General features: G+C 41.2%; 5 protein-coding genes across 5 annotated transcripts in view; 1 reads left to right on the top strand and 4 right to left on the bottom strand.

The window, feature by feature from the left end:
• Positions 1-1,032: 1,032 nt before the first annotated feature.
• On the bottom strand, positions 1,033-5,328 carry LOC134646354 (procathepsin L-like). Its single transcript, XM_063500226.1, has 8 exons — positions 5,206-5,328; positions 4,821-4,925; positions 4,479-4,621; positions 4,135-4,332; positions 3,849-4,040; positions 1,685-1,850; positions 1,465-1,570; positions 1,033-1,296 (listed from the first exon to the last, which is right to left on the bottom strand). Exons 2-8 carry the CDS (start codon positions 4,918-4,920, stop codon positions 1,197-1,199), a joined length of 1,005 nt encoding a protein of 334 aa, XP_063356296.1. The 5' UTR covers positions 4,921-4,925; positions 5,206-5,328; the 3' UTR covers positions 1,033-1,196.
• A 17,681-nt stretch (positions 5,329-23,009) lies between these two features.
• On the bottom strand, positions 23,010-25,362 carry LOC134646358 (procathepsin L-like). The gene is made up of 7 exons (XM_063500229.1): positions 25,260-25,362; positions 24,865-25,007; positions 24,312-24,509; positions 24,030-24,221; positions 23,490-23,655; positions 23,274-23,379; positions 23,010-23,109 (listed from the first exon to the last, which is right to left on the bottom strand). The coding sequence occupies exons 1-7, from the start codon at positions 25,360-25,362 to the stop codon at positions 23,010-23,012; spliced, it is 1,008 nt and encodes a 335-aa protein (XP_063356299.1).
• Positions 25,363-30,114: 4,752 nt separating this feature from the next.
• Positions 30,115-32,709, bottom strand: LOC134646356 (procathepsin L-like). Its single transcript, XM_063500227.1, has 9 exons — positions 32,696-32,709; positions 32,317-32,421; positions 31,950-32,092; positions 31,621-31,818; positions 31,339-31,530; positions 30,816-30,981; positions 30,600-30,705; positions 30,372-30,475; positions 30,115-30,200 (listed from the first exon to the last, which is right to left on the bottom strand). The coding sequence occupies exons 2-8, from the start codon at positions 32,414-32,416 to the stop codon at positions 30,376-30,378; spliced, it is 1,005 nt and encodes a 334-aa protein (XP_063356297.1). The 5' UTR covers positions 32,417-32,421; positions 32,696-32,709; the 3' UTR covers positions 30,115-30,200; positions 30,372-30,375.
• Positions 32,710-37,470: 4,761 nt separating this feature from the next.
• On the bottom strand, positions 37,471-41,931 carry vgll2b (vestigial-like family member 2b). The gene is made up of 4 exons (XM_063499715.1): positions 41,673-41,931; positions 40,916-41,258; positions 38,542-38,988; positions 37,471-38,074 (listed from the first exon to the last, which is right to left on the bottom strand). The coding sequence occupies exons 1-4, from the start codon at positions 41,757-41,759 to the stop codon at positions 38,031-38,033; spliced, it is 921 nt and encodes a 306-aa protein (XP_063355785.1). The 5' UTR covers positions 41,760-41,931; the 3' UTR covers positions 37,471-38,030.
• Positions 41,932-50,375: 8,444 nt separating this feature from the next.
• ythdf2 (YTH N6-methyladenosine RNA binding protein F2) overlaps positions 50,376-57,761 on the top strand; it is an 8,836-nt gene continuing 1,450 nt past the window's right edge. The window contains exons 1-6 of the mRNA XM_063498487.1: positions 50,376-50,555; positions 50,778-50,802; positions 52,014-52,093; positions 53,037-54,734; positions 57,321-57,386; positions 57,733-57,761. The exon at positions 57,733-57,761 is cut by the window's right edge and continues 1,450 nt beyond it. Coding sequence (XP_063354557.1) covers positions 50,529-50,555; positions 50,778-50,802; positions 52,014-52,093; positions 53,037-54,734; positions 57,321-57,386; positions 57,733-57,756 — 1,920 coding nt within the window. The 5' untranslated portion in view covers positions 50,376-50,528 and the 3' untranslated portion in view covers positions 57,757-57,761. The remainder of the gene's footprint in view (positions 50,556-50,777; positions 50,803-52,013; positions 52,094-53,036; positions 54,735-57,320; positions 57,387-57,732) is intronic.

The raw sequence follows: 57,761 nt of genomic DNA, 5'->3' as shown, positions 1-57,761 counted from the left end.
AGTGTCTGGATTTTTGCCTTCTGGCAGTGGACCTCCTCAGTTCTGATTACTTTCCATCTCACTACAACCTCACATTAACCCCTAACTGTACTCATTTTCTTGTTTATGTTTGCAAAATTAGCCTCTGTAATGTAGGCAACAGATAGAGCTGTTTTTGTTTTTAACTCTCCCTCTTTTTATGTGTTTGTATCCTCCATAATTGATATGACCGGAGTACATTCATTAGAATCAAAATATGCAACTGCAGCCGCACAATTCTCTTTTATTACAAAAAAAATCCTCAAAAGATATACTTTTTGCTTTCTTATTTTGAGTAAGTTTCTGAATCTGTACTTTATCATTTTTAACTGAGTAAAGAAGTTGAATCAGTACTTCAGCTTTTACCAGTATTTTATAACAGAAGTATCCGTACTTCTGCCAGTTGTGGCGGGGCATGGTCCATTACGTGGCTGCGGGGCAGACTGACATACCTGAGCTCGATCAGCTCATCACGCCTCCCCTATATTAAACATGTCGGGACCTGAGGTTGTTGTTGTGTGTAGGACGCAGCTGAAAAGCTGCAGACGTGAGTTGAAGAGAAGACAACTGAATAAAGAAGCGTGCTGGAAAGTGCAAATATGTGGTCGGGTCCGTCATTCCTCTCACAACAGTATATCAAACCATGATTGCAAATCCTATTAGGATTGACCTCTGACTTGTGCTAACTTCTGTTACAAAAAGGAATGGATGAAGGTGCATTACTCAGCTTTTTTGCAAGCTACTGCTTCATTACAGGGCAAATTTTCTGATAAAACAAATGCATTATATTTCTCACGGGGGCTGTACAGGAAAAGCCAGGGACGGATCACCAGTCAACTTTTTTCTTTGGGGAACACAGAAGTATGCAAAAAATAGAAATCCCACTGGTGCTGAGCATAGTGGACTGATCAACAGACCAAAGTTTTAATGCTAAAAACACTTCTTGGTTATTAAGCCATACACTACCAACACAATGAAGTAAACACAATTACTTTTATTAAATGTCAATGTGAAACAATTTGTTTATTTATCTATTTATGTTTCATGTATTTGCAGTCTTTATGATGTTATTTCATTAAACACTAATGCAACAAAAAGAGAGCCTGTTAACACCGTAAACAAAATGACATTTAGTTACGTAACTTGGTAAAAATGAGGATGAGTTTCTTCCGACCTCTTCAGACCAGAGGGTAGCTTGCTGCAGTAGCAATCCCACACTGGTTGGATTTGTTCCTGCTCATCTTAATGTATCCTTTCTCCCCCCATCCAACACCAGCACTACAGGAAGAAAGAAATTAACAACATTTAACAGCTAAAAATGGGCTGTGTTCACACTAATAGTTCAATAACATGTAGAGACATGATGATCCGATTGTTAAGCCATAAAAAAGATGTCTTTATATATCTGTGTATCAAATATGAATTTGAATATAAGTAGGTATTTACCTGTTCTTGACGAGCCAATAGTCAAGTCCATTTTCAGTACCATAACCCACAGCCAGCACAGCATGGTCCAACATTGTGCTGCTGCAGTCGGGCTCATCATAAACACCTGCAAACACATGCCAATTAGACTGATAGGTGTAAAGAACAAAACTATTCCCATTTCTTTTTTAATTTGAAGATCATTTTCTTGGTACTTTCAATTGTGTTTCAATGACTGCACCTGATTCATAGTGCTGAAAAGATGGATGAAAAGCATCAATGGCCACAGATATTGGTCCGATGGTAGCCACAGCTTCCTTCAGGGTTTCTTCATTAGCTGGTCGCACATCAACATAGCCGGTGCATGTAGCACCAGTAGATTTAGGATTGTAACGGCATTTTCCATCCTAATACGGAGAAAGATGTTAAAATTTCTTGCGTTGATTGCAACATATAGCAAACACAGTATATAAAAAATACTGTGATGTTGAAAATGGATTTATAAAGAAGTCAGTAAAGCAGCCAATACTGTCGGGTTTATGCGACTTGAACCTACAGTATGTTTTGGAAGTACTGTAAACTACTTCAAACACTTTCATGTTTAATAACACTGTCTAAACGAGCCAATTTACATCCCTGATTCATATATTTATCAATAATAATAATGAAGCTTATGCGTATGTTCTATAAGGAAGATCTGTAGTCACACATCTGTCTGCTTCCCAGGTGTTGGCATCTAATCTAAGCTTTGCATCACTTCCACTGTCACTTCTGCTGTCAAGCTTATTGTGACATGATTGGTCTGGTCCAGTCATATTTCTACCAGCCTTCTTCACTACTGTAAATCTCACTGGCATCTGTCATTTTACTTGCAGATGCTGTCATGCACCACACCTTCTCCACATGACCACCTCTCACTCATCACTGGCTTCATTCAAGCCTCCATCTTCATCGCCACCGCCATTGTCTAGATTCCAAGGGGTGTCCTGTTCTAATCCCTATCACATCTGGGATTTTGTTGCAAAGTACTTCATAGTTCAAATAAAAGGTGCACGCTGAAGACAAGTGTATGTGTTAAAACAAACAGACACATAAACAGTCACATGGTCAGTCATACCGACAGACCTTCATTCCCACATACACATATACATACTTGTATCATTTCAAACTATGGCCAAAATTGAAGGGGAATGGATTAAGGAAACACTAACCAATAGAAATGAGTTTTCAGAATTCACTTCAAACAAATAACCAACCTAATTGAATGAGGAAGGCTGGTCCAGAATTTGGGCAGTAAAACCTCAAAAGCACAATCACCTCTTGTTTTAAAATCAGAGCGAAGGAGAATTAGAAGGCCCTGGTTAGACGATCTGAGAGGCTGGATGCATTGATAAGGTGCTAAAAGCTCTGCTAAATACAGAGGAGCCTGTCCACGTAGAGCCTTTTATGTTAATAACAGAATTTTAAAGTGGATTCTGAATTTTACTTGAAGCCAGTGAAGGGATGCAAGGATAGGTGTAATATGTTACTGACAGCTAGTTTTAGTTGGCAGCCTTGCAGCTGTGTTCTAAACTAATTGGAGACTAGTTAAGGAGGACTGAGAAATGCATGTGAAAAGTGAATTGCAATGATCAAGTGTTAAAGTTGTAAATTAAAGTGCGTACTAAAAGTTCAAAATGATTGACTGGCAGTAAAGGTTGGAGTTTCACAATATTTTTCAGATGAAGGAAACAAAACTGGGTAACCTTTGAAATATGAGTTTCGAAATTCAAGTGATGATCAAAAGTGACACCGAGGGTTTTAGCAGATGATTTGAAATGTTTGGCAATGGGGCTAATGTACTGACTAACGTCCTTAGTGGGCTGAGCACTAGAACCTCAGTTGTCCCAGGACTGAGATATTAGGATATTAGAATGTCATTAATTAGTTATGGCACAGAAAAATCCATTGTGGGAGGAGGGCCTACTGAGGTTGCTAGGCTTGACAGAAAAATATGTGTCATCTGCATAGAAGTGATTGAAGATTCCTTTAAAACCATTGTTTAGCTGGCCCAGGGTTAGCATATATAAAGAAGCCCTGGGGCAGGTGCAGATGAGGACATGCATTGATTTATATGAATCCTGAAGTATCTGTTTGATAAGTATGATGAAAACTATTTGAGAGCAGTACCAGAGATGACAACGCATTTGTGGAGCCTGCTAATAAGGGTAGCATGTTTAGCAATATCAAAGGCTGTTGAGCAGGACATTTATCTAAATGTATTAGAATATCATCAGTAATTTTCACTAAAGCTATCAAGATGATGATAGTAAGGTGCCAAAGTGCTGAGGCTTGTATAAATTCAAAGATCATGATTTAAAAGGAATCAGGTGTGACATGTTTTTGACATATTGCAGTCTATTTACCTCGGCCTCATAAGGGTAGGACTCTTCTGTGTCAATTCCTCCATTTGCTTGGATGTACTGGAAAGCGGAATCCATCAGGCCTCCATTACAACCATGGTTGCCAAAGTTCTGAGAGCAGTCGACCAACTGCTGCTTACTCAGAGACACCAGCTTTCCTGTTTTCCTGAAATGCTGACCCTCCAGGGAGCCAGTCTGAAATAAAAATTAGTGAATGTGAAACCAGACAACAGTTGAGCAAAGTTTCCCATGCTACAAAGATAAAGAACAGAAAGTTATTTCTACTCACTGCACTGAAGGCCCAGCAGGAGCCACAGTCCATTTGATTCTGGACATGGGTTACATATCCCTTATCTCTCCAGTCAACAGTGTCGGGTAGAACAGTACCTTTAGGTAGTCGGAAGAAGGTAGAGCCGCGGTGAGGCAGAGAAGTATTGAAAGAGTGAAGGCAGCCCCGGGAAACCAGCCTTTTGTACTCTTCATTTTCCTGAGAAGAGGAACAGAGTTCATGGGGTTTTTATTAAAAGTTCCTATGCATTCTTACATGCTTACATGCATTACAAAAAAAAGTATTTGTGAAATTGTAAATGGTGATGAGTAAAATCTGAATGACACGTCTTTTTTTGCACATACCATATCAGCAAATTGGGTCATCCCAAGGCGGTAGGACTTCAAACCCTGGTCTGCCAAGATGTTGTGCACTAGCACATGTTTGCGGTTGTTGAGCCAGATCTGCTTCCTTTGAGCCTCATCTGACTCAGAGTCATATGACTTTTCTACCAATTGGAAAAGGAAATAGTGAAAACAGAACAAAAGAAAATACATCGGTAATGAATGTAAGAAATAATCTGCTAAGAAATTTCCCTTTTTAGACAATTTTACACAATTAAACATATTAGGGTGAGCTCACATTTCTTTCCAAGTCTTCCCAAGGATCAACAGCAATAAAAAGACTAAAAGAGTCTGCTGTCTCACCATACTTGAGTTTCCAGGCATGAAACTCCAAATCTTCCAGAGAGATGCTGGCACAGCTGGATACAGCCAGAACAGCAGAAACAACAAGCAGCAACTTCATCTTGACTGAACACAAGCAGAAGAAGACACAGATCCTTTGTGACTTACAAAAAAGCAGACAGCTTGTTTCTGATGTTTTTCAGTTTTCAAACGTTTTCTGTCATAATATCTTCTGTCACTTTCATAGAATCACAGTATCTACTCTGCCCATTTTCTTTGAGTTTTTATTTCACCTTCCATTTTTTCCTCAAATGAAAGATTCTCAGGTTTTTTTCCATCAGCATGTTACTGAAAAGTGTATTTGCACTCATCTATGTGTCTATTTATCTGTGCTGTCGCTGCTTACCTGTCTCAGTGTCCGTGTGTGTCACGAAGACTAACCACCTGTGACTGATGTATGTCTGTGTCAGAGAGGAGTTCCTCTATAGCCGACTACAGTTATAACTGCTGTATTCCAGTCAAGTCAGGACAGAAGTGTGTAAACAAAGCAAAAGAATGTCATACACTGAAACATAAAAAGGTGGAGCTTACCATTAAGAGTCAACACAATTTGTTTGGCAGTGTTCCAAAGAGGAAGTGTGACTTTTTTACCCGCCCCCACAGTTGTTCACTGGAGGTTCACTGGTTGAGTAACCTTCATGAAAGTCAGCATTTAGTCTTCTTTGGTTCAATAGCTTTTTGCAGATCTCTTAGCTGTGTTTGGAATCATGGAAAAAAAACAGTCCCAGACCTAAATTGTGCTGTGTTTCTCTCTCCTGCTGGTCTATGTATAAACAATATTTTCACTCAGTTGCTAAAAAGCCATATAAGCAGCCAATATCTGAGTCCACATTTCATACTTTTTTAACAACAAAAATGATTTTGAAGTATTTAAGGCAGCTGAAAGTAGTCCAGGATGAAATGTGTTAGCTTGTCATTGAGCAATATTCTCAGCCATCTTCGAGTGTCTGAAAACCAATGAATAAGATAAAGCAAAACAATGCAAGCAAATCCCCTCTCACAAATTTATAGTTAAACACAAGAGTATGGAAACAGAATCTACAACATGGAACACAATTAATCTGCAATCTTAATAATAAAGTTGTTTATTTAACAAACCACAATCTGACTTTGACATCAGATTTATTTTGTTTCTTCCTCAGGTGCGTGACTCGTGATTTTTTCCTCATCACCCCATACCAGAAGACGCAGTCTGACATCACTGACTGAGTCTAGTTCTGTTGAAGATTTCTTCCTGATAACAGGTAGGCATCCAGGCAGCTGTTGGCACACAGCTGAATGAGCCAACTTTGCTATTTAGGGAAATAACGATAGTCAGTTGTTACAAAGACCTGTAGAGTCAAAGATTGTGATTGGGGATTTTTCCCTATGTACCAGATAAGGCCAGGTGGTTGACTGGAGCTCATAGAGAAAAATCTAAAGAACCAAAGCAGATAAATTTTTAACTATACTTTAAGTGTCTGTGTAGATTCTCAGTTATCCAGGTGTTGGTAGTATTGAGCTCTTGAAATGAATTGTCAGAATTCTTGGCTTTTTCCGACTCCCATAAATGTTCACTAGAGTTGAGGTAAGGTGATCTGGGAAAGGAACATTGATATCAGTCAGCATTTCTTATGAGAGACACCAGGAGAGTGAGTAAATGGGCAAGGTTTTCAAATATTACAGTCAACTGTTGTTGTTTTGATGGCACTTTTATTTTTTGTGTTACATGCTGTTGAAATGTCAATTTAATGAGTAACCACACTTCAAAACCAAGCACTCCTTGAGCTAGTCCAAAGGTCTGTAGTGAAGAAGTGGAAAGCTGGAGCTCGGCACTCCCTGGTGTTTCATTTTTCCTGTGAGATCTGAACTGTTTCATTAAGTCTACAGACCTTCATGTAGCAGGTGGCTAAACCTTTTTTACATGCATGTATCGCACCACACTGTAGACTACCCTAGATTGTATAGGAAAAGGCTATATGCTGGCCAAAAAACATTCCCTCAGTCAGTTCTCCTTTTTGCAGAACTGCAATCATCAGTACTCAGCAGCAATGTGGCAGTGTCATGGTGTGGCTGAAAGCGAAAGGTGACAAATGCAAATACACTACCCACACTGCAAAATCTCCAGTGTTAAATTGACACTAGAAAAGTGTCTATATGTGTCCACTCTTTTGAGTGTTAAATTAACACTGACACTGTTATATTTTAACAGAAACTTAGTCAGTGTTCAAGATTAACAGTGACTAACATTAGCAGTGTTGATTTTCTAACACTGAAAAATTACTAGCATTTTTATTTATTTTCCAATTGACCACTGGAGATTTTGCAGTGCACTAGCATGCAGATACTAGACGCGTCACACCACTCTGGACTCAACCAGCAAGGTCAAGAGGGAGATACTTCTAACTATCTCAAATTCACTAAATTAACAAACTTGAGTTGTTATAATGCTTATAAGACTTTCGCTCTATATCAAGGTTTATTTAACTTGTACATTCTTTTCTCTGTCCTTAACTTCATTTAATTAATGAATCTGAGATAAACTCAAGACTAAGAAAGAGTCCAATCCGTTAGTCGAACCTCGGCTAGAGGAGGAACAATACAGTTTTCGTCATGGTCGTGGAGCACCGGAGCAGCTCTTTATCCTCTCGAGGATACTTGAAGGTGCATGGGAGTTCGCCCAACCAGTCTACATGTGCTTTTTGGACTTGGAGAAGGCATTCGACCATGTCCCTCGGAGTGTCCTGTGGGAGGTGCTTCAGGAGTATGGGGTGTCTTGCCCATTGCTACGGGCCAGTCGATCCTTGTACAACCGTTGCAGGAGCTTAGTCCACATAGCTGGCAATAAGTCAGACTCGTTTCCGGTGGGTAATGGAGTCTGCGAGGGCTGCCCTTTCTCACGATCCTGTTTGTAATTTTTATGGACTGAATTTCTAGGCCTAGCCAAGTGGCGAAAGGCTGGGTGGTCTCAGAATCTCATCTCTGCTTTTTGCAGATGATGTGGATCTGTTGGCTTCAACAGGCGATGGCCTCCAGCTTGCACTGGGAAAGTTCACAGAGTGTGAAGAGGTGGGAATGAGAATCAGCACCTCCAAATCTGAGGCCATGGTCCTCAGCCAGAAAAGGGTGGAGTGCCCACTCTAGGACAGGGACGAGTTCCTGCTCCAAGTGGAGGAGTTTTAGTATCTTGGTGTCTTGTTCATGAGTGACGGGAAAAGGGAGTGTAATAGTATTCTGCCCCTCTGTTGTTGTTTATTGGGTTTCTTTGGCTGGGTCATTTCTCAGTTTTCCCACCAGTGGGCAGTATTACCCCTTGAATTTTGTGGCTTCTTCTTTAGTTATTTTGTGTGCACTACACTGCCCCCTTTTGGTGATGTGTTATAAGCAGCAGGAGAAGTTCACGCAGGCAGTGTGAGAAAATGCCTGGAGCAGAAAGCAAGCTGCACAACTTTAAGCCCAGTTTACATCGTTGGGGAGTTTGTTGAACCATAATCTGTAAGTAAGCACTGTCTAGCTTTATTTTCTGTAAGATTTGTTACTTTCATGTCACTTAAAAGGGTATTTGAACATGTAAAGAAAGATGTTTATGGTGAATGTAAAGCATAAGGAAAGCTATGTTGCTAACTTGTTTTTGGTTACAAAATATGTAAATACTGATGCTTACATATTATTTTACTGTATGTTCACAGTCTTACAAATTAAAAGAGGAAAAAACGGTCTTCAGTTAAAGACAAAAGACAAAGCGATGTGTCCTGTTGTTCCTGGAACCATCTCCTCTTATGTTAAGCTCGCTGCATTGGGTGAATAGCCATACATTCACCTGAGGGCAGCAGAAATAGAAAATTTCTATTATTCTCATTTAAAGTATTAAAGTGCTTATGCATATGCTTAGCTGTGGGATTGTAACTGACTGTTCAATGAAACTTTCTAAAATTAAATGAACTTATTTCAGCCTCAGCAGTTGGAAAGGAGAACTCCCTTTACAGGAGCTAATAACGCCAAGGGCACAAAACAGCATACCCATTGTTCCGTTAGGTTTCATAGCGAGGCTTGTGATGTGTGGTATGATCGGTTTGTAACTTCCTCCCTCTTCCTTGGAATGGAGGAGTGGGAGCACCACTTCTGTGGTGGTCAGCCGAGTAGCTTAGAGTCTGCAGAAGTTCTTTTTTTTTTTTTTACACACAATGAAAATGTGCTCATAATCGAGTTGGCGCTCCGTATTTTGAGGGTAAAGAGCTTCATTCAAGCGTTACTGTCTGGATTGATATATTGCCGGAGGACGTAGAGCACAGAGGGGGTTTTTTTTGCAGCATGCTTACACATACACATGATAATAATAATAATAATAATACATTTTATTTAAAAGCGCCTTTCAAAACACCCAGGGAGACTGTACAGAGCAAATAAGACAAGCATAAAAACAGGAAATAAACACAATAATAAAAGAAAGTTTAAGAGCATGCGGAAGTTATATAGAGTAGGCTATCTTGAACAGGTGGGTAGGAGATAATGGGTAGAGTAGACTCTGGGTCAGGAAGTCTGAAAAACATGTCCTGAACTAGCAGTAGGATTATTTTAAGAAATAAAATAATAAAATGCCCCGGCAGACACGAGACAAGGTCGGGGTGCAGACAGAAGAGGATTTGCAGCTGTGTGGAAACACATGGCTACTTGCGTTGTTACCTTAGACTGATTTTAATCACTGATATCAGTTAGATGCTCTTTGTATTTATCCACAGTTTTGAGTGGTATTCATTGTCCTTGATGGCAAACATCTGGACATGGTAAAATAGAATGACACAAAGGAGTGTGTTTGTTATGTTTGGTGATGCATGTGTATCTTCATCCCTAACAATACTGATGATAATGATTCTTTTACAGAAACAATCACTTAATGGGAAACATTGGATGATTTTATGATGAGGTTTGATAAACATGTCTCACACTGAATGACTTCCTTATCTTAGAAACAGCTTTTCATGAATTAACAAATTGTTTTAACTAAAGCGTTAATGTAGCAGGTTGAAAAAGCTACATGTTTATTTTTGTAAGAAAACTAATTACCCCCTTATTTTTTGTTTATTATTGTGACTTATTTTGACATTATGTGTTGCCAGACCATGGTTATATTTCATTATGCCAGTAGATGGTGCTCTTGCACTGCTGTGGAACTACCAGAGAGACTCTAGCTATAGGCTCTGCGCATGTGCAGCTCAGAAATAAATGAGCTCTGGCCTGAGCAAGACGCTAACTTCGGTGTCCTCTCTATTAATCCACAGGTACTGACAAACAGTGGCGGTCCTAGCCTGTTTGGCGCCCCAGGCGAACACGCCCTCTGGCGCCCCCCCCCCCCCCCACACACACACACACACATACACACATATATATGACCCTATATATGAAGAGAGAGAGAGTATGCATAGTATGCAAACGGCTACCAAACAGACATCATAATTCGTCATACAATGAGAACAGGACAAATCAACAATTGACACTGACTAATTAATATTATATTATTGTATATATTGTTTGGAGTTTAGTCTGTTACTGTTACTATTTTTACCATTTCTTCTTGGAGGAACTGTAACCCACATAATTTCCTTAGGGATTAAGAAAGTATTCTGATTCTTAATGTTTTAGGATACATGACCTGCCATTATCCAATGACACATCTGCTTACCTGTATCTTTTGCTCGTTTCTCCTTGTAGGAGCCATAATTAAATGTATTGAATTTTAATGATCACTGGGTTTTCATTTGTTTGGTTGGAGGGCTGGGTAGCCGTAGTTTTTGTTGACCGCAGCACAACGAGTTTCCCCTTGTTGCATTAGAGCCTGTGATGTTTTAAGAGTTTGAATCGCGAGCCGATCACATTGCTCTGTAAACTTTTCAAGCACTTTAATAAACAAGCAAGCAATTCCACCTCTCGCATTATTGCGTACAGTTGACAGCGCGTCAGGCAAATAGGCAGGCTCCATCCCCGGCCTCTAGCGACTGTGGAAGTCGCTACACTCCTCCTCTTCTTTTCTCTTTTTTTTAAACTTTAAAAACGGGTTGTGTGTGAGACTTTAAATCAACAAAATATAAAATATACATTTAAAATTGTTATATATCCCTTTACCCCTGGTCCTAAAGTATATATTTATTTTCTTACTCTTCTTATATTTATTGTTTGTTTACTTGCACTGCTGTAACTGGAGCCTCGTCGTCTCGTCTCTCTATATACTGGACTGTATGTAGCGGAGATGACAATAAAGTTTACTTTGACTTCAGCAGCGAGCAGGCGCACCGAGGGCTCTCGCGCTCACTTTTCGCGTATAGAATTTCGAAAAAACATCGGTGCAAATTATCAGTCTGTATCATAATGTCTGGTGTTTTCGTGTTTGTTGTATGTTTTTATTTTATTTTATTTTGCGAGTTGGTTATTAGATGTTGCTCCAGCCAGCCAGAGAATCCCCCACCGCCCCGCCCTCTCCTCCCTGTGCCACAAGCAGCAGGTGCACCTCGCAAACGGAGGGCGCCCTTACTCCCAGCAAATGGGCGATAGAAAACCGATCGGTGCCTATGCCATTCCCAATATGCGCTGGCATGATGTCGGGGCAGCATGAGTACGAGCATTTTTTTTTTTTACCGATGCCCGTGATGCCGCCCCCCACCACGATGCCGCCCCGTGCAACCGCCCATGTCGCCCGTATCTAAAACCGCTACTGCTGACAAACAAACTTTTATGTTACCGAACTGGTTCTGAATGTCATGTAAGTTGAGTAACAACTGTTCGGCTATATTTTGAGATGATTGTGATGATGTTTTTTTTCTGGTATTTTGTTGTAATGAGTATTAGTGTATCATTGGCATAATGCTACATAGCACTATAAGTATATGCTATGACGGTGGCAACCTGCGACTTCAGAAAATGTGTTGTAGTGTTTGTTTTAGTGTTATCCAAGCAGTACTGAGTACATGTATTAAGGGGAAAGCTTTTCGTTGGTGAAACAACGTTTGCAGTAGTCTGCCGCCATGTTGTGTTGCGTTCAGGGGACGCCATGTTCAAAAGTAATAGCGTATCTGGCGCGAATGTGGGGAAAGGTTGTGTGAATGTGAGATGGGTTATTTTGGTATGTTGTTATGCTTTAGCCGTGAGTGTTTTGTTTAAGTTGTATGTAAAGTCATTTTGAATTAGTTTGTATTTATTTTGCTTTTGAGAGAATGCTTTTTGTAACTTTATTTTTGTTTATGAACTCTGTTATTTTATGGGAAGAATGCATGGTCTAGTGTGATTTGTATTGTGTATATGTAGAAATAAATGAGTTCCGGCCTGAGCAAGACGCTAACTTCGGTGTCCTCTCTATTAATCCACAGTTTGCTCATATTTGGCTACGCAGTGCTCTCTAGCCTGTGTGCCGCTTGCTGCCGGTCCAGATTCCCCTAGGTCTGGTGCCGGTAACAACTGGGGGCTCGTCCGGGATCGCCTAGTGGTGACGCGTGTGCCAAACGACCAGAACTGGTGTCCAAAGTCTCAGGGAAGGCTGCATTGAGTGCGTCATCCAGGGAGCCCTGGTCACAGTCAAAACGTCAAGATGGCCACTGTTACCCCACGGCGGTTGTTGATAGTAAAGATCCAGAAAAGACTTTGTGATTTGAGTGTGAGCCAGCTGCGCACTGTTCTTTCTTCAGTGGAGGATGGCAGCATGACTCGCAATCTTGATGGAAGATGTTCCTAACCAGCAGCAGGAGTGCCCTACTTCACCCCACACTGACTCCACACATCCTGACAGACATCTGGCTATGCCAGCTGACCACATCCCCACTCCACCATCACACCCTAACACAGACTCTCACACACAGCCCATTCTACCGCGGGACAGGGACATCTCCACCTTTCCCTCATCCATGCTAAGAGACACTGATACGCCCACCAAGAACTTCAACATCCCAGCTTCAGTGTCACCGGCGCCTAGTGTCGCTGGGGTTTCCCCTGGCAGGGTGAGTCGTCCGTCCAGAGGATATGACCAAGTTTTGAGTCTCAGTGATGTGGCAGCTTTGTTTCCACGCAGAGAATTCAAATTGCATGGTGGACAAATTTCAGATCTTGGCTCGGATATGTCCTACAGTAGTCTGTGCAAACAAATTGATGAGGGGTTACAAGAAGGGTTTACTGAGTGTGAAATAATCAGAACCGTGCTAAAGATAATGAAGCCTGGTACTCTCAAGGAAATGTTAACCAACAAAGATGATTTGACAGTTGATGGTTTGAAGAAACTTCTCCGCTCTCATATTCGAGACAAGAATAGCGCTGAACTCTTTCAAGAGCTAAGTAATGCTAAGCAGCAAGACAAAGAGAGTGCACAGCAGTTTTTGTACAGAATTATAGGGTTAAAACAGCGTGTACTATTTGAGTCACGACAGCCTGGTGGAGACTTTAACTATGACAAAAAGCTTGTGCAGGGCACATTTCTTCACACACTTTATCAAGGGTTCAATGAAAAAAACAATTATGTGAGACAAGACCTCAAACCTTTTCTTAATGACTTGCAGGTTAGTGACGACTTTTTGCTTGAACAGATTACAAAGTCCACCAGTGAGGAAGCTGAGAGACTGAGGCGACTGGGTACAGCATCTAAAGCCAGACCTGTGACTGTAAGTGCCGCTCAGCTTGCTAACACTGACTTGACTGAGCAAGCGAAGGTTGACACTGAGCTACAGGCTCACCGTGCAGCTATTAGAGAACTGACTGCCCAAGTGTCTTCACTGACCAGACAGCTAACTAAAGTGGTGAGCCAGACTGATAGTGTGACATCTGGAGACTCCTGCTCGCCCCTGAACCACCCTCCAACACCTCCAGCTGAGAACCGGGGCAGATGTGGTGATTGTGTACAGCAAGGCAAAGTGAGCTGCCCCCACTGCTTTGCGTGTGGCCAGCCAGGACACCGGGCTATTGGCTGCCTGCGGCGTAAGGTGTCGTGAAACGGGGTGAGGTCACTGGAGAGGGGCTGCCAGTGACTGAACAAGCCGAGGAGTCCCCAGCACACACCAGTTTTGCTAACGGTGCGTTCACACCGAACGCGATAGAGGCGAGCGAAAACGCCCCAAACGCCCCTAATGTGACGCGTGCACATTCGCACCTCAACGCGTGTCCAGGGAAAATCCACCGTGCCTCGAAATTGCATCTTTCCACGCGCGTGGACCGGAAATGTGGGAAGAAGTTGTGCCAGATGTGTTGTGCTGCAGATGTCCTCTGAATAAACACATTATCTTGTTAGCGGAAAGGTATTTGTACATCAGTGGGAAAATAGCGGGACAGTAGGCGGGCTTGCTAACTTTTGCACGGTTTCATCGGGTCAGTCTGGAAATTAAAAAGCAGAATGAATGAACTTACCAGGTTGCCCAATCTCCTCACTAATGTGCCTCCAAGCTAGGTCCGTTTTATTCCTGTCTCGGTAGAAGTAGTAACTAGCATTATTTAGCTCTGGATGATTAGCCACGGCACTGATGAGCTTTTCCTCCATACTGAATGACGAATGAAGGGCTTTGGCTGGATCTGCCCCTTTGACCTAGTTACAGCCACGTCACCGGCCTCCTGATTGGTTGTCGGGGCGCGATTTGACACCGGAGTTCATATTTTCCAACTCGAGCGTATGCACAAAATGCAACACACAATCTGACACGCGTGGTTTTCTTCGCGAGTCACACGCGCCCCACGCGGTACACTGACGCGCGTTTCACGGGTTTTGGCGTTTTCGCGACGCAAATCTGCTTCCGCATTTTCGCCGGATGCGCAATCGCGTGTCATCGTGCTCTTTCCATTGACTTTACATGTGAACCTGACGCTCTGGCCGCCTCTATCGCGTTCGGTGTGTACGCACCGTAAGACTTCAAGTGTGGTGAGACCAAATGCACCCAGTCATGCACCACCAATGAAACCCACTGCACAGCTTATTGGGAACAGATGTATGGTCTCATGTGCCATCAATGGAGTACCACTTAAGATGCTGCTTGATTCAGGGGCCCAAGTGACTATGGTATCAAGAGCGTGGATAGAGAAAAACATCCCCCACATTAAGATCAAGCCACTCGAGTCCCTCCTTTCAGACCAACCTCTGGAAATAGCGGCAGCTAATGGTACAGATGTTCCATTTGATGGTTGGGCAGACACGGAACTTCAAATTCAGAGTGTGAACTATGGGCATGTCGCCATACAAGTGCCAGTGCTTATCAGTCAGCACAACCTTAACTGTCCTATTTTAGGCAGCAATGTAATAGCTGAAATCCTAAAAACCAATAAAGAACAGAGAGGTGGGGCTGACCTTTCTGCACTCCTCAAAGAAGCTTTAAGTGTCAGCAGCAGTGCAGTAGATGCTCTAGTTTCAGCACTTCAGATGCCCACCCCTGATGAAATAGATCCTGAGTATAGTGTGAGAACAGGAAAAAAGGTGTAATGATTCCTGCAGGACAGATTTGTGAAGTAAAGTGTAGAGTCAGAGAATGGCCAAGAGGTGGCCCACGACTCTTCCAACCAAATCTAGAGAACAGCTGCCCTGAGGGTTTGGAGTTGTTCCCAGCTTTGGTAGATGTCCCCAGTGGGTTGACAAAAATTGTTAAGATTCCCATTCAGAATCCTACCAAACATGACATTTTTCTCTCCAAAAGAACCGTCTTAGGTACATTGGAAGAGGTGACTGAAGTAAAACCTGTCAAGTATCTCTCTGCTGACACAGGGTCATCAGCCCATACAAATGTAAAAGTGTGTTCAGTTCAGCTAGGTAACGAAAAGCACCAGACAGAAGTCAATGAAGGTCAGAGATGGCATCCACCTGTTGATTTGTCCTACCTGACGGAGGATGAACAAAGGGTAGTTAGAGACATGTTATATGAACAGTCAGATGTTTTTGCCCAAAGTGACTCTGACATTGGTTGCATCCCAAGCTTGCAGTTGAAAATTAATCTGAAAGACGATACGCCTGTCCAGACATCCTACAATTCGGTCCCCAAACCTTTGTATAAAGAGGTAAAAGAATATGTTCAGAATTTGCTGGACAACGGCTGGATCAGAAAGTCCACATCACCCTACTCATCTCCGGTGGTGTGTGTCCGAAAGAAAGACAAAAGCTTACGCTTGTGTATTGACTTTCGGGGCCTTAACCGTAAAACCATTGCTGACCGCCACCCACTACCACGCATCCAAGACCTGCTGGATAATTTGGGGGGCTATTCATGGTTTTCAGCTCAAGACACCTGACTGCATTCAGCATGCCTTGGGGGTTGTACGAGTGGATCCGCCTCCCATTTGGCTTTACCAACGCCCCAGCAGCATTTCAGAGATGCATGGAGGGGGTCCTTGATGGTCTGAGGGATGAGTGCTGCTCACCATATTTAGATGATGTGCTTTGCTTTTCCAAGACTTTTCATGACCATGTTGATGATCTGAGGCGTGTGCTTTGCCACCTGCGAGAGCATGGTGTGAAGCTACGTCCCAAAAAATGTGAACTGTTTAAGCGTCAGGTCAGGTATGTTGGGCGCTTGGTGACCAGTGAAGGTGTCCAGATAGACCCAAAAGATCTCGAAGCAGTGGAACATTTGAGAGACAGAGAGCCAAAGAACGTGGGAGAGGTCAGAGCCCTCCTAGGGTTTCTAGGTTATTACAGGACGTTCATTCAGGACTTTTCTAGAATAGCAAGACCACTGTTTAAGCTTATTGAGAGTCCCAGTGATCCTAGCCTGCAATGTAGCTCAATTAGAGCCAAAATCAAGTTAAAGCGCACAAATGGTGGTCAGCTTCCATCCAAAACACCAGTACAATGGACAGCAGAACATCGTACTGTGGTGTCACGTCTGGTGGATATGTTAACCAGTCCACCTGTCCTGGCTTACCCAGATTTCAGTTTGCCCTTTGTGCTACACACAGATGCATCAAATGAAGGCCTGGGGGCTGTGCTTTATCAGCAACAGGGGGAAAAGCTCTGTGTCATTGCTTATGGTTCCAGAACACTCACGCCTGCTGAGAAAAATTACCATCTCCATTCTGGCAAGCTTGAATTCCTTGCCCTGAAGTGGGCAATTTGTGATAAATTTAGGGATTACCTCTACTATGCACCCACTTTCACAGTGTACACAGATAATAATCCCCTCACGTACATCTTGAGCACAGCAAAGTTAAACGCTGTGGGACATCGGTGGGTGGGCGAATTAGCTGACTTCCATTTCACTGTAAAGTATAGACCAGGCAAGTCCAACACAGACGCTGACACGCTCTCCCGCTATCCATTGCCACTCCAGGTACACCTCATGGAGTATACTGAGACACTGTCCCCAGAAATGGTTTCTGCAATCTGGCAAGGAGACAAAGCCATGAGAGACGGTGATGTACCATGGGTGGCTGCACTGCACTGTGTTGATGACACACCCCCTGAAGGTGCCCCTGTCATCACCCCAGAAAACATCAGGGCTACGCAGAGGGAGGACCCCCCTATCTCTGAGGTGATAAACTTGAAAAAAAGTAGATGGAGTCCTAATAGTAAAGACAAGAGACAGCTAGGACAAGAGACACGTAGGCTAGTACATGAATGGAACAGACTTGTACTCGAGAAAGGAATACTATACAGACAGACTGGACAAAGAAAGCAGCTGATTCTACCCAGTAAGTTGAAGCAAACTGTACTGAGACACCTGCATGATGATATGGGACATGTTGGTGCTGACAAAGTCATTCAGTTAGCAAGGGAGAGGTTTTACTGGCCTTTTATTCAGCGTGAAATTGAGGACTATGTCATTCGCCAGTGCCCTTGTATCAAACAGAAACAGCCCAGTGTCCCAGAGAGAGCGCCAATGGGCTCGATAACAACCAGTGCCCCCTTTGAACTCATTTCGGTTGACTATTTACATCTAGAACCAAGTAAAGGTGGCTTCGAGTACATTTTAGTTCTGGTAGATCATTTTACCCGTTTTGCCCAAGCTTACCCGACTAAGAATAAATCTGGCAAAACAGCAGCTGAGAAAATCTTTCTTGACTTTATCCCGCGCTTCGGGTACCCTGAAAAGCTGCATCATGACCAAGGCCGGGAGTTTGAGAACAACCTTTTCCAAAGACTCAAACAGCTGGCAGGAATAGGCCACTCTCGAACAACTCCCTACCACCCACAGGGAAATCCTGTTGAGCGTCTAAATAGAACACTTCTACAAATGCTACAGACTCTTCATGAGGAGAAAAAGGTAGAATGGAAGGATCATTTGCCCCATATAGTCCATGCATATAACTGCACAAGACATGAGGCAACGGGCTATTCACCTTTCTTCCTCCTTTATGGAAGAGCCCCACGCTTGCCTGTTGATCTGCTTTTTGATTTAAAACCTGAAAAAGAGTCACAGTCCAGACAGGAGTATGCACAAAAGTGGGCTGCACGCATGCAGGAAGCCTATAAAATTGCTTCAGAAAACATTATGATACAGCATTATGATCAGCACATCAAAGGCATCGCACTGCAACCAGGAGATCGAGTGCTTGTCAGAAACCTCTCTGAGCGAGGTGGTCCAGGCAAACTCCGTGCCTACTGGGAGAAGAAAGTTCACAGAGTTGTTGAGAAGATTGGAGATGGACCTGTATATAGGGTACAATCAGAAACAGGAGACAAAACCCTTCGTGTCCTGCATCGAAACCTCCTGCTGCTTGTGACTGATTTGCCGGTGGAGCAAGATCAGCAGGGACGTCAGAAAAGACAAACACAAAGACTGGGAGAGACAAACCCCAATGGAACAGTGGAACATGAGTCTGATCATTCGGATGAAGAGGAAGGATACACATACAGCCTGAGAACTATACCTGTGTATCAGTGGAGGAGAGTTAACCCCAAAAGGCCTCAGCCGAGACCACACAGTGAACTGAGAGCTGTAGCTCCTGAGTTTCAACCAATAAGACAGGAAATGGAATCAGTGGAAGTTCAGCAAGGAAGTGCAGTCCCACCAGCTGTATCTACGGAACCAGCAGATTTCCCAATGCCTGTTGTTTCATCACCAACTGTGGAAACCCAGGAGGAACTTACAACCGAGGAACTTATGGAGGACACAGGGTCGGAGAGCTGTGTGGATAACAGGGACCCTGCCCCAGAGACACCAGAATGGGATGTGCCACCAATACGGAGGTCGACCAGAGCTGTGAAACCGAGAGAGGTTTTTACATATAGCCAAATGGGACAGCCTTCATATCAGCTCTGGAGACCTGGAGCAAACATGATGCTTGCATGCGTTCCCTGCCACATGCCACTTTACCCAGCTGTTCCTGACTGTTATTACCCCACACCAGTATGGACATGTTAGACTGGTGACCAAAAGACCTTTTGACATTACTCCTGGAACTGTAACAGTTTTGACTATTAGACTTTAAAGACTTTGGGCAAACGCCATGAAGTGTGTAGTTTGGTTCCAGATGTCCGGAGCCATCTCTTAAAGCAGGGGAGAGTGTAACGCTCTTATTCTGCAGGTGAATAACTAATGCTGTTTCATATTTCCATGTGTAATCTGTTTTGGGATGTTTTTCTTTTGTCTAATTACCCTCATTTTGCATATGAATTTTAGACTCCGATGAAGAAGAGAGGTTGATGAGAGTGAGGATGAACACTAAGTGCAAAATTTTACCTATAACACTGTAGAATGATGCACATGAAATTTTCTTTTGGTGATTTTATTTATGATTTTATAAAATAATCAAAGGGTAGAATGTAATAGAAAATTTCTATTATTCTCATTTAAAGTATTAAGGGGTTATACATATGCTTAGTTGTGACATTGTAACTGACTGTTCAGTGAAAGTTTCTAAAACTAGATGAACTTGTTTCAGCCTCAGCAGTTGGAGAAGACAGCTCCCTTTACAGGTGCTAATAACGCCAAGGGCACACAACAGCATACCTATTGTTCCGTTAGGTTTCATAGTGAGGCGTGTGATGTGTGGTAGGATCAGTTGGTAACTTCCTCCATCTTCCTTGGAATGCATAAAGGAGTGGGGAGCACCACTTCTGTTTCCGAATGCTCATTACTATGAGCCTGTGATGTTTGCATGTGTGTGTTCGTTCTCCTGCATGCAGTAACAAATAGCTTGACCACAGCTGACCGTGTTGCAGACTTTATTTGCACAAAATTCCATGACAGGAGATTGACAGTTAGACATATTGGTGCTGTGGCTGCAGTGATGCGGATGCTGTACCAGTCTGTTGTGGTGAAGAAACAGCTGAGTGTAAAAGCAAAGCTTTTTTTACCAGTCGATTCACATCCCTACCATCACCTATGGTCACAAGCTGTGGGCAGTGACCGAAAGAATGAAATCATGGATACAAGCAGTGGAAATGACAAGGATGAAGCCTCCCGGGCGCATCCTGGGTGAGGTCTTCAGGGCATGTTCTACTGGGAGGAGGCCTTGGGGCAGAACCAGGACATGCTGGAGAGATAATATCTCTCAGCTGGCCTGGGAACACCTTGGTGTTCCCCCGGACAAGCTGGAGGAGGTGGCTGGGGAAAGGGAGGTCTGGGCTTCTCTACTTAGGCTGCTGCCCCTGTGACCCGGCCCCGGATAAGTGGAAGAAGATGGCTGGATGGATGGAGATAAATTTTCACCAACTACAGAATGCCCAAGAAAGTAAAGCTGTTTCTGAAAAGATAAAGCAAGAAATGTTATTTAAAGAAAAAAAGCTCAAAACAACATCAAAGACAGGAGAAACCAGAGAGGAGAATGTCATTTTTTGCTTCTAAACACTATGGATGCTGCCCGTATAAAGGGGATGATCTGATTGTTATGGTTTTCTCTCTAAGTCCACAGGATGTTTACTGATTTGGTTATTTGGAACTCTTTCCTATATATAATTAACTTGAACAGTATGTTACAGAACAGTGTGAGTGCACTGAAGGCCCACCAGGAGCCACACTGTTTCTGAGGAGGAGCTGGTGCTGTGGTGTCCATGAGCTGATGTTGGATGGCATGTGATCAGTTGGTTCGCTGAGCTGTATGCTAGATTAAGGCTACCAGACTTCACACACTACCTAAAAATTCTTTCTTGCTTGCTTACACTTCATTACTCTGTTCCTATATGTTTACATTTGCCAGTCAAATCATCTTTCACTTTTACATCTTTATTTTTTAGTGCTTTTGATGAATGATTCAGACTCACAACCTTTCAAAAGACACAAAATACTAAAAATATAAACAGTAAAACTGTAAATGGAAACATTAAGCAAGGAATGTTACTTTAAAAAAATAAGTTCAAACAAAGAGGAAACCAGAAAGGAGACATTTCTCTACAAAATGAAGTTTCCACTTCTGAAACTTCTTGCCCACAGCTGTTATTTTTCACCTTAGGTTTGCGAGCCAAATGTCAAAGAAGCAGTCAGTATGTGAGGGTGCATCTCATTCCACATTTCAGACTTTTCTAGTTCGTTTTGAATTATTTAGTCCAGCTTAAAGTAATTTATGTCAGCTGAAGCTCAGCTAATATTCTCAGATGTGTCCAAAGAACCATGAATAAAATTAAGCAAGAATCAGTATAACATTAAAAGCCCCTTTCACATATTTTGAGAAGATCATAATTGATTGTAAAACACATAAGTTCTGAATGAAGTGAAGCAAACAGACGCTACTTTTCTGTAATCTTTAGAAAAAATACAAATACATAATTTGGGATGATGATCAAGTATTCTTTCTGTCAGGTACATAACTTCATCCAGATAAGTTTGTTTGTTTGTTTGTTTGTTTGTTTGTTTGTTTGTTTGCTTGCTTGCTTGCTTGCTTTTTAACGGGTATACTACATGCTTATTGGGGGGGAAGGGGGGGGGGGTTACAGAAATTCATAAAGTCTACCAAACTACACTTCAGTCTATAAACTGTTGGACAAAGACACAATTTCTATAGTTTTGCTGCTGTACACCACCGCAATAACATTTAAATCAGCCATATTTCAGCTTTAATTCGGTGGTTTGGCAAAGATTTTAATTAACTTAAGCACCTGTTAATTAAATTTTAATTAAGTGTTTATGAATTAGCTGCATCAAAATAGCTGAGAGTATTAGCTATATTTATACATTGACCTTATTTACAGCATTCATTCTGTTTAGGAATAAACTGAGTCATAAATGCAGCCTAAAGATCAGACGATCTGCCTGACTTTGTTTTTTCCATCATTTGCACCAACATCTCTTTAGGTCCCATCTTGACATTACAATGAAAGGTTGTTTTTTGTTTTTTGTTTAAAAAAAAAAAAAGGCCTCACTTGCCACAAAACAAAAAGTATTTGTCAGTGACTTGTGTTAAGATATTCATCGTGTGTACTCATGTTTTAGAATATGTTGAAGTGCATTATGTTGTTTAACAGAGAGACACTATTTTAGTTGTCACCACAAGGGGGCACTGTATTCACTGTAAGGGAACGTATGCTGCGCCATCACGCCCCTGACTGAGAGAGAGTGTACCGCAACAAAAATGGCATCCGTGAGGAAGGGTTTTACCGCGTGTTAACGTGGAATAAAATTCTCAAAATCTTAAGGATATTTTTGCCTCTGTCGTCATTTTCCGTGGAGTTGATCGCTGTCGATGCTGCAATACTCAACAACTTGTCCAATTACTTTTGAGGCTATAATGAAGAACTATGTATAAAAATGACTATAATTAAAGTAAAATGTTTGTTAAACCTGCTGAACTAAAGTTGAAAGTCTGCACTTCAGTCGCATCTTAACTGTTTGATTTAAAATTGTGTGGCGGGACAAAAAATCCCACTGATGTTGAATATCTCTGTCTGGATAAACCACTGAATGGTTACAAAGCCAAACACCACCAACAAAGAGAAACACGCACAAACAAATGTTTAAATCACTGTGAAATATTTTATTTCTTTATATTTATTTACAATTTTTATATAAGTTTCTATTAAACATAAACCAGGGCAAAGGGTGACTCTGTACCCTGAAAAAAAAATTAAATAATAAAATTAATGTTGATTACATGCCACTGATCACCGCCTCACTGAGGAAACCTCCAAATGTAATAAATCAGTCAATAAACTGTGGGACGCACAAATATTTTTATATTAATCTGTGCACATGATCATAGGTTTGATGTGTTTAAAAGGAATTTGAAATTGTTAAAAAAAAAAATCTTAGTAGAGCTAGAAAGAAAAAGTAATTTAATTTTCTTCAGACCTCTTCAGACCAGAGGGTAGCTTGCTGCAGTAGCAATCCCACACTGGTTGGATTTGTTCCTGCTCATCTTTATGTATCCCTTGACTCCCCATCCAAGACCCCAGCTACAGAAAGAAGCAAATTAATAAACATTTAGCAGATTAATATGTAACTGAATGAAGAGACATATTAATCTACATGTATAAGATGCCTTTATTCAGCTGTGTATCAGCCCTCAGTAACTATTAGAAGAAGTCAAGAACATGAATTAAAATATGAAATCATTTACCTGTTCTTGACCAGCCAGTAGTCATTTCCGTCCTCAGTACCATAACCCACAGCCAGCACACCATGGTCCAACTCTAAGCTGCTGCAGTAGGGCTCATTATACACTCCTAGAAATACATATAATTTAGACTGAGAGGTTTAAAAATCAATAAATAAATCTTCACATTTCTTTCTCCATATAAGATTTTTATTTGGCCCTTTCAACACAGTGTTTTACCTGATTCATAGAGCTGGAATGACATCTGAGAAGCATCAATGCCCACAGAAACGGGTCCGATGGTGGCCACAGCCTCCTTCAGGGCATCTTCATCGCCTTGACTCACATCAACATAGCCAGTGGATGTGGCACCAACATTATCAGGATTATAACGGCATTTTCCATCCTAGTCGAGAAGAAAATATGCTAATTATTCACTCACACATTTTCCAAGTATATTGCAAAGATACAAGAGATCAGAGTATTTACCAAGTACTATAGTTCTAAAGATAGATTTAACTATAGTCAATAAACTGGACTTGAACAGATTTGCTTCACTAGATAAATTTTTCTCCACAAGGTGGCAGTAAAGTACACCAGTTGCTTGCAAGTCTATCATGAATAATTGTCTTTTCATCTCCAACTCTGTCATTTGTCAAGATAATGACAGTCAAGATATGAACAATTTCAAATGTACTTTCAAAGATTATGATTTATATTTTTTTCATTTATTATGATAACCTGTGAAGCAGATTATTGTCCGCTCTCCTCTTTTATTACCTCGGCCTCATAAGGGTAGGACTCCTCAGTGTCAATCCCTCCATTTGCTTGGATGTACTGGAAGGCGTAGTCCATCAGCCCTCCCATGCAGCCCATGTTGCCATAGTCTCTCGAGCAGTCAACCAGCTGCTGCTCGCTCAGAGACACCAGCTTTCCTGTCTTCCTGAAGTGCTGACCCTCCAGTGAGCCAGTCTGCAACAAGGGTCAGTCAGTTTGAAGCCAACAGTCAAGCAAAGTTTCCTGCTTTACAATAGTAGAGAAGACTATGTTATATGTACTCACTGCACTGAAGGCCCAGCAGGAGCCACACTGCTTCTGATCCTTGACATCAGTGACATATCCCTTATCCCTCCAGTCAACAGTGTCGGGCAGATCAGTACCTTCAGGTAGTGTGAAGAAGGTAGAGCCACGGCGAGGCAGAGAAGCATTGAAGGAGTGAAGGCAACCCTGGGAAATCACTCGTTTGTACTCTTCATTTTCCTGATGAAGAAGAACAAAATTCTGGGGTTATGGGTTTTTATCCAAAATGCCATTCTCTTTGTCGTTCTATGCTAATTAGGGCAGGGATAGCTCAGTAGGTAGAGTGGTTGCCCCATGATCGGAAGGTCGGGGGTTCGACTCCACTGAAAGGCTACCCTGAGGTACCCCTGAGCAAGGTACCGTCCCTACACACTGCTCCCTGGGCGCTGCATTGGTGGCTGCCCACTGCTTCACTGGGTGAATGGGTTAAATGCAGAGGAGTAGTTTCCCTACGGGGACTAACACATACACATTAATTGCAGTGAAAAATGCTGATGACCTACACATAAAAACCTAAACAGACATACAAACATACCATGTCAGCAAAGTAGGTCATGCCGAGGCGGTAGGACTTCAAACCCTGGTCTGACAAGATGTTGTGTACAAGCACAAATTTGCGGTTGTTGAGCCAGATCTGCCTCCGGTGAGCCTCCTCTGATGGAGAGTGGTAGGATCTTTCTGCCATTTTGAAAAAAAAATTGTCAGAAAGAGAATGAAGGAACCAGTGATGAATCCTTAAATATTAACAATCTAATTTCCAGTAAGAGATTTTCCTTTATTTTAGCCTTAAAATGTTTCAAAAGCATATGAGTGTGAGCTCACATTTCTTTAAGGCCAAATTCAAGGCTTGCTTTAAAATTACAGAATATGATGAATATCATTTGACAAAAAAGCTCAAGAAAAGAGAAGAGGAAGAGTCTGCTATCTCACCAAACTTGAGTTTCCAGGCATGAAACTCCAGATCTTCCAGAGAGATGCTGGCACAGCTGGCCACAGCCAGAACAGCAGCAGCAACAACAAGCAGCAACTTCATCTTGACTGAACACAAGCAGAAAAAGACACAGATCCTTTGTGGTGTGCAGAAAACCAGACAGCTTGTTTCTGATGCCTGTCACATCAGCTTTAAAATACTCTCTATCGTGATGTTGGATGTCACTTCCACACTACCACAGTATCCGCTCTACGTCCTGGTTTCTTTAACTCTCTGTTTCATCTCTCCTTTCTATTCTTTCTCAAATGAATGAATCTTTCATCATTCTGTCACTAAAAAGTGTAGTCTATGTGTGCAGTTGTCTGCGCTGTAGCTGCTCACCTGGCTCGATGTCGGTGTATGTGCTGAAGACTGAGGTAGAAGCACCTGTAGGTGTTGTAGAGCTGTCTGAGGAGTTCTTATATAGCCAGCTACAGTTATGACTACAGTATTCCAGTCAGGTGGCTGTCAGCAGGTCATAAAAAATGACACACGAAAGTCAATCATTGAAACAGACAAAGGTGGAGTTATACATTAAGAGGAGGATCACACGACAACTCTGTTTTGAGGAAATATTTTAGGCAACCTCAGCAAAAACACTGAACGTTACTGTCATGAATCCTGTTTACTGCTTTTTTGTTTGGTTTTATGGGTTTTTTTGAGTTGCATGATCAGTTTTGGTTTTGTCATATGGATTCATGTTCAACAAACACCATATGCCTGTATGTGTTATTGTAATCTGTTTCCCACCACAAAGAGATGGGAAGTCTCCAAAATGAACAACAGCAGAACAAAAACAAAGAAAAACGAAGCAGATGTACAGAAACAACACAGCGTGTGTGCTAATGCGTCATCCACCTGCAAGCTGAAACCTTAAGAAGAAACAGATTACATCATTCTGGAAAATATGTGAAGTCCTCATAGAGGTGCTTTTATTTCTTGAAATTGTAGGTGGCACCTCAGCTAACACCCACTCAGTGAACATTGTTTTAATGAGTTACATGAATGATCAGGATTTATTTGAAGTGTTACCCATCTTTTTTCTTCTTTAAGAAACTGAAACGAATTATTGTCTTCATATGTACGCATATAACCTCCTGCAGACTGGTTAAAATCTCTACATTTTCCCACAAATATGGAATTTCTGTCCCCTTTTGACTCATCGTTTTTTCCTCATCACCCAATACCAGTAGAGGCAGTCTGACATCACTGACTGAGTCTAGTTCTGTTGAAGATTTCTTCCTGATAACAGGTAGGCATCCAGGCAACTGTTGGCACACAGCTGATGAAAGAGTTTATTTGCATCTCCAACTTTGCTATTTAGGGAAATAATGATAGTCAGTTGTTACAAAGACCTGTAGAGTCAAAGATTGTGATTGGGGATTTTTCTCTATGGATGGATGTATGAGATAAACTTTCTTGGTTATTTGGAACTATATAAATATATCTCAATTAACTTGAACAGTATGTTACAGAACAATGTGAGTGCACTGAAGGCCCACCAGGAGTCACACTGTTTCTGAGGAGGAGCTGGTGCTGTGGTGTCCATGAGCTGATGTTGGATGGCATGTGATCAGTTGGTTCGCTGAGCTGTATGCTAGATTAAGGCTACCAGACTTCACACACTACCTAAAAGTTCTTTCTTGCTTGCTTACACTTCATTACTGTGTTCCTATACGTTTACATTTGCCGGTCAAATCATCTTTCACTTTTACATCTTTATTTTTTAGTGCTTTTGATGAATGATTCAGACTCACAACCTTTCAAAAGACACAAAATACTAAAAATATAAGTGAGGATGAACACTAAGTGCAAAATTTTACCTATAACACTGTAGAATGATGCACATGAAATTTTCTTTTGGTGATTTTATTTATGATTTTATAAAATAATCAAAGGGTAGAATGTAATAGAAAATTTCTATTATTCTCATTTAAAGTATTAAGGGGTTATACATATGCTTAGTTGTGACATTGTAACTGACTGTTCAGTGAAAGTTTCTAAAACTAGATGAACTTGTTTCAGCCTCAGCAGTTGGAGAAGACAGCTCCCTTTACAGGTGCTAATAACGCCAAGGGCACACAACAGCATACCTATTGTTCCGTTAGGTTTCATAGTGAGGCGTGTGATGTGTGGTAGGATCAGTTGGTAACTTCCTCCATCTTCCTTGGAATGCATAAAGGAGTGGGGAGCACCACTTCTGTTTCCGAATGCTCATTACTATGAGCCTGTGATGTTTGCATGTGTGTGTTCGTTCTCCTGCATGCAGTAACAAATAGCTTGACCACAGCTGACCGTGTTGCAGACTTTATTTGCACAAAATTCCATGACAGGAGATTGACAGTTAGACATATTGGTGCTGTGGCTGCAGTGATGCGGATGCTGTACCAGTCTGTTGTGGTGAAGAAACAGCTGAGTGTAAAAGCAAAGCTTTTTTTACCAGTCGATTCACATCCCTACCATCACCTATGGTCACAAGCTGTGGGCAGTGACCGAAAGAATGAAATCATGGATACAAGCAGTGGAAATGACAAGGATGAAGCCTCCCGGGCGCATCCTGGGTGAGGTCTTCAGGGCATGTTCTACTGGGAGGAGGCCTTGGGGCAGAACCAGGACATGCTGGAGAGATAATATCTCTCAGCTGGCCTGGGAACACCTTGGTGTTCCCCCGGACAAGCTGGAGGAGGTGGCTGGGGAAAGGGAGGTCTGGGCTTCTCTACTTAGGCTGCTGCCCCTGTGACCCGGCCCCGGATAAGTGGAAGAAGATGGCTGGATGGATGGAGATAAATTTTCACCAACTACAGAATGCCCAAGAAAGTAAAGCTGTTTCTGAAAAGATAAAGCAAGAAATGTTATTTAAAGAAAAAAAGCTCAAAACAACATCAAAGACAGGAGAAACCAGAGAGGAGAATGTCATTTTTTGCTTCTAAACACTATGGATGCTGCCCGTATAAAGGGGATGATCTGATTGTTATGGTTTTCTCTCTAAGTCCACAGGATGTTTACTGATTTGGTTATTTGGAACTCTTTCCTATATATAATTAACTTGAACAGTATGTTACAGAACAGTGTGAGTGCACTGAAGGCCCACCAGGAGCCACACTGTTTCTGAGGAGGAGCTGGTGCTGTGGTGTCCATGAGCTGATGTTGGATGGCATGTGATCAGTTGGTTCGCTGAGCTGTATGCTAGATTAAGGCTACCAGACTTCACACACTACCTAAAAATTCTTTCTTGCTTGCTTACACTTCATTACTCTGTTCCTATATGTTTACATTTGCCAGTCAAATCATCTTTCACTTTTACATCTTTATTTTTTAGTGCTTTTGATGAATGATTCAGACTCACAACCTTTCAAAAGACACAAAATACTAAAAATATAAACAGTAAAACTGTAAATGGAAACATTAAGCAAGGAATGTTACTTTAAAAAAATAAGTTCAAACAAAGAGGAAACCAGAAAGGAGACATTTCTCTACAAAATGAAGTTTCCACTTCTGAAACTTCTTGCCCACAGCTGTTATTTTTCACCTTAGGTTTGCGAGCCAAATGTCAAAGAAGCAGTCAGTATGTGAGGGTGCATCTCATTCCACATTTCAGACTTTTCTAGTTCGTTTTGAATTATTTAGTCCAGCTTAAAGTAATTTATGTCAGCTGAAGCTCAGCTAATATTCTCAGATGTGTCCAAAGAACCATGAATAAAATTAAGCAAGAATCAGTATAACATTAAAAGCCCCTTTCACATATTTTGAGAAGATCATAATTGATTGTAAAACACATAAGTTCTGAATGAAGTGAAGCAAACAGACGCTACTTTTCTGTAATCTTTAGAAAAAATACAAATACATAATTTGGGATGATGATCAAGTATTCTTTCTGTCAGGTACATAACTTCATCCAGATAAGTTGTTGGTTGGTTGGTTGTTTGTTTGTTTGTTTGTTTGTTTGTTTGTTTGTTTGTTTCTTTGTTTCTTTGTTTCTTTGTTTCTTTGTTTGTTTCTTTGTTTGTTTCTTTGTTTTTAACTGGTATACTACATGCTTATTTGTTTTTTTAATAGAAATTCATAAAGTCTACCAAACTACACTTCACTCAATAAACTGTTGGACAAAGACACAATTTCTATAGTTTTGCTGCTGTACACCACCGCAATAACATTTAAATCAGCCATATTTCAGCTTTAATTCGGTGGTTTGGCAAAGATTTTAATTAACTTAAGCACCTGTTTAGGTAGTTTAGGAATTAGCTGCATCAAACTGGCTGAGAGTATTAGCTATATTTATACATAGACCTTATTTACAGCATTCATTCTGTTTAGGAATAAGCTGAGTCATAAATGCAGCCTAAAGATCAGACGATCTGTCTGACTTTGTTTGTTCCATCATTTGCACCAACATCTCTTTAGGTCCCATCTTGACATTACAATGAAAGGTTTAAAAAAAAAGGCCTCACTTGCCACAAAACAAAACTGTTTGTCAGTGACTTGTCCAATTACTTTTGAGGCTCTAATGAAGAACTATGTATAAAATGACTATAATTAAAGTAAAATGTTTGTTAAACCTGCTGAACTAAAGTTGAAAGTCTGCACTTCAGTCACATGTTAATTGTTTGATTTAAAATTGTCTGGCGGGACAAAAAATCCCACTGATGTTGAATATCTCTGTCTGGATAAAACACTGAATGGTTACAAAGCCAAACACCCCCAACATAGAGAAACGCACAAACAAATGTTTAAATCACTGTGAAATATTTTATTTCTTTATATTTATTTACAATTTTTATATAAGTTTCTATTAAACATAAACCAGGGCAAAGGGTGACTCTTTAGCCTGAAAAAAAAATGAAATAATAAAAATAAAATTAATGTTGATTACATGCCACTGATCTCCGCCTCACTGAGGAAACCTGCAAATGTAATAAATCAGTCAATAAACTGTGGGATGCACAAATATTTCTATATTAATCTGTGCATATGATCATAGGTTTGATGTGTTTAAAAGGAATTGTTAATGAAATTGTTAAAAAAAAAAATCTTAGTAGAGCTAGAAAGGAAAAGTAATTTAATTTTCTTCAGACCTCTTCAGACCAGAGGGTAGCTTGCTGCAGTAGCAATCCCACACTGGTTGGATTTGTTCCTGCTCATCTTTATGTATCCCTTGTCTCCCCATCCAAGACCCCAGCTACAGAAAGAAACAAATTAATAAGCATTTTGCAGATAAACATGTAACTGAATGTAGCGGCGTAATAATCTACATGTATTACTTCTCAGTAACTATTAGAAGGAGCATCAATCAAGTTATTTACCTGTTCTTGACCAGCCAGTAGTCATTTCCGTCCTCAGTACCATAACCCACAGCCAGCACACCATGGTCCAACTGTAAGCTGCTGCACTGGGGCTCATTATACACTCCTAGAAATACATATCATTTAGACTGAGAGGTTTAAAAATCAATAAATAAATCTTCACATTTCTTTCTCTATATAAGATTTTTATTTGGCCCTTTCAACACAGTGTTTTACCTGATTCGTAGAATTGGAATGACATTGCAGAAGCATCAATGGCTACAGAAACTGGTCCGATGGTGGCCACAGCCTCCTTTAGGGCATCTTCATCGCCTTGACTCACATCAGTATAGCCAGTGGATGTGGCTCCAATATTATCAGGATTATAACGGCATTTTCCATCCTAATCAAGAGAAAATTATCTACTGACACATTTTGCAAGTCGCTATTGCAAAAATATAAGAGATGAGAGCATTTACCAAGTGCTATAGCTTTAAAGATGAATATAAAAGTAGTCAATAAATTGACCTTGATCAGATTTGCTTCACTAGATATATTTTTTCCACAAGGTGGCAGTAAAGTACACCAGTTGCTTGCAAGTCTATCATGAATAATTGTCTTTTCATCTCCAACTCTGTCATTTGTCAAGATAATGACAGTCAAAATATGAACACTTTCAAGTGTACTTTCTATGATTATTATTTATAATCAAAACATTATAACATTATAATAAGCACATTATTCTCCACTCTTTTATTACCTCGGCCTCATAAGGGTAGGACTCCTCAGTGTCAATCCCTCCATTTGCTTGGATGTACTGGAAGGCGTAGTCCATCCAGCCTCCACCGCAGCCCTCATTGCCATAGTCTCCCGAGCAGTCGACCAGCTGCTGCTCGCTCAGAGACACCAGGTTTCCTGTTTTCCTGAAGTGCTGACCCTCCAGTGAGCCAGTCTGCAAGAAGGATGAGTTAGTTTGAAGCCAACAGTTGAGCAAAGTTTCCTGCTTTACAATAATAGAGAAGACTATGTTATATGTACTCACTGCACTGAAGGCCCAGCAGGAGCCACACTGCTTCTGATCCTTGACATCAGTGACGTATCCCTTATCTCTCCAGTCAACAGTGTCGGGCAGATCAGTACCTTCAGGTAGTGTGAAGAAGGTAGAGCCACGGCGAGGCAGAGAAGCATTGAAGGAGTGAAGGCAACCCTGGGAAATCACTCGTTTGTACTCTTCATTTTCCTGATGAAGAAGAACAAAATTCTGGGCTTATTGGGTTTTTATCCAAAATGCTACTCTCTGTTTCCTTCTACGGTAATTCCAGTGAAAAATGCTACCTACACACAAAAACCTAAACAGACATACAAACATACCATGTCAGCAAAGTAGGTCATGCCGAGGCGGTAGGACTTCAAACCCTGGTCTGACAAGATGTTGTGTACAAGCACAAATTTGCGGTTGTTGAGCCAGATCTGCCTCCTGTGAGCCTCCTCTGATGGAGAGTGGTAGGATCTTTCTGTGAAAAAGAATTTTCAAAAAAAGAGTGAAGGAACAAGTGATGAACATTAACGATCTAATTTCCAGTAAAAGATTTTCCTTTATTCTAGTCTTATAATGTTTTACAAGAATGTGAGCATGAGCAAGGCCAAATTTAAGGCTTCCTTTAAGACCACAAAATATGATTAATATCATGTGACAAAATGGTAAAACAAAGAGAAGAGGAAAAGTCTGCTATCTCACCAAACTTGAGTTTCCAGGCATGAAACTCCAGATCTTCCAGAGAGATGCTGGCACAGCTGGCCACAGCCAAAACAGCAGCAACAACAAGCAGCAACTTCATCTTGACTGAACACAAGCAGAAAAAGACACAGATCCTTTGTGGTGTGCAGAAAACCAGACAGCTTGTTTCTGATGCCTGTCACATCAGCTTTAAAATACTCTCTATCGTGATGTTGGATGTCACTTCCACACTACCACAGTATCCGCTCTATGTCCTGGTTTCTTTAACTTTCTGTTTCATCTCTCCTTTCTATTCTTTCTCAAATGAATGAATCTTTCATCATTCTGTCACTAAAAAGTGTAGTCTATGTGTGCAGTTGTCTGCGCTGTAGCTGCTCACCTGGCTCGATGTCGGTGTATGTGCTGAAGACTGAGGTAGAGCTGTCTGAGGAGTTCTTATATAGCCAGCTACAGTTATGGCTATAGTATTCCAGTCAGGTGGCTGTCAGCAGGTCACAAAAAATGACACATAAAGTCAATCATTGAAACAGACAAAGGTGGAGTAAGAGGAGGATCGCACGATGACACTGTTTTGAGGAAATAATTTAGGCAACCTCAGCAAAAACACTGAACGTTACTGTCATGAATCCTGTTTACTGCTTTTTTGTTTGGTTTTTTTGGTTTTTTTGAGGGCATGATTAGTTTTGGTTTAGTCATATGGATTCACGTTCAACAAACACCATATGCCTGTATGTGTTATTGTTATGTGTTTTCCCCTGTAATCTGTTTCCCACCACAAAGAGATGGGAAGTCTCCAAAATGAACAACAGCAGAAAAAACAAACAAAGAAAAACAAAGCAGATGTACAGAAACAACACAGCGTGTGTGCTAATGCGTCATCCACCTGCGAGCTGAAACCTTAAGAAGAAACAGATTACATCATTCTGGAAAATATGTGAAGTCCTCATAGAGGTGCTTTTATTTCTTGAAATTGTAGGTGGCACCTCAACTAACACCCACTCAGTGAACATTGTTTTAATGAGTTACATGAATGATCAGGATTTATTTGAAGTGTTACCCATCTTTTTTCTTCTTTAAGAAACTGAAATGATTTATTGTCTTCATATGTACGCATATAACCTCTCGCAGACTGGTTAAAATCTCTAAATTTTCCCACAAATATGGCATTTCGGTCCTCTTTTGTCTGTAAGTTTTCTTAGATTTCTTAAGGTTTTGAGCTACTGTGAAAACAAGCACGCAGCCACACACAACTTCCGATAAACTCTATTCTGAGTTTGATATTGTTTGATTTATGATTCATGCGGGTTTCCACTGACAGTTATTCTGCACTTCCTTTCTGTTTCCACAAACACATCCTGTTTTTAAGCTTGACTGTAAGGCCTGATTTTCTGGGCAAATCCCACCCATCTTTATCAGTGCAAATACAAAAATGTGGATTTTGTCTTTAAATTCTTCCCTCTAAGTAAGATATCACTCTTTTTTTTTTACTGGCAATTTATCTTCTGTAACTGACGTCTGTCTGTCTGACTGACTAGTGGTCACAAGGCTTTCAGTGTTATGATAGCCATAAAGAAGATGTGGCGTGTGTGGGAAACTAAGAACTAAGCAAAAAGTTTACAGATTTCAAGGAACTCTTATTTTAGTTTATGTCATGCATCTGACATCCCAACTGAAAGCACAGATATCAGTATTTTGTACACAAGATTGGGGTTATTTCTGTCAGAAAAGTGCAAATAGTTTGAATTCTAATACCTCTGGATCAATAAAAAAAACAATATGCTGTTTTCTTTCTATGATAGAAATGTATAACTATTGCTACAGTGCAGCTTTGCAGCAGTATTATAATGCTTTGTATATTTTCAGCAGTGGCTAATGTAAGGCATGACACAAGAGGACAGTTCATTAGTGGTAGAAGAACAGTTTTTGTTTCGTTTTTGTTTGTTTTTTCACTTAAGTGAAAGTAATACTACTCTGTAAAATATATTTAAAATTAAAGCCTGAAAGTCAAAATCCTCTAAAGTGAAAAAACCTATAATGTGTGGAAAAAAACAACTACAGCTGTTAGTATGGGAACCAGACAAATGTGTAGAGTCATAAAAACTATTCACAATAGACGATCGTAGACAAACATGAAGATTGTAATACAGAACAGATAAACATCTGCATCTCTTAGATAATAAAGTTATCTTTTTATTATTATTTTTATTATTAGGAAGGTTGATTTTATTGATTTTTATGCGTTTATTTTATTTTAATAAATAAATGTCATTATTTTTTTCCTGGGGGGTGGCATGTCTCCCAGCTAGATAAATTAATCTCACATAGTTTTAAAAGGATTTGTTTTTATTGTGAAGTCCAGCAGAAGTGGTCAGGTGCAGCATAGCGTGGATGCATAACAAGTGACAGGTTCACCGTGAGTCAGCACAACAGCAAATACGAGGATGGAAGTTCACAAATCAAAGTTTGCACATTTTTGTCTGCTTGTTTGTCTGTTTGTTTTGGGGAAAAATGTGGAAGTAAAGCATGTGAACATGTTATGGTAAATGGGTCTAGGGACTTATTTGGAAAAATTAAAAGTGAAGAAAAAAGGTTTTGTGTGTGTTTTGTGATTTCCGCTACCACTTGTTTATACTACATCACATGCTTTTCTTGCTTCATTTTTATTTGTCTCCTTTAGCTTGCACATGATGATTGTATCAGTTAGATATTAAAAGTTAAAACAGCAGGAAAGTCACATGTTTAAGAAATTCAGATGAGTAAAGCACAAAACTCAAGTTTACTGTGTTTTATACTCAGTAATCAGGTTATAAGATTCCAGTTTATTTAAAGCAGGGAGGGTGACAGTTCATCACTGAGTGAATCATATGATTATCAAAAAAAATGTTGAAGATTTGGATCACAAACATGTAGTAAATCTGTATTTGTATATAATGTGCTATTTGACTCTGGAACCTGTATCATGTGACTACCACCAATGAGCCATCATATGACTATTGCTTTGAATCTGGGTCAGCATAGGGCTTGTCTTATTATAAACTCTTACTGAAACCAATGCATAGTGCAAGTGAGGCAATCAGTGGTTCTCAGAAAGTGCTCAGTAATGTCGGCCACTAACCTTTGCTCCCATATGTTGAGATGTTGTCCTGAACATGTTGTTCTCAAATTTCTGTACCATGTTTTTTACACATGATTATGTATTATTTTTATTAACAGACAGTCTGTGCACATTTATGAAAATATCTTTTCAGTTTATTGATTATATAGCTGGAGCAAATGCAAGGGGTTTTTTTTTGCATTGGGCTCGTTAGTAGCTATTGATAAAGCTATATATAATCAACTAAGTAATCAACAGTGACCTCTGTACTAAGAGATAATACTGGTCAAATAGTTATAAAAAATGAGCTAAAGTAGTTCATGGTTTTGACAGTTGATCTGACAGGTGCTCTCCTGTAGTCATGGATAAATATGCAAAGCAATTTATTCGCTCAAAGAAGAAGCTCATACTATTTTTTAATTCTTAATTTTGTGTTTTCATAGCTAGTTTTAGTTAGTGTTGCTGTAAAAGCACCATAAACTGTATCTTGGCTGCATTACAGCAGCTCAACCTGTTGTAAGTGTGCCCTGTAAAACCTTTATTTGTTGTTGGCTTTGCAGTGCTAAAAACACACCAGGAGATGTCACTATTTCATTTTGTTGTATAATATTTCAGTTTACTAACACTGGAAACCACCAAACCACATCCACTTTCTGTTAGTAATAAAACTAACGAATCAGTAATGAATCAAATTAAGCTACAACTTTAGGTTAAATCAATTTTAATTTTAATCTTAGCGTTATCCATAATGAGTCAATTTGTGCAATGCCTTCCTCATACAAACTACAATGGAATGTGCTGCTTCACATTATGTAGGATTTATTGACAGCCATGTACTGTAATGTGACAATATCTGTGGCTGCATACTTACTATGGATTAGATCCTGGAGGGTAAAAAAAAAAAAAGACGCTAGTGCCAGCAACAATACTAGCATGAAAAGGCTGTAAGGTGGTTGGAATGGGAAGCTGAGAGGAAAGCTATCCCTGGTAAACTCTTTTAATTTCATTGCTCTACATGTTTCCTCAGATTAAAGCCAATCACATAGTTGGCTGCTCTCTTAGGGGGGCGAGGGGTCACACATAACAGCCACTAAATTGTGACGGTGGCCAAGACTGGCATACCTTAGGGCATAATCTGATTATCAGATCAATAACACAGCAACATTTGGTGCATAGCTGGGATGGCTGGCTTCTTCTCTGGTTACACATGGCTGGCATTTGCCACTCATTCCCACTTTATAGGTGACAAAGTGTGAATGCAAGCAGGAATTCAAATGGAAGGCCTTTTAAATAAGACGAGGTGCACAGCGTAACCTTGATCACATCTGGCTCTGCTACTGTATCTGGGAATCAGACAGCTATTAAAATGTCAGGGCACCCAACAAGTGTGCAAAATTAGAAACAGACCGAAAAGCCTTCATCACAGATATGTTACCTGACACCTGGAGTCTTCCCATGGAGCCAAATTTCTTCAGGCTAATATTAGTATTTATTATCTGGAAATATTACTCTCTTATATTCATGTTGCTAATATCGTTCAAGGTAAACATTTATGAGATGTGACAATGAACCATAAAAATATTTATTGACATCACATTCTTGGACACAAAAAAATGAGCACACCGAAAAAAAGGAAAAAATAATCCCACAAATATTAAGAAAGCCAAAATTCAAAATGTCTACGAATGACAGAGAACAAAAGGACTAAAATGGAACAGCATCAAATTGAAAGTTCAGTTTTATCTGATAGTTCTGAGCAAACAAATCATGGTAGATGCGAGAGAAACTATGTTGATGATATCCTCATAAGATAGATGATAGATCTGGTATGGTCAGCTTTATCACCTCTTTTAAAAATATATATATAAAGCACAATCAGCTTGACACAAAAATTTCAGAACACTGGCCAACCTAATATTTTAGAAATGCACATAAACACCAATAAATATAAACACTTTATTTCAGAGAGCAGTATTATATAATAACAAACACAAAAGGCCTCATGATAACAGTCACAGAGCTTAAACTGCCATAATTGCTGCTCTTGTTTATCACTGAATGTTGCATTTGTGAAATGCAGATAAGTGGATAATGAAAACCACTGTACCAACACAGAGCATGAGACAGAGATAACCAGGGACATTGGAGGAAATCCCTACTCTCTGCTATTCATCCCTCTGTCCCTCCATTCATCCTTCCATCTCTCTGTCCTCTGCAAAAAAAACCAAAAAAAAGTCTGTTGTGATCCTGTCTTTCTCAGTCCAAACAGGTCACTGTGGCTCACACCTTGCCAAGGTCTGTGCGGTGACAGGAGAGGGAGACCAAAAGAGCTGAGAAAAAGAGAGCAACAGCACAGATTACAGACAGTTCGGACACTCTCCCTCTCTCGCTCCCTCTTTCGCTTTGCTTTATCTCCATGGTGCACACACGTCGACCTGGAGCAAGGCTGTATACTGGCAGGGGAGGCTAGAAACAGAGTGAAGGGGGTGGGTAGATGGGGATGCAAAGTGTGTATGGAGGAGGGGGGCGGGGGATAAAGGGACCCGCTGCGACAATAGCAAAGTAGGTCCAGGGACTAATTGGATCTGGTAATGGCTGGTCACTGTGACTGAAGGGCTCGTTAGAACCAGTAGAGCTCCTTGCCTTTCTTGTGCTGCTGGAGACCTGAGGGGGAAAAAAAGAAAAGGATACAATGAGGAGGACAATGGCGAACACAGAACACAGGTTGTCATGGAGTCTACTTGTGCCAAACATCCTGTTTTTGTGGGGTGGCGGGGCTCCTGTGATGATTATGATGTGTCGTGTGCATTTGTGAGTGTGTGTCTCCATGCGTGGGAGTGTCTATAATGGTGACTGAGTTATTTAACTACCTGAGCGTATATATGTTTGCATCTGAGCATTTGTTTCCTATACAGAACATTACAGGGGCTGAAAGTTGGTATAGCAGTGTGCAACAGAGTGTGGGTGTTTGTGTAAATGGTTATTTGACTGCATATTATTCATGAATCTTTGATATTTTAAAGTCAGGATTGCTTGGTGTGTTGTGTTGCTAAATTTAAAGGGATGAAAGTTCAATCTTGCACTAAAACTGCACTGTACCATCCAAAAGCCTCACATGGTTGAGTGGTTACCTGCATCCATGTTGAGTGCCAGAGTCTGGCTGACATCTCCTGGGGGGAGCAAACTGGGCCATGAGGTAGTGGGCTCCAGCTTGCTCACTTCATAGTGGCTTGGCAAGGTGGGGAGATGAGGTGGCCTCACGGTAGGCATGAGTAGGGGCCCATAGTGGGGCTCCAAAGCCGAAGGTGAATAAAGTTCATGGAGAGACCGTGGGGGGCCGTAGGCTTGGGCCTGAGGATATCCCCAGCTTTCTGGTGGGTGAGGGTGGGAGTGTGGATGAGCGTGTGGATGAGGATGAGCGTGCGGGTGCTGCAGGCTGGGGTGTAGCCCTGATGCGTACGGGTCCATGGAATAAGAAGGTGCACCGGTCTCACAGTGGGAGCGACTCTGAGGCGAGGAGTAGTTACTGTCCCAGAAGGATGGGGGGAAGCTTCGTCTACTGCTAGGCGATGGGGTATCTAATAAGGGAAGAGGTGGGAGAGAAGAGGTAGGAGGAGGCACAACAGTCAAACTTAGGCCAAGTCATGAACTGTTGCACAACTGCGTAGTGAATTGAATTGATTTATAGAAGCAAATGGAAAGGCTGGAGCTGTGCAGGAGGAGCAACACATACTAAAACATAGATGTCACTCACATGACTGCTACACCCTCTGGCCCAGATATCTTCCCCATTGGATCATACTGTCACACCGTCCTAACCCCAACAAGACACAGAAATAAACACAACCACGTTCGAGCAGACAGAGGGGAGTGAGCGCTAAAGAGAAAGGTAGAAAGCGCGATGTCCCTATACCCTGGAATTCTATATAAGGCAGGCGCTCTGACCTGGAACGAGCCCAAGACTCACAGGGTCTTAAATCACTTGCTGTGGTGACATCTCTCACTCTCCTGTCAGCTCACTACTTTTGAAAGTCTCACAACACACTCAAGCCGACACAGACACACACACACACTCAAAAAGCAATTCTAGCCCCGTGCTATCACCCGCCAACCCTCTCTTCTGTCTCCTGCACCCCCACCTGTTGTTTTCTCTGCTCCCCCACCCTCCTCGCCCTTGACAGAATGTCAGCAAGCCATTATATGTTTTTAGCAGTATAATTTTCCCTTGGGATAGTTATATGAAAAAAAATGCCCTATGCATCCCCCCAAGAGGCAGCGTTTCCCACTGCCCATATCACAATGACCGCAACTTATATAAATCTGACTGGCAGGTGGGCAACTGACTGAGCAACCATTGTGGGGCAAGAGCTGGAGCAAGAGACAGAATGGCAGCCATGGAGACGTTTGAAGGGGATACCGCAGCGAGGCTGTGCGCTTACGGTCATGTATAAACATAGCATCTGTTGTGAGGCAGGGAGCGTGCACTGGTGCTGAAATGAAGACGTCCGACTCAACAAGGAAAGAGACTAAAACCGACAGAGCAACAGAGTGAGTAGACGCTTTAGGCCCTACATGGATATCCAAAGGATATCGTCAAGCTGGCAGTAAAAAAGAACATTGGCATCTTTAAAATATTCATTTCGACATTTTTTTTTTTTACTTTACATCCTGGTGCAATCAGATTTAAAACTGTAAAAAGAGGAAAGGAACATCTTTACTTAACACTAATTTGAGCTTTTATAGGATTCTCTGGATGATAGTTATGGATTATCTGTACTTGGTATTAACATAAGCCACAATAAACTCATAAAATCCATAGTGTTTCGTGGAGATAAAGTTGCCAAAACTTACTGCAATCACAGAGTCATATTTAGACCGGGGAGGCAGATATTAGAAATCTGACTATAGCTAGTTCTGATTTTGGGATTTTCACAGACAAAACCAACAATGCACGCTGACTCTCTCGTGCCTTTTTTAAACCTTTTAGCGTGGAAGAGTCAAAGTAGACCCATTTGACTTCCAACTGCTCCTAACCTTCCTGACCCGATGCCCCGACCTTTCCAGGGACAACTTTTTGAACAAATGAGCCCTTCAACTGACCAAATCACCTGTGTGACACTCTGCTGCGCTCCCTGTCAGTTCAGCCTGTGTGGCCTCAAAATCTCATGCAATATATCTCAACTGTGACAAATATGACACCTGTGCTTCCCTAAATACATGGGAGGAGAAGGATTTAGTAAGGAGAAAACCCACAATCGTCATGTAAACACGCTGAGAATAAATGGGGAATTAGTTATTAAAGATTTGATAAAATTGATTGGTGTTGCTTTATTTTTGTGCATATACTGCACAAATTTGATTTTTATTAATACATCTTGAAATCTTTGGTTTTTTGTTTTCAGTTTCTTTAATAAGAACACCAAACATGCACTATGACTTTGTATTGCTGGTACAAGGACCTTTATTTGAGTCAAATAATCCTTCTGCATGCGCAATGAAATTTACCTGTTCCCTGATGTTCTGGTGCCCGACGTTTGCCCTCACCATCCATATAGGAGCTGAGGGCTCTGGAGAAGTGCTCATCCACAACGCTGCTGATGTCTCCCTGGTAGTAGGTGAAGAGGACACAGCGAGAAGTCAGGTATTCTGCCTCGGGAGCTTCCTGCTTCTCTTTGGGGCCTTCCTCTGGCCTTGAAGCCGCAGGAGTATAGGAGGAAGAAGAGCTGGATGAAGCAGAGGAGGAAGTTGATCCTCCAGTGCCTGGGCCCCCAGACATCCCCTCGGGGCCGTTGGGAGTGTCCATAAAATCCCGGCAATGAGATGAAGTGCTATTTAGACCTGTGGCAGCCTGGCGCGGTGTTAGAGGGCAGGGAGAGGAAGAACAGAGAGAGAGTTGAAACAGGTGTTGCAGAAGACAGTTCTGGAGCTGACTATGAGACATTTTGACATGATGCTCTTCTTTGTATGAGGCAGCACTGGTATGTGTAATCTGTGTGTGCGTGCGAGCTGCTGTGCGTTAATTAGTGGGTGCAGAGTGACTTCTGTGCTTGGTGTGACATGTACAGATATAAAGAAAAAATCTCAATAAATCAAACTAATTCTTAAATCACAAAATTAAACAAATAAATAACTTTTTGAATCGGGTTGTTTGCTTTTACGCACAAGCTGCATAAATTAGCATATCTGTTAACTAGCACAACAGGCTCCAATACTTGAGATGAGAGTTATCACAAGAACGTTTCCACATGTGTTCATTTCTTACCTGGAAGTTACTGATAAAAGCGGGAGCAGTCGGTGCGTACGGTGCGTAATGTCCATAGGCTGGGTACATAACATCCAAACAGCTCATGGTAAATGAGCGATGTCTTCAATGCTCTGTTGAAACCGACCTTAGTGAGAGAGAGAGCGTCAACATTCCGTTTATGTCGGGGAGAAATGAGCTTCTTAGTCGCCGATCAGTGCACAAAAGCCCGTTCCAGACTCGACATAGTCACTCCAGGAGGAGCGCACCTCTCCGCTTTCCTTGCGTGCGCCACACAGCTGCGGTAGCAAAATGTGGTGAGGTTTATGGAGCAAGCATGAGGGTGTCCTGTCCTGTACATCTTTGTGTCAACCCCTCCCACCTTTACCAGCTCTCAACACCCCACATCACCGACATTAAGACTCCCACTGGCATAACATCTATAACAGATTGCTTTCGAGCAAATTTGACACACTACTGAAATTAACTGTCTGATGGGTGTAATCATGTAAAAGCTCATTTAAAACATATAGGCGTAAATTATGTCAATATTTGTGAATATAAAATTGTAAGAGTGGGCAAGAGTGTATTCTAGAAAAGCTGTAAGCACACAGTAAATCATTATGACTCCAGACCATCGTAATCCTGGTGTAGAAAAAAAAAGGGTTAAATAGAATGTCATCTAGTTACGCAAATAGATTAGGATGAAGTCACTGAGCTTTATATGGCCACACAACAATGAGCACATGATACACGTGGTTCAGCGACTTTTTATTCGTATCCATGTACTTTGGATACTTAAAAACTTTGTGTTCAGTCCAGGTCGAAAGTGTATCCATGGTCTTAAAACAGCTATCGGTTGCCAAGTAAACCCTCAAGTCATCTGAAGTATTTAGTGGGTTCCGAGAATGACACATAGGTGTCAACTATAGGTTGCATACACTGGTCATACCAGCATAAAGGAGAAAGGGACTCTGCACAAATCTCTGACAAATTATCATCTATCAGAAGTGCAAATAAAAAGATATTTTCACACACACTAACACAAACAGTGACAATCACAAGCACCACAGAAGCACGGAATTCAAAACAACAACCATTCAATGTGAAGAACACTTTTTCCAATAGTGCAGCCTCTTTTGCTTGTTTTAAGTGTTTACAGGTGCCTGATGTTTATGCATGCCAGTCTTTTTGACAGGCACTTCAGAATGCCTGGGAGAATAGTGTGGAAAGTTTGCAGAATTCCATGGACGAGTGTCAGATGAGGTGGAATGTCTCTGATGTATGCTAGTGGACGAGCTCCTCGGGAAGTTACATCGTTCCTTTGCTGCGTTCTCTAGATGCAGAACATGACCAACATCTTGCTATGCATACATCATACATACTGTGAATAACTGGTAGCAGGTTATTGGCATGCTAGTTAATCAAGCATGCTCTCAAATAGCAGTGGATATGCTTAAATATGTACATTTTCTCTTTGTCTATCAGCTTTTAATCATTATTATTTCGCAGCAAAGCTGTGTGATATAATTCTCTATAATGCGTGGCACAGCATTGTATATAATCCCAAGACAGCAACTGAATCTCACTTTCTAAGCCACGTAAGTATTTTAATAACCTTATTTGGGCATTAGCCCTGCTTCCCTGCTTCCAGTCCATTGCCCTTGCAGTAAGTTGTGGAATAGGGGCTACCAGATCCATGTGCATGCAGGGTAATGTAATGCAGGACGGCACAGGAGTCAAGGAGAAAGAGAGTGATGCAATGCTAGAAAGCTCACTGTTACACCAGCGTGATCAACAGCTGCAGCTGACGGAAGGGAAGGGAGGCCACTATTAGTATTAATGGCCATGACTAAATTTCTCTGTCTCTGTAACTCTTTCTGTCTCTGCTCCCACCCACCTACCCACCCCCACCCCTCCATTACCACTTGTCTTCCCTAGTGATACACACACCTTATCTTTATTTAATCACCCTGTCTTCCCCAGCCATAGCCAACCCCTGTGCACATTTGCGATTGCGTGTATAAGAGAGTGCTGCTGAGTGTGTGTGCACACATGTGGCCACATTTGTCATCAAGTGACCAAACTAGGAAGACAGCGAGAGAGACAGTCAGCCTGCAAGAACATGGCATTGGTCCCAAAGTCCAAAATTTAGTCAGCTGCTTCATTTGTTTTTGTCAGTGATATTTAATAGTGTATGCCAAACTCTGTGCATGGGAAGACCAGTATGCGCACATCTTTAATTTATCTTGTGTGTGTTTCTGAGGGGAAATGTGTTTGGTGGTGTCTACATTTACGTGTATAGGCTGAAAATAAACACAGGTTACATCACTCCTTGTGACCCCTCAGCACATTTAAGCCCCGCCTCTCTTAAAAGAGGTCTGACCAGGCAAAGTCTTTCATTGGCTGAGATTTGCGGGCCGACTGAGGTAGTAATGGCAACCAGGTTTTATTTAGACCACTATTCAAATTGCAACACCACCATTAATAGTTTATACTCTGTGCTAGAAATGCCTGAGAACATTAAAGAAATAATTGTGAATGCTCCGTGTACCACTGCCTTTTTAAAGATCACTGAAGTTAAGCTGTCAAAAGGAATATAAAGTTTATTAAGATGTAAATGCCATTGAGGAAAATGTGATCAGTAAGCATATGGTGATGGTCTGTAAAGTGGGGCTTGCAATATGAACCTGAAACCATATAACCTACCTCCTGAAACAACAAGTCCTTTATTAAGGTCTCAGAGTGGCTTGGTACCGAGGGGGTCGGCCCCTCAGGATTCCACTGTTGTTTATATGCTTCACTGAGTATGTGTGCCTGTGTGTGCGCGTATGTGTGTGTATGTGCATGTGTATATGTCCAAGACAGAGATGTACAGCTGCCCCGTTGTCCAGTTCACAAACTCATCTCAGCTGTTCAAAATCATCACCAAGTGTCATCAGAAACACAGACACCCAGGCACACACACACACTCACACATGCATACATACAAAGGGCCACATATGGACAGGTCTGGCTCATTCAACCTTCTACACAAATGTTGGTGATAAATCCTCTGTGATAGAATGTGCATGTGTGCAGCTATTTTCTTCGTCAAACAACCTCCGCTTTGTCTCCGCAGACCACCGAGGCCCAAGTTTCCAGAATTTGAATCTACAAGTTAGTTAAAGAAAGTTAAGAAACGTGCACAAATTTACTGTTTCAGTAGAAATCACATGCATTTGGCATTAATCGCCATTTTCCACAGCAGTCTTTACAGTGAATATAGAATGTATTTTATTTGAGGAAGTCTATGGGTTCAGGAGCCTACAATTTAAAAAAAATCAATTCTGTCGCCTAAATGGTTTCTCAGTCTGTCAACAATTTTTTGGTCTTAAGTTGTACATTACAATTCAATGTTTACAGCAATCTATATTTCTTTAAATATTTAAGAAATAATTTAGAAGGTACCTTAGATAATCATCACCATATTATTCTGAATTCTGACAACTACCACGCCCCAAATGAGTATTTCATGATATCCATTTTCAGGTAATAACACAATCAGGGAGCTGTTGCTCCTTCCAGCACTAATTTACAAGAATTACTTTCTTGAGCAAACAACCATGCAATAATACCAGTTGAGGGCTGGGAAAAACGCTTTCACAAATTTAAAACCAAGGTTTGATTTGCAAAGAAATCAGCAATAATGTTTTGGTTTATTTTTAGAATCAATGCTCTTAAATATGCAAAATTGCTGGTTATTTAGAAGTAGACAGACAGATAGAAAAGGCTTTTTTAGAATATATTTATTAAACAGATCTGTAATACACTGACAGAAAATAAAATTTCACTATTGCTGGGGAGTCAATCATACAACAAGCAATGTGCTCCCTAGCTAAATATACTCAATTCCCACTGTATTGGAGGCTAACCTTATTAAATGGGTAGAATGTGATTTAACAGCATCCTCAGAGAGCCTGACAAGTGCTACATTCCTAACATCCTATTGCTGAGACAATTTTGCCGCCACATAACTGCACTGGTCACCGGAATGAGGCACACAAAATTACAAATTTACAAACTCGTTGAAAAGCACACACAGATATACAGTAAGGCCAAAAGAAAACATACAGACACAAGAAAGATGCACACAGGACCTCTCATCTGAGCATGTGGGATTGTCACCTTACTGCCTGACATTCCTGCTTCAGGGTGCCAGCAAGGCCTGCAGTTAGAAGGGCAATGCTGGTGGCAAGGGGGTGGAGGGAAAGAGATGCGGAGGGTGGACAGAGGGCAGAATCAGAAATTTGTCGTGTCACATGGTCAAACAGGGAAGATTTACGACCGATCAGGTTCCTCATCAGCAGCATAGTGTTGTGGCTTTAGAATGACAGGTATGGGAGTGAGATCAGACTCCGGCTTTAGTTTGTACACCCTTTCTGGCAACTGCAGCCAGTGTGACTGGCTCAAGATGGCAGTGTTGCGGATGGTAGGCATGAGTAATGCAACAGTCTTTCCTTGTGCTCGGTTTAACATCGTTCTCGGTGTTTACACGTGAACCTGAACATGCAGCCGTGACAAAATCATAAAGAGTACATGCAGAGACTGACACAAACTTAGACAAATTGGGTCAAAAAACAACAAGACAAACTTTCAAGAGAAATTCTTGAAAAAAAATTCTTGTGCAAACATGCAAAACAGAGATTAGCAGTTATTTAATCATTTTATGTCTCTCTCTTTCTACTCTCAGGAGCTATGATTTACTCACCGGTGACATCATGGAGACCACAGCTATTTTTATTGGCTGGTAAGCAGCCAGCTCTTTGCCATGCTATGCCACCTGTCCAATCCACAGCAGTCAACAAGCCCCAGGGAAAAAAAAGTCAAGCACCCAAAAATGATTGAGAGATGAAAGGTGGAATATGATACATGCATGCCATGCTACTGTCCTGGGCATGTTTCACAAGTCAAATGTCTTGTCACTGCTACTGGTTTGTCATCCCTATTTGTATTTGTTCTTCGTTTACCGAATTAAGTCTGCTATATTTCCCATTCTTCAACACTCATCTGCATTACTTCATCTCTGGAGTAATGGCTTTTATGATAGCTCTTGGACCATCGCTGACATTGTCTGAGTTTTGTATGTGATCTAATAAAATACCACATACTTGCTGAGAAAGGCGTGTAAGCTTCACCATTTTATTCTCCCTTTTTTCCCTGGGCAAAATTATGATATGTGTGCAGGGGGGAGGGGGGACGGCTGCAAAGATGGGGTAATTGGAAGATTACAGTTGTAAAAATATATTAAAGGTTGGTCTTGAGATGAAAATGACTCTGTGTCTTTGAATGAGTGGGTATATTCTTAATTAGTTTATAAAGGATGACTCACAAGCTGAGGCAATATCAATACAAACACATTTGTAATTAGTGTCACTGAGTCTTGCATGGTCAAAATCAAACACATGATAAGCACATAAAGAAAAAGTTAACTTCAAGAAAAGGATCTTCTTGTGAAATGCTTTTTATACTTGTGTAAGTGAGCAGAATTCCTTTATAATGGAACTCATGGGAAAAGAAATGGAGGAATGGTACTGATCATTTGTGATAATTGGATTTCTTGGCCTTGCCACACACACAAAAAAAAAAAACAACAACTTGATTTTAGTGCCCAAGTTAAATTGAAAATTCAGGATTGTGTCTAGGTGTCCATCTTGTGGCAAGAGCATGAAATAGCAAGTACTAGTGTTGGAGTATTATCCTCTGAAACAACACTAGTGGGTGATAAAGACCTAGAAAACTAAATAGTGTCTGCAAATGATGGACAACTGGATGATTTGGTTTTTGTCAGAGGAAATCAAAGTTTTGGTTTATTTAGGGAAGTTCCAAAGAGTTTCAGCTGTCTTTGCATGCCCCACACAGTACATTCACACAGTATTCAGTACTCACACGGTACATTCATTCATTCAGAGGCTCAGCTTACAACCAGGCAAACTAGGCAATCGCTAAGTGCCCAGGGGTCTGTGGGGGTCCCCAAGGACCAACAAACTTTAAAATACAGAAGTAGCAGTATGCAAAGTTTGCAATGACAATAGTGGAGCCACACTTGACTCCACTCACTCTGTTCCAAGTAGCCTGTGTGATTCAGATTACCACAAATCAACAAAACAGCAGTGTAGTTTTGTAGCGACGAAAGAAAAACAGCAGTGAGTGCAGCAGATAGCAACAATTACATACAGTCCCGATCCAAAGTTTAAGATCACTTGAAAAATGGCAAAACAAAATCATATTTTGTATTATTGGATCTTAACAAGGTTCCAAGTAGAGTTTCAACATGCAACAAGAAGAATTGGGAGTGAGAGAAAACTTTTCTTTTCTTTTTTTTCTTTTTTTTTTTTGCATGCAATTTATTGAAAACAACGCTTAAACTGAAGCAGGCTGTTTTACAGCTGAACAAAAGTTTAGGACCACACCTTCAAATAAACCGGTAAACCCCCCAAAAATAGAAATCAAAGTTCCAAACATGAACTCAGTAATGAGTAGCTCCATTGTACTGCTGATCACCTCAAAAATTCATTTCAGCATGCTTGATGCAAGCATTTCCATGAGGTGAGTGGGAACATTTCTCCAAGTTGTGACAAAGGGAATCTACTGTCTGGAACTGTTGTCCATTTTTGTAAACTTCCCCTGCCATCCATCCCCAAAGGTTCTCAATTGGATTTAGATCAGGGGAACACAGAGGATGGTCCAAAAGAGTGATGTTATGCTCCTGGAAGAAGTCCCTTGTCCTGCAGCCATTGTGTACTGTAGCGTTGTCCAGTTGAAAAACCCAGTCGTTACCACACAGACGAGGGCCCTCAGTCATGAGGGATGCTCTCTGCATCATCTGGATATAGCCAGCAGCCGTTTGACACCCCTGCACCTCCTGAAGCTCCATTGTTCCACTGAAGGAAAAAGCATCCCAGACCATTATGGCACCCCCTCCACTGTGGCGCATAGAAAACATCTCAGGTGGGATCTGCTTGTCATGGCAGTAACGTTGGAAACCATCAAGGTTAAATTTTTCTCATCAGAGAATAAAACTTTCTTCCACCTTTCAATGTCACATGTTTGGTGTTCTCTTGCAAAGTCCAAACGGTCAGTTTTGTGGCTTTCAAGGGGACGATGCCTTTGAAGACATTTTTTGTTTTTGAAGCTCTTCAGTCTCTGATGTTGTCTGATGGTTATGGAGCTGCAGTCGGCACCAGTAACAGCCTTGATTTGGGTCGAGGATCGTCCAGTGTCTTGACGGACAAGCAACTGGATCCTCCGGCAGAGTGTTGGTGAAATTTTGGGGGGGGAGTCTTCCACTTGATGTTTTTGTTCCATAACTCTCAGGATCATTTAAGAAATTCCAAATGTCTTACTGCGTCCCACCTCAGCAGCAATGGCGCACAGCGAGAGATCCTGTTTATGCAGTTGAACAACCCAAACAAAAAGGGAGAGGTTTTTTTGCCTTTGCCATCAGAAAGTCATGACAGGGTGACTATCTGACAGAAAATGACAGTGAATCCACATTTTTTGCACAGATTTAGCCTTTAAAGGCATGTGGTCTTAAACTTTTGATCAGCTGTAAAACAGCCTGTTTCAGTTTAAGCGCTGTTTTCAATAAACTGCATGCTAAAAAACATGTTTTTTCTCTCTTTTCTCACTCCCATTTCTTCTTGTTGCAAGTTGAAGCTCTACTTGGAACCTTTTTATAAGATCCAACCAAGAAAAATATGATTTTTTGCCGTTTTTTAAGTGGTCTTAAACTTTTGATTGGTACTGTACAAAATTAAGTAACTAAACTGCTGCCAGATTAGCCTTAATTTTTGGGTGAGAAATAGCTGCTACCCACTAATGTCACAGTATTTATTTTGGTCTCTTTGACATTTAATATTATTTAACTAAGCTAGCAGAGCAGCCAAGGGTGTCCAGCTGTGGTGGCTGTGACAGTGAGTGCACAATTTCTTTTGATGATGTCCGATTTTTTAAACCATAATTTTAATGAATGGTGGTTGAAGGGGCCACCTGTGAATTTTTGCCTAAGGCCACTATAGACTCTAGAATCGGCACTGCATTCATTCATACCTCCAACCCGTACAATCACAGACTTCACAAGCTTGTAGCCCACACAGCAGCTCCCCTGGGGCAGGCTGGGGGCTTCTCTGAAGAAACACGTAATTTTGCAACCCACAACATTCACTCTGGGGCAACCTTCTGCTCTACTGATTTGGAAAGCAGTGCAAAAACAGCATGAAAATGATTTAAAGGTGCAACTGTTTCAGCAGTGAATTTTGAAAATAAATTCCTGGGTAAGTAACAGTTATATAACAGATTAGTTTTTAGGATTTTTAGATTAGAAATCTAAAAATGATTTCCTGATGTGGTTTTGTTTATCAGAATCAGAGAGACTTTATCAATCCCAGAGGAAAATTGTTGTCATAGCAGCACACATTCAGCAACCATCAAGCATATATATATATGAAACATAAATAACATATTTATGTTATATTGTATATTGTTATGTTGTATTCTACATCCTACAATGGTTTTATAAGAAATTTATATCTGAAATATCTTTCAGATGTTGATGTTTTATAATGAAAATAATAGCCTCTAACATCACCCCTGGCTCCTCCACACCAATGGGGGGCGCACGTTTTTTGTAAATAAATACCATCGTGGGTTGACGAGGGCCGCCCAGCCATGTTGAGGAGTCTGTCAAGCAAACTGCAGCCCGCCATTGTGTAGAACCAGGCTCTGTAGAGAGATAAGGGTGCTTGGCTGAAACTCTTCAATAGCTTGACAATTATTTCACCCTGCCGCTTTTATTTAGGAGTAAATACAGTTACACAGGCTCCGGGGGGGAAAGACATGTCAGCCAGCAGTCTTCTTGAACAGGTAAAGAGAGGTATTTTCTGAACATTTACGGGGGCCAAATTTCTCAGCATCGCGACGGGCTAGCGAGGATAGCTTAGCTCAGAGGCAGCGGCTCAGTAGTGCAGTAGGCCTGACCACCTGCTAAAGGAACTGACTGCTGAAAATATATCTCTTCATCTATTTTTTTCCCCTTCCTCTCTTCTCATAAATCAAACCTTCATGAATCACCTGGACCCAATCCAGAGACCGAAAGGCCAAGCTAATAAAGGTAAGAACAAATATTATCTAACATTGTCGACTTGGGTTTGAGAGAGTGCGGATCTTTTTATGTACCTTTCGCTTTAGAAAATCTTGTGTGCGCGAACGCGATAGCTGGCTTCCTAGCTGCTCGGGTAGAATGGGCCTCTGTGTACACGATTTAAAGGTTTTCATATAATTTATCACTTGAGTGAAACGCTTAATGATACTGTGTTTCAGGTTGGGATTTTTCAGGCTTTAAACAAAGCAATTTTGAGTGTCCTTTACATCCCAGAAATCGCACAGGTTCCCACAGGTACCTTCAGGCTAGCCGTCTCCAGAGTGGCTAACGTTAAATGGCAACATGATACACATGAGCATCCTTTTCCTGGTTCTACTTTTAATGCCTTTTATCACCCACAGATGCGTGGAAAACACCTTACTGCTCAGTGTCTTTAATTATCAGACATTATGAAATTTCTTTTGCAATATTAGGGCTACAGGTGCCACCCTATAGCACGCTGGCGACCTGGCTAATGTTAGCCAACTCCGTCAAGTTGAAAGGACTCTTGGCGCTCGTTAACATGGAGACGCTAGCGTGCTAATGTTAGCTGGTTGCTAGGTTAACCAAAATGACACGTCTTCCGACATGCTTTTCCTGTGTCAGAAAGGCCCTCGCGCTTTCCCATCATTATGCTGTCAGTCTATAATGTTGAATAAACACATTGAACAAATAATTTTTATTTTATTTTTTTTTTCCCTTTCTCCGAAAAGCTCCGACAATCTCGTGTTTTCCAGCACATGAACATCACCTGTAACAGAGAGCGCTCTTTAACTCGCGAGGGGGGGGGGGGCTCGCTCACACGCATCTACCTGCATTTTAACATGCTTTTTTTTTTTTTCTCTCGAAGTGATGTCAGTATTGGTTTTATCTATTATTTTAATGTGTCTATTGCTGTGGGAATCTAAATTTCTTTAGTGCTCTTTTATGCCAGTGTTTGACTACTTCCAAGTCCATTTAATTTTTCCTGGGCCTGATTCAAATCATTGAGCATACTGTGTAATCTGAAGCATACTGAGCAATTATTGCTTTTTTTTTTTTTCCCTTTTTCTAATTTCAGGGAGTGGTTTTGTTATGTAACGAGTGGCGTTGGTGCTGATGTTAATTGCCTGATAATGTCTAACCCATTGTACCTCTGGGGTTGCACAGGCCTGTTAACACAAGTGTTGTTTCATTTACAGTGCAAAACGGAGCTGTGACCCAAAAGGATACTTTGAATGACGATGAATTTGAGCCTTACCTGAATACTCAGGCCAGACAGGTAAATGTTTTCCCAGTGTGTGAGGCTTTGTGTTGTTGTTTTTTATTTGTTTTTTGTTTGTTTGTTTTTTAATCTGAATCTTTTCCTTTTTTAAGTAGTCCGTTACTGGCTTATCCTTAAATGTTCTTAGTTGAACACAAATCTTTTATTTGTTTTATTGCACTAAAATTCAGATAAATCTGATAAGGGTTAACTGAAATTCTGGTTTAAGGGAGTTAAAATGGTGATGTAGAGATCAGCTGATATTCTCTAGCTTGCATCCACGACAAGTTTCATGACCGTGCATATCAGAATAAATATATACTAGTTACTGGAATCTTAACACGTCTGTTAAACCCAATTTCAGCCATATTATTAATTTTAAGTAAACCTATAAAAAAAGGTTTACTTTGCACATTCTTGTGTTTTGATTACGAAGAATATTAATGCACATCTCTTTATTCACCTTGGATTTTATTGCTTTAATTTTTGTTAAATGTGGTTGTTCCCTGTGCAGTAACTAACACACATACACATGCACTGTGAAGTGGGCTGTAGAGGAAAATAATAGAGCCTGTCTTTTGGTCCACTCAGAAGAATAGCTGTCCTTATCTTCTTCCAAGACACTCTAAATGGTGGTGGGGGAACAGTTCATTGTTTAGTTCTGTTTATTTATAGTTGAGTTTAAAGGAGGAATAGTGAGAGGATTGTTTACAATGTTGTCACAATCCGTGGTGAGCAGTGACAGTTCAATTACTTTACTTATTTTTACTGTGGTTGCACTCCCTGGATGAAGAACAAGTTGCGCTCATGTTAAGAGGAGTGTTAAGCTGTTAATGTTACAAAATATGTTGTTTTAATAATTAAATGCTAGGGTGCTTTTCCACTTTTTTTTTCTTTTCTTTTTTTTTCTTTTTTTTCCCCCCCATGTTGTTTCTAAATCACATTTTTCTATTCCATTTAGAGCAATGCCTATACGGCCATGTCGGACTCGTACATGCCCAGCTACTACAGCCCCTCCATAGGATTTTCCTACTCCCTGAATGAGGCAGCATGGTCCACAGGTGGGGATCCTCCTATGCCTTACCTGGCCTCCTATGGACAGCTGAGCAATGGGGAACCCCACTACCTCCCGGACGCTATGTTTGGCCAACCAGGCCCCCTGGGGAGCAACCCATTCCTAGGTCAGCATGGCTTCAACTTTTTCCCCAGTGGCATCGACTTCTCAGCATGGGGCAACAACAGCTCTCAGGGACAGTCGGGGACACCGCAGAGCTCTGGCTACAGCAGCAGCTACGCCTATGCTCCCAGCTCACTTGGAGGTGCCATGATTGATGGACAGTCCCCATTTGCACCTGCTGCCAACGAGCCCCTTAACAAGGCACCTGGTATGAACAGCCTGGACCAGGGCATGGCGGGACTTAAGATAGGTGGTGCTGCTCCTGGTGGTAACGGGGACTTGGCGCCTAAGGTGGTTGGCTCTGGATTACCTGGTGGGGGTCCCCTAGGCCCTGTATCATCTGTTGGACCTCCCAGCATGCCTCCTGTCTCAATTGCCCCTGCCAAGCCTGCCTCCTGGGCTGATATTGCCAGCAAACCAGCCAAACCCCAGCCCAAGCTTAAAACTAAGGGTGGCATGGCTGGTGCTAATTTGCCTCCTCCGCCCATTAAACACAACATGGACATTGGCACTTGGGACAACAAGGGCACCATGCCTAAAGCCACCACTCCTCAGCAGGTGCCCCCTATTCCCAGCAACGGGCAGCCGCCCAATCAGGCTTCCCCGCAGCCTGGAAGTACTGCTGCGGGGAATCCACAAATGCCCCTGAGCAATGGACAACTGGTTCCACCTGTTTCCCAGATGGGTCAGCATCAGCTTCCACCCACTGGGCAGCCAGGTATGGGTCAGATGCCCCAGCCTCCTCTCTCCCAGGGTGGTCCTCCTCCACCAAGCCAACAGCAGCAACCATCTCAACCTACCCGCTGGGTCCCACCACGGAATAGGGCCAATGGATTTGGGGATACAAGTGGGAGTGGTACAGGCCAGTCACCTCCCTCTTCTTCAGGAGTGGGTGTGGTTCCAGGGGTCCCTTCGGAGCCTCACCCAGTTTTAGAGAAGTTGCGTATGGTCAACAACTATAACCCGAAGGACTTTGACTGGAATCCCAAGCAGGGCAGGGTGTTTATCATCAAGAGCTACTCCGAGGATGACATCCACCGCTCCATCAAGTATAACATCTGGTGCAGCACGGAGCATGGCAACAAGAGGCTTGATGCAGCTTACCGTTCACTGGGTGGTAAAGGACCACTTTATCTTCTGTTCAGTGTCAATGGGAGCGGTCACTTCTGTGGTGTAGCAGAAATGCGCTCACCCGTGGACTACAACACGTCTGCTGGCGTGTGGTCGCAGGACAAGTGGAAGGGTCGTTTTGATGTGCGCTGGATCTTTGTTAAGGACGTTCCCAACAGTCAACTGAGGCACATTCGACTGGAGAACAACGAAAATAAGCCAGTGACCAACTCTCGGGACACACAGGAGGTGCCACTGGACAAGGCCAGGCAGGTGCTAAAGATCATCGCTGGATATAAACACACCACTTCCATCTTCGATGACTTTTCTCACTACGAGAAGCGTCAGGAAGAAGAAGAGTGTGTGAAAAAGGTAACAAAGTCACTGTTGAATAAAGTGAATGACGTAACAAATGAATGAAAAACAAGTGTGATCTAAAATCAGAAAAAGGTGGAGTGTTTGAAGCCTGTGTATGTATGTGTGTTTGTACAACATTGATGTTATGCATTACAAAGAAACGGTACAATACAACCATTTACAGATGGGCTGAGAGCTGAATTTGATGTGCTTATATGGATTAGAACAATTTGTCATCTTTTTTCCTTTAGCTTTTATTATGTTCTACCTGTTATCAGTCACATGTAATGTTCTGCTTTAAGAGTGGACAGCAAGAGAAAACATATTTACAAAGATAAAATGGATAACATGCATGGTGTATAGTTGTGTAATACTAGCAACTTTATCAGTGTTATCTTGTTCACAGCTGAAGCTGCTGTGCTGCTAAAACTATGGGAGATGTTGTCCCCTTTACTGCTTTATGATATTGATAATCTCTTTAGCTTATTTGAGCATGAAGGTAGCAGAGCAAAAATGGAAAAATGTCAAACCAAAAAGGGAAATTTGTTTTTAAGTTTATACTGGCATCGTTCAATGGTTTTTTTTGTTTTTGTTTTTTTTCTAGGGTTCTTTCCTTTTCAAGCAAGTGGTGTGTTTTGTTTTTGTTTTTCTTCTTCCTTTCGTGTTTTACACTTTTTTTTTTTTTCTTTTGACTACAGATGCATTGATCAGTTACTTAGTCTTGATGCCAAAATAGAGACCTTGTCTTTAGTCAATTACTAAATCCAATACCTGCGTCAATTTAATAAGCCCTGTTATGAAGAGCACCAGGTATGACATAACATTGCTTTTCTAGCTAACTGAAATGAAAAGTAAAATATGTATCGATTAAAATTTACTCAGTTGTCCGTTATTGGAAGGATAAATGTCAATGGGACCTCTGCCCTCTCCCACTAAAAATCAAAAGGGGGTCAAATAAAAAGGTGGGGAGGAGGGAAGTGAGTGCTTAAAGTATTTGCATGCTTTCATGTCCGTCAGATGAGATGTGTGTTTTGTCATTTTTAATCATAATTATTTTGCCTCCCCTGTTAGTTTCTCTCTTCCTGTGAGCCCATCCTCACACATGGAGTTGAGAAAACTGGTGAAGGAAAATGTTACTCACGTTGGGTACAACTCATGCCACTTTCCTATTGTCAACTCATTTGACCAATGTCAGCTGGATCACAGCTAAGCCACAGACTGGTGCAAGCACACAAAACTTGTTGGTGTAGTAAGCAAGAAATGACTCCATACTGCCAGCCCTTATTTCATCTTAATTGTGTGTTTCCTCTCTTTGGCAAATGGATTACATCCGAAATATGGGCATATCAAGGTGGAGAGAGTATTTAAATTTGCATAAGCATACTCAGTATTGGAAATTACACCCACCCATCTCCAAATGCTTGTCGATTTTCTATTTGTTGGGCAAATCTAGGGACAGTTGTTTTATTCAGTGCCATCTTTATGTTTGCCTTCAATGAAATATACTGAACCCCAAGTGTGTATGACACAAGGGTGGGGGTTGTTGCTTTTGGGATTCTCCATCAGTTGGCTGGTGAGTGGATTATTTAGACAGCATATCAGAAGAATAATGGATGGTGAAAAGGCAAGCGGATACTGGTAACAAAGATCCGCAATGCTTAACATCTGTCACCATTGTTGGGCCACAAAGCACCCACATAGCAGTGTTGAGTTGGAACCTAATTTAAATTAGCCTCTTAATTTATTATTATTTTTTTAATTGTGTGCACTGGCATTTATATAGATGCATCTCTTGACATGGTTTTTGCGTTTTATTTTTCAGAACTGCTGTGATTGAAAAGGAACACGTGTAGTTTGCTAAAAACACAAATGTGCTGCCTGGAGGTTACCACTTAGTATCTATGAGCTCGGATAGATGTAAATATAACTAAAATAACAAGAGAAAAAAGCAAAAACTTCAGTTTTTCATGAATATTTTTGTCTACACAATGTTTATGCTCGAATACGTAACCAGCTCGACTATTGGAGGTGAATTTGCAGTATGTAGTTTATATTAAATTTTATTGGGTATTTTGGCTTTCTCCTTCCTCGCTTGATGGCAAGCAAGACATCTGTTCAAAAATGAGCTGAGAGCACAACTGCTCTTTTGTGGTCTCTGTAAGAAAGGGAAAACCTTTTAAATTTTGTCCCAGGTGTTCGAAATCTTAAAAACAGCATTTTAATCTGTGCTGATTTGTTCATTTTGAGTTAGTTTTAAGTCTGGGTGTAAACATAACTAAGCCACTTAATTGAGGACAGTAAACCTGAATTAATTGCTTACTGAAAAATAAATGATAAATGCACATTTGAAGAAGATTCATCTAGGGTACATTGTCTTATATATGTCAGTTTGAGATTGAGATGGACAACATTTGGTTTTATCTATTTTAATATCTGTATATGGAGTTATCGATATTTAGCTGTTGAGCTAGGCCACTCAGAATCTGCTCTGTTTCTAAGTAATCCTTTGGGTCAAATTACTGAATGATCTTACTACAAAGACCTGGCTCTTTCAGTCTGAAGTGCTTCAGTTATGCTCAGTTTTTGCTTCTTTTGTGACAGGTGGAGGTCCAAGGCAGTGAGCCATATCCCAGCAACCCAAACAACAGAAGTCATTACAGGCTTCAGGTAACTGTATTCTGAAGAAATTTAGCCTATTTTCATACTTTGAGTCTGTGCCACTTGGATATTTTTCACATACATTACGTAGTTGATATTTTGGTACATCTAATACTTTCTGTATTAGATGTACCTGTAACGCTGCTAAGTTATCGAGCTTTTCCTCCTTGAAACCCACATCTGTTTAGGTTGTCGTTTGCAAACGAGCCGTGGTTTTATGAAACTATTAAAATGTGTATTAAGTGGATGCCCACATTTTAACAAGAGAAACTGGAAGGATCTATTGCAATGTGCTTATATTTTGTATGATGTAATTTCTGCTTTGTGTGTAACACGCTGTCCTTTCATGTTCTAGGAGCGCCAAGGACGAGTCAAGTAACAGTT

Source organism: Pelmatolapia mariae, linkage group LG16_19, assembly GCF_036321145.2.
Source record: "Pelmatolapia mariae isolate MD_Pm_ZW linkage group LG16_19, Pm_UMD_F_2, whole genome shotgun sequence".
Lineage (NCBI taxonomy): Eukaryota > Metazoa > Chordata > Actinopteri > Cichliformes > Cichlidae > Pelmatolapia > Pelmatolapia mariae.
Note: the sequence above shows the minus strand (reverse complement) of the source record. Positions and strands in the feature narration are given on the sequence as shown.

Excerpts from the sequence above, each read along its gene's own strand:
- vgll2b (XM_063499715.1), bottom strand. The coding sequence starts at position 41,759 with ATGAGCTGTTTGGATGTTATGTACCCAGCCTATGGACATTACGCACCG. Across the intron at positions 38,989-40,915 it reads ACCAGAACATCAGGGAACAG|ATACCCCATCGCCTAGCAGT; the intron begins GTAAATTTCATT and ends TTCCCTTATTAG. Across the intron at positions 38,075-38,541 it reads GGCACTCAACATGGATGCAG|GTCTCCAGCAGCACAAGAAA; the intron begins GTAACCACTCAA and ends TTTCCCCCTCAG.
- LOC134646356 (XM_063500227.1), bottom strand. The coding sequence starts at position 32,416 with ATGAAGTTGCTGCTTGTTGTTGCTGCTGTTTTGGCTGTGGCCAGCTGT. Across the intron at positions 32,093-32,316 it reads TGCCTGGAAACTCAAGTTTG|AAAGATCCTACCACTCTCCA; the intron begins GTGAGATAGCAG and ends TCTTTTTCACAG. Across the intron at positions 30,982-31,338 it reads CCTACCCTTATGAGGCCGAG|GATGGAAAATGCCGTTATAA; the intron begins GTAATAAAAGAG and ends TCTCTTGATTAG.
- LOC134646354 (XM_063500226.1), bottom strand. The coding sequence starts at position 4,920 with ATGAAGTTGCTGCTTGTTGTTTCTGCTGTTCTGGCTGTATCCAGCTGT. Across the intron at positions 4,333-4,478 it reads TGACCCAATTTGCTGATATG|GAAAATGAAGAGTACAAAAG; the intron begins GTATGTGCAAAA and ends TCCTCTTCTCAG. Across the intron at positions 4,041-4,134 it reads CCTGCTGGGCCTTCAGTGCA|ACTGGCTCCCTGGAGGGTCA; the intron begins GTGAGTAGAAAT and ends TTTTTATTTCAG.
- LOC134646358 (XM_063500229.1), bottom strand. The coding sequence starts at position 25,362 with ATGAAGTTGCTGCTTGTTGTTGCTGCTGCTGTTCTGGCTGTGGCCAGC. Across the intron at positions 24,510-24,864 it reads TGACCTACTTTGCTGACATG|GAAAATGAAGAGTACAAACG; the intron begins GTATGTTTGTAT and ends CTTCTTCATCAG. Across the intron at positions 23,380-23,489 it reads ATTCCAGCTCTATGAATCAG|GAGTGTATAATGAGCCCTAC; the intron begins GTAAAACACTGT and ends ATGTATTTCTAG.